At 35.9% G+C, this 72,089-nt stretch overlaps 2 non-coding genes across 2 annotated transcripts; one reads left to right on the forward strand and one right to left on the reverse strand.

The window, feature by feature from the left end:
- The first annotated feature begins 17,836 nt into the window (after positions 1-17,836).
- Positions 17,837-17,939, forward strand: LOC122099090. The gene has a single exon (XR_006145850.1). It is a non-coding gene; the product is annotated as a U6 spliceosomal RNA (small nuclear RNA).
- Positions 17,940-46,873: 28,934 nt separating this feature from the next.
- LOC122099089 lies at positions 46,874-46,980 on the reverse strand. Its single transcript, XR_006145849.1, has one exon. It is a non-coding gene; the product is annotated as a U6 spliceosomal RNA (small nuclear RNA).
- Between the last annotated feature and the right edge of the window lie 25,109 nt (positions 46,981-72,089).

The following is a 72,089-nucleotide window of genomic DNA, read 5'->3' on the forward strand; positions in this document are numbered from 1 at the left end:
AAATACCGTACAGAGGGGTTACAATTTTATGAGCAAGGTAATGAGTACATTTCATAGCAATCATTGTTGCCCCCCTCTTCCCCTTACCATCCCTGCCATCGATTCTCCCCCTCCCACCCCCGCCAAAGTTGTAAAGTTTGTTTTTCAACATAACCTTTTATACATCTCATTGTCGCAATTAGACTTGATTAAGATGGCATTACTTTTTCATTTCGTTACTATGTATTATAATTTAGGCCAGGTGGTAGAAAAAGAAGTGGAAAACAATACTAAGTCCAGTAAGGCTGACATTCCTATCACATCACTAAGTAAGTACAGTGTTAAGGCCAGCAGGACGCATAGGGCTGATGCATGTGACATTATTATGTAAAACACTATTGGTCATCATCTCCGACATCCATAACATTCTGCTTCCACTTTCAAGATAAAGAGGCAAATATCTAAGCCTTTTTAATTGATAGAGTGTGTTTCCTAGGAAAGAAGAAGGAAGATGTGGAAGGTGATGGTGGAAAAATATGTATATTGGCTCTCTGTCCACATTTTTTGCATTTTTAAAAAGTGCTATTGATGAACTCCCTCTTACATGTAATTGACTATACTGTCTGCACAAGATGCAGAGAAATGAAACATTTATTCTGGTGGATAGTAACATATATTAACAAAATCCATTTCTGGAAAAAAAGATACTACGTAAGAAAGTATAAAGTATTGTCTATGAAATGGTTTCTTTTCTTGGAGAATAAACGGTAGTATTGAAATGCTTACTCCAGCTTTCTTGGAAATTTTATGCTGTCTCAGTATCAAAATGTTCTCTAATTCCTGTAACATCCAAGCATAAAAGACATGATTTGAAGATCTCAGTAGTTTTAGAAATAAAGGTACATAATAGCTTCCTTCTTGTAGAGACTTGTGATAGCGAGTATGATTGATTGTATTATAGTTCTCTTTTTTTCCCCCTCTTTATCTCAAGTGTTGTATATATGGTCATATTACTCTATGTCCTGCATCAGCGTCCTGTTGGTGAGATTTACCTGTACTTTGCAATGTAAAGCTGGGTCATGTGACTTACATCAGCTTACAAAAATGAACCAGAAGTAGTGAAAGGCTATTTCTAGGGGAAGATTTCTGTCTCATTGTCTGTGTCTAATAGCTGAATTGTTTTCCCTTAGCTATAAAAATAGCATAGTTTCAAAATGAGTCTTCTTTCAACTTATATACTGGAAGAATATACCATGTGAAATTGAGGCAAAACTCAAATACAGCCTCACCATATAACAAAAGCAGAATTAAGCTAATGTTAGAATATGATATTAAGATGTTAGTTTCTTATATTTTATACCTTTATGATAGTTGACTATAGCATACTAGAATTTAATAAATACCAAACAAGAACTAAACAAATAGATAAGATTTCCTGTTGGGCATTATTACAATTTTTTTTATAAATAAACATTCTCCATGTGATCATTTATGGGGTTATCTATTTTCTATAGATGGGTTTAATCATTTTAGATCATTGTATCTAATATCCATAATCATTATCCAGACCTTGTGATTGAGGTGAGGAAGAACAAAATATCTAGATTTCTCCTTCTCTTTTCCTCTTCTCCTTTTTGTAGTGTGAATTCTAATCCTTTCTCCAAATTCTCCTATTAATAAAGGAAGAATGACACGTTGTGGATATCAAGCAAAAGGCTTCAAATCAAGAATATCATACTTTCCGGGAGGAGGATGGGAAGGGATGGGAAGGAGAAAAAAAGGAGGAGCTACAATGCTTGATAAGAAATGTACTCATTATCTTGCCCATGTAATTGTAATCCCTCTGTACAGTATTTTCACAATAAAAAAATAGATGAGAAGGGGTACCAAGATGGTGACAGGGCAGTACGGAAACGTCACAGCTCTCCCCAACCCAAAAGAGAGTTCAAGTTCCAATGCTTAATCTCCCCAAGAGACTGACAACAACAAAAAGATGAACACCCAGAGAAAACAGAAGGTGGAAAATAACAAAAAAGGAAGAGAGAAAAAGAAGAATTTCAGAACAGAGGAGCAGGAAGACTCCTCCCTCAACCTTTACTGGCCGCGCAGCAGCACACCAAGCCATGGCCAGACCACCCAGCAGGGGCTGTCCAAGTCCCAGAGATACAGGAGTTTGTCTGCCCATAACCTGCGCAGAAGCAGCCTGAGGTACTAGTGTCAGACCCACTGATTGTGATGAACGGAGAAACCTCCTAGCCGGGAGCTTGAACAAAGATCCCACCCCTCACTCTCCATCTGAGCAGAGAGGCTCCATCCCACCAAAGCCCCTCAACCCCATGGCAGGAACCCCAGAACTACATGGGACTCCCACCGAACACCAGAGCAGAAGACATGCAAGGAACTGGTGCTGATCCGGAGAGTGCAAATGCAGACAAACCCCAGTGCTCAGAACCTGCACGGAGGCCCCTCCCCCACCCCTCGGGCAGAGGTTAAAGGCCCATCTCATGGTGCAGACCCAAACAGCATCAAATTAGGCAGAGACAGAAGAGAATCACACAGAGCTACCACCGCCCAGCCCAGCCCACATACACCTCAACTGAACTCTGATTGGAAAGGCAACCAACGACCTACATCACACAGAAACAACTAGCTCCAGGGTGAGTACCCCGCAGGGGATTCTGTATCCCTCAAGAGAGACCAGGGCTGGTGGGAATCCCCAGACCATGAGCCAGATCTCCTAACCCAACACCTGTACCACAGGACCCACTAAAACTGGGAACTGTTCGAGAGCTCCACCAAACCGTGTAGCACACTCAGCTGACCAGGCTACAGCAAGAGCACCCCTGGAAGGAAGCTTAAACGCCCAAGCCAGGAACAGTGCCCCTGGGTCAAGATACCCAACAGTGGAAGAAATTTGAACTGTGTACCCCAGGCTGTGTAACCTAGGTGGAATACACAGCAGCACATCTCCAACCCGCGTTCCCCAGGCCTTGGGCCGGGACCAGGCCTGGGGATCCAGTGCCTGAGCAACACAACCAACCTTTCCCAACTGAAGTCAGAAGCTGAGCATAAGCCTCAGCAGAGGGGAGAAAACAAGGAACTGCACCCACTGGGAAGCACGCCTGTGAGAGCAAAAGACCAGGGGGGCTCAGGACAAGAGAAGCCCAAACCCCACCAGAACCCGACCCATATATTCTAGGTTATTAGACAACACAGGCCACCAGGACCTGATAATAGGCAGGAGCTCAGGCTGGTAAGGTGGCTCAGCAGTAGAGTGCTTGTGTTGGGTGCATGAAGTCTTGGATCTGATTCCTCAGCACCACATAAGCACAAAGGGTCAGAAGTGGTGCTGTGGTTCAAATGGTAGGATGCCATCCTTGAGCTTAAGATCTGAGGGACAGTGCCCAAGCCCAGATTTCAAGCCCAAAACCAGGCTTTCCTCTGCAAAAAAACCATCAGGAGCCCATAGCAGACTCCAGCGTCTGAGAGAGTTCATCCAGCACATCCAATCTTGCCAAGAGCACCCATAGGAGCAAACAGGAGCAGTCTAGGCCACTCAACCCTTCCAATGACGAGAGCTGCCAGTGATCTACAGCAAAGAGCTGAGAACCCTAAGTGGGTCAGACCAGCAGCTGGAGGTCGGCCCCCAACAGAACCGAAATCAGGTACAAACTCTCTCTACCAACACAGAAACAACAACCAAGCAAAATCAGACACATATTGACCAAAACAAAATTTCAGATTAGTCTCCAATAATCCTGGACCCACATGGGAAAATCACAGAGAAAAATTACAAGATTTATTAATAGCCAGGATAGCAAGGTATCCCCAATAGCCAGCAGCCACACAGGGGAGAGCCCCAGTGGGAGCAAAGCAGGAATGAAAGACAAAAGCTACATCCAAGGGATGCTGGAGACAATGACTCAAAAAATAAAGCGAGAAATTAAAGAACACGGGTACAAACTATCGAAAGAGATACAGGATCTCAAACATGAGGTACACACAAAAGTAGAGGAAGTACATACCTCACTCAGAAGTGAGAAAAATGCCAAAATAGAGGCAATACATACCTTACTAAGAGGTGAGATCAGTACTTTGAGAACCAACACCAAATCCATAAATGAGTCCATTTCATCCTTGCAAACCACAATGGAAGCCACAGTTAACAGAGTGAACGAAATGGAATGTAGAGTGTCAGATACAGAAGACAGAATACACCAACTGGACCAAACAATGACAGATATGGAAACATTACTTAAATTATGCCCACGGGAAATTCAAGAGCAAGCAGATAGTGCCAAGAAATTTAACCTTTGTATAATTGGAGTGGACGAAGGTGAGGAATATCAAAGCAAGGGAATGCAACACCTATTCAACAAGATAATCAGTGAAATTTTCCCCATCTCAAAAAAGAACATCTTACCTACATAACAGAAGCATATAGAACACCTAACAAGCAAGACACCAGGAGAAACACTTCTAGACACATTATAGTAAGAATGATAGACCTGAATAATAAGGAAACCATCTTGCATGCAGCAAAAATGAAGAAGGAGCTATAATAAACGGGAAAAAATTAGAATCACTGCAGATCTCTCTACACAAACACTGAATGCAAGAAAGGCCTGGGAAAGTACCATACGAGCCCTGAGAGCCAATAACTGTCAACCCAGACTGATATACTCGGAAAAGCTAGCATTCACATTCGATGGAGAGCTGAAAATTTTTAATAGCAAATAAAAATTTAATGAATACATAAACATTAAGCCAGCATTACAAAGAATTCTAAGAGTGGGAACACAACCTGAAGAAAGCAACCAGGAACAGGGACATGTACCCAGACAGTCATTAATAGAAATCTAACTGAGCAAGCACAGGAGGAAAGGAGAGAAGAAAAACTGAGGGAAATTGGGAATGACAGGGATCAAAATGCATCTCTCTATACTATCTCTTAATATTAACGGGCTTAATTTGCCAATCAAAAGAAAAAGAACTGCGGATTGGATTAGAAAACTTGACCCATCCATCTGTTGCCTTCAGGAGACACACCTCTCAGCCAAACATACAAACAAACTCAGAGTAAAGAGTTGGAAAAGGATCTACCAATCAAATGCCCCCAGTAAGAAAGCAAGTATAGCAAGCCTGATATCTCAGAAGATAAACTTTTCATTATAATCAATACAAAAAGACAAGGCTGGACACTACATATTAATACAGGGAACAACCCAAGAGGAGGACAGTTTCCTCTTATATTACCAACTTATATTCCCCAAACATTGGTGCACCCAGATATGTTAAGCAAATACTCTCAAACTTACAGAATAAAATAGATCCCAATATGATAATACTAGTAGACTTTAACACCCCACTCTCGCCAAAGGACAGGTCTACCAAACAGAAGATTGGAAAAGAAGCTACTGAATTAAGTGAGGCCATACTTCAACGGAATTAACTGACATCTACCGAGTATTTCACCCTAAAACAACAGAGTACACATTCTTCTTAGTAGCTCATGGAACTTTCTCCAAAATAGACCATATCATAGTTCATGCAAGGAACTTAAGCAAATACAAGGAGATCGACTTAATCCCCTCTATCCGATCTGACCACAGTGGAATCAAGCTAGTTCTCAATAACAAAGCATACAGCAGAAATTATTCTAATACATGGAAATTGAACAGCACACTTCTAAGCAGTGGCTAGGTAACATTAGAGATCAAAGAAGAAATAATTTCCTACAACTTAATTAAAATGAAAACACCGCACAAAGAAACTTGTAGGACACATCAAAAGCAGTCCTGAGGGGAAAATTTATTGCCCTCAGTGCCCACTTCAAGAAAATAGAGACAGACCAAGTAAATTATCTCATGTTGCAATTAAAATAGCTAGAAAAACATGAAAAAAAAATGCAACCTAAATTTACTAGAAGGAGCCAGATAACCAAACTAAGAGTGGAGATTAATGAATTAGAAAATTGTAGAACCATAGCCAGAATTACCCAAAGAAAAAACTGGTTCTTTGAAAAAATAAATAAAATTGATGGACCGTTGGCAAGATTAATTAAAAAGAAGAGAGGAAACCCATATTAACAGGATTAGGGATGCCATAGGAAAATTCACAATACATACACAAAATATCTAAAACAATCTTAACGGACTACTTTCAAAAGTTATACTCTCTAAAGTAAGAAAACCTGGCAGAAATGGATGCATTTTTAGAGAAATACAAGTTGCCCAACTGAGCAAAGAAGAAGTAAATCATTAAATAAGCCAATATCCTACAACAAGATACAGAAACAATCAGAAGTCTTCCAACAAAGAAAGCATAAGACCAGATGGATTCACAGCAGAATTCTATAAGACCTTTAAAGAAGAACTAATGGCCATAATCCTCAAGCTCTTCAGAGAAACAGAGAAGGAGGGAGCTATCTCAAACTCATTCTACGAAGCCAATATCACACTCATCCTCAAACCAGGCAAAGACCCAACCAAAAAAGAGAATTACAGGACAATTTCCTTGATGAACACAGATGCAAAGATCCTTAACAGGATTCTAGCTAACAGAATCCAGAAACATAAAAAAAAAATCATACACTATGATCAGATAGGTTTCATCTCAGAGATGCAGGGATGGTTTAACATACATAAGTCAATAAATGTAATCCTACACATCAACAGAGCCAAGGTCAAGAACCACATGATTATCTCCACAGATACAGAAAAGGCCTTTGATAAAATTCAACATTCATTCATGGTAAAAGCTCTGGAGAAAATAAGAATAGAAGGAACATTTCTTAAAACAATAAAAGCCATTTATGACAGACCAATAGCCAATATTATACTTAATGGGGAAATGCTAAAACCAATTCTCTTAAAGTCAGGAACAAGGCAAGGATGCCCACTGTCTCCACTCCTCTTCAAAATAGTCCTGGAACCCTTACCCAGGTAAATAAGGTAAGAAAAAGACATTAAAGGGATCCGCATAGGAAAAGAAGAAGTTAAACTATCCCTTTTTACAGATGACAAAATACTATACCTTCACGATCACAAAAACTCCTTTCCCAAACTCTTAGAAATCATAAATCACTTCAGCAAAGTAGCAGGATACAAAATCAACCCATAAAATCAGTTGCCTTCCTGTACACTGACAATGTACAAGCAGAAAGGGAGCAACCCCATTCACAATAACCTCCCCCAAAATAAAATATTTAAGAATTAACCTAACCAAAGATGTAAAAGAACTATTTAATGAAAACTATAAAAATTTGGTATATATACACAATGGAATTCTGTGCCTCCATCAGAAAGAATGACATTGCCCCATTTGTTAGGAAATGGAAAGACTTGGAAAAATTATATTAAGTGAAGTAACCCAGGCCCAAAGAAACTTAGGTCCCATGATTTCCCTTATTTGCTAAAACTAGTATATTCTGAGTCAAGCAGAAAGGTCAGATAAGTTGATGTTAGAGAAATGAACCCTAAGATAACCATTCAAATGTCTTTTTTCTTTCAGGTGATTGTTTCTAACACATTTATAAGATTAGTTCTTTGTAGCTTTGTATGTTCCTGCCCCATGGTGTAACCCCTGCTTTCACTGTATTTGATGTTGATATAATTTGTGGAGGGGAAGGGAAAAAAACAAATTATTTAAATAGGGATACAGGTGGATCTATTGTAACAATGAGATATACAAGTCATTATGTCGAATACGAACTTTACAACTTTGTTGTGGGGAAGGAGGATTGGGTTGGGGGGCGGGAGGAGCATGGGAAGAGATGGGAAGGGGAAACAAAGGAGGAGTCTACAATGATTGATAAGAAATGTACTCATTATGTTGCCCATGTAATTATAAACCCTCTTTACAGTATTTTCACAATAAAATAAATAAATAAAACCATAAAAAGTTAAAGAAAGAAATTACACAAGATACTAGGAAATGGAAAGACCTCCCCTGCTCTTGGATAGGCAGACTTAATATAGTGAAAATGGCAATACTGCTTTCAAGTATTTTCATTGGCTATTTTCATTATTGCCTTTGTTCTGGTTTTCTTATCAGGAACACAGGGTTACACAAAAAGATCTTCCTAAGATATAGGATCTTAGGCAGAAAAAAATAAATGTATAATTAAAGATTTTCATCTCTTAAGAGAATAAAAAGGTCAGAAGACATTTGTTATTACTTGCATGGTTCAGATGACTTGAATGTTTTGGTTGTTAAACTAAGTGGAATACATGTAAAATGTTACAGTTGTTCCAAACGATGATACTTTTCTGCTCCAATAAGATGAAACCTCTGACAAAGTTAGAGGGCATATCGATTTTGGGGGAGAAGTCTTAATTTTAGAATGCCAAGGTAGATACCTAAAACAGCACTGCCTATCACATATCTGCTAATTTTATACTTATGGCCTATAAGTTTATAAAACTACACATATGAATTGAATGAGAAATTTTTGATTTACACAATTGACTCAAAAACAACTAAAACCAGAAAAAACTTCTATATATTTATATAAACTAATATATCCAGTGAGGATTTAAAAATTTTTAGAATATATATTTAACATTTATGTCAAAATATTGTTTATTTGTAAATGTTTATTTTTAATTGTTGTCAGTCGTGGGACTTGAAATCTGGACGTGGACACTGCCCCTCAGCACTTCAGCTCAAGATTAGTGCTCTACCACTTGAGCAACTAACAGTTTTCTTTTGTCTCATTTGAGGTAAGAGTCTCATGGACTTTCCTGCCTAGGCTAGTTTTGAACCATGATTCTCAGCTCTCAGCCACTTTAGTAGCTAGAGTTACAATCATGAGCCACTGGCGCCTAGCTACAATACAGTAGATGGAAAGAAATCATTAAAATTACACCAGAATTAAACGAATTAGAATCCAAAAATAAAAATTGTAAGAACCAAAAACCAAAGAGTTGATACTTTGAAAAATTAAAAAAATTGACAGATCCTTAGCAAATCTTATGAGAAAAAGAAGAGAACACACTCAAATAAATAAACTCAGGTATGAGAATGGAAACATCACCACAGTAACAACCAAGATTCAGAACATTATAAGAGAATACTTCTCAAAATACTATGCTAATAAGTTAGAGCACCTGGCAGAAATAGACGTTTTCCAAGCCAATATCGAAATGCTGAAACAAAACAAGGTGAGTTAAACCATCTTAACTGGCTCATATCAAACACTGAAATAGAAACAGTAATAAGAGACCTCCCATCTCAGAAAAGCAGCTTTACAGCTGAATTCTATAAGGCCTTCATGGCAGAGCTCACACCAATACTTTTCCAACTCTTCAATGGAATTGAAATAGAAAGTTCACTACTGAACTCATTCTATGAAGCCATCATAACCCTCATCCCAATACCAGGCAGGGACTCATCAAAGAAAGAGAACTATAGACCCATTTCTTTGATGAACATTAATGCAAAACTTCTCAACAAAATTCTGGCCAATCAATTTCAACAATTCATCCAAAAACTCATACACCACCATCAAACAAGATTCATTTCAGGGCTGCAAAACTGGTTCAATATACACAAATCAATTAAGATAATTCATCACATCAACAGGAGAAAGGATAAGAACCACATGATTATCTCAATAGATGCAGAAAAAAGCATTTGACAAGATCCAACACTCCTTTGTGATGAGGGTTCTGGAAAAATTAGGAATCCAGGGAACATTCCTCAATACAATAAAGGCTGTATATGACAAACAGCCAGAATTTTACTTAATGGTGAAAAACTAAAGCCATTTCATCTTAACTCAGGAACAAGACAAGGATGTCCACTCTCTCCACTTCAATTTAGTAATAGAATGACTAGCTACAGCAATAAGAAAAGAGGCAATAAAGGGATCCAAACAGGGAAAGATTAAATAAAACTCTCCCTCTTTACAGATGACATTAGCTTGTGTTTAATGAATCCCACGGACTCCACACCCAAATGACTCAAGCTGATTCTAAATTTTGGCAAAGTAATGGGGTATAAAATTAACCCTCAAAAATCAATGGCTTTTCTGTATGGCAGCAATGAGAAAAGTGTGTCTGAAATCAGGAAAGCAACTCCATTTGTAATAGTCCCACAATCAATAATACCTAGGAATTAACTTAACCAAAGAAGAGAAGGACCTCTATAATGAAAAATTTTAAAAACTTGGAAAAAAGAAAAATTTAAAAACGTGAAAAAGGAAATCAAACAGAAATTAGAAAGTGGAAAACCTCTCATGTTCCTGGATTGGAAGGATTTACATCTTGATAATGGCAATAATCCCCAAGGCTATCTACTAATTCAATGTGATGCCTTTCAATATTCCCACGGCATTCTTCAAGGAAAAAGAAGAGGCAATCCAAAAATTTACATGGAACTATTAGAGGCCCCAAATAGCAAAAACAATCCTTAACAGAAAGAACAGTGCTGGAGGAATATCAATACCAAATTTCAAACTCTACTATAAATCCATAGTAATCAAAACAGCTTGGTACGTGCACAAGAACAGACCTCAGCACCAATGGAATAGAGCTGAAAACCCAGAAAGGAACCTACAGACATATAAGCCATCTAATCTTTGATAAGGGAGTTAAAAAATTAGAATAGAGGAAAGACAGCCTCTTCAGTAAATGGTGCTGGCAAATCTGGTTAACTACTTGTAGAAAACTAAAGCTCGATCCTTATATAACACCCTGTACCAGAATCAACTCCAAATGGATCAAAGACCTCAGAACTCATTCTATGAAAAAAAGCAGACATCTTGAAAAAATTACAGGATGGAATAGGAGAAATCATAGGTCTCCTTGGTACAGGCCTAAAATTTCTTAATAGAAACCTAGAAACACAACAAATCAAAGAGAGGTTGGACAAATGGGATTGCATGAAATTGCTGAGCTTCTTCATGGCAAAGGGTATAGCTAACAAGATCAACAGAAAGACCACGCATTGGGAGATCTTCACTAGCCATACAATGGACAAGGGTCTCATATCTAAAATATACCTAGAATAGAATTGAAAACCCAGAAATGAACCCACAGACCTATAGCAATGTAATCTTCAATAAGGGAGCTAAAAACTATAATGGAAGAAAGACACCCTCTTCAGTAAATAGTGCTGGAAAAATTGGTTAATCATTTGTAGAAAACTAAAGATGGATCTTTATATATCACCCTGCACCAGAATCATCTCCAAATTGATCAGATACCTCGGAGTCAAAGCAGATACTCTGAAATCTTTAAAGGATGGAAATAGAGAAACCCTAGGTCTCCTTTTCACAGGTCAATATTTTCTTAATAGAGACCTGGAAACACAACAAATCAAATAAAGGTTGGAAAAATGGGATTGCATGGAATTGCAGAACTTCTGCATGGCTAACACATAGCTAGCAAGATCAAGGGTCTCATATCTAAAATATACCTGGAACTCAAAAAATTAAATTCCCCAACAACAAATTTTCAATGAAACAACTGGGCAATAAATAAGTGGGCTAAAGGCCCACTGAAGAGGAAAGAAGGAAGGGCAATAGATACATGAGGAAATGCTCAACCTCCCTAGCCATAAGAGAAATACAAATTAAAACAACATTGTGATATCACCTCACCCCAGTTTCAATGGCTAAATCAAGAAATATAATTGCAAAAGATGCTGGAGGGGATGTGGACAGAAGGGAACCTTACTGCATTGTTGGTAGGAGTGTAAACTTGTTCAACCACTTTCGAAATTAGTATGGATGTTCCTCAAAGACGCCACATAGAGCTGTCCAATGACCCAGCAATCCCACTTTTGGGCTTTTACCCAAATGATCACAAATAAGACCTTACTAAAGCTACCAGTACAACCATGTTTATTGCAGCATTATTTACCATGGCTAAGATATGGAACCAACACAGATGCCCCTCAGTAGATGAATGGATCAAGAAAATGTGGTATATATACACAATGGAATTCTATGCCTCCATCAGAAAGAATGACATTGCTCTATTTGTTAGGAAATGGGAAGAATTGGAAAAAATATATTAAGTAAAGCAAGACAGACCCAAAGAAACATAGTTCTCATGGTTTCCCTTACTTGCAATCCCTAGTATATGTCTGAGACAGCAGAAACTTTCAGATAAGTAGATGTTTGATGAAATGAACCCTAAGGTAAGGATACAAATGGTTTTTTTTTCTTATTATTGTTTCTAACATATTTATAAGATGATTTGTTTCTTGCATTTTATGTCCCTTCCCCAAGGTATAACCCCTGCTTTCACTGTAATTTATGTTAATATAATTTGTGGAGGCGAAAGGGAATAACAAATTGTTTATATATGGATACAGGTGGACGTGTTGCAACAATGAGATGTACAAGACTTTATATGGAAAAACGAACTTTACAACTTTGGCTGGGGGGGGGGGGGGATTAAAGAGGAGAGGGACCGGGGTGGTGAGAAGGGAAGGGATGGGAAGGGGAAACAAAGGAGGTGGCAAAAATGCTTGGTAAGAAATATACTCATTTCCTTGCCCATGTAATTGTATCCTCTGTTTACAGTATTTTCACACTAAAAAATTATCTGAAAAAATTTGCATCAGTTGATAGTGCATATGATTTTATTTTTATTACAAATATAGAATGTAGTAAAAATTTTCATTGCAATTACACTGCACTAGGATGTGGGCAGATTCTAATGTAAATAATAGACTGTGTTTGGAGGCTGAGATCTGAGGATCGCGGTTCAAAGCCAGCCCGGGCAGGAGAGACCGTGAGACTCCTATCTCCAATAAACCACCAGAAAACCGGAAGTGGCGCTGTAGCTCAAGTGGTAGAGCGCTCGCCTTGAGCTGAAGAGCTGAGGGACAGCGCCCAGGCCCAGAGTTCAAGCCCCACGGCCGACAAAAAAAAAAAAAATAATAATAATAGACTGTGCTTATGTAGAGAATTTGAGCATCCAGAATTTTAATATGCCTATGATCATAAAACTGATACCTTACTGATATTGAGTGACAAATACAACTTCCGATAAGTACAGAAGTTTTCCTTGTATGTTTTTAATACATATTTTTATTGTAAATGTCCTGTGCAGAGTGTTTACAGTTACATATGTAAGGTAATGAGTACATTTCTTATTGAGCATTTTTACCCCCTCCTTGGTTTTTCCCCTACCATCCCTTCCCTTCACGCCTCCCAACTCTTCCCTCCAACCCCCTCCCCCGATAGAGTGTCTTGTACATCTCATTGTTGCAATGGGTCAACCTGTATCTTTTCCTTGTATCTTAAATGAAGAAATGCTGATTGATTTGTGCTGATTCTACTTGTGTAGACACACCTAAGATCACTCGCCAAGTCCAAGAGCACGTAATTCACATGCACATCATTTTTTGTCATTTTGGTATAATTTTGTTCTACACATTTATTGACAGGTTACAAATTATTCTCAAATTTTAATACATTAAAATACTTTTCTTTTTGTCTTATTTTCTTGACCATGAAATCAGCAAGACCTCAGTCAGCATTTCTCACATAGGACTTTTCACATGAATTTGTTAAATGTTGACCTGAGCTCCAATCTTCTGAGGACTCACTCATCTGCTTAAGAATTGATGCTGGCTGTTGGAAAAGAACTCAAGGAAGAATGCCATTTAAAGCCTTATAACTTTATTCTGTACCAGGGTATTTTCCAGCTACTTTGGTTTTTGAGAGTGTCTACAAGAACTAGCATTCCCTGGGGAGCAAGGAGACGCCATATGACGTCTACTTACTGAGATTTCCGATTGACTTGCTATCACTTGTACTGCATTTTGAAAGTCGAATGTGTCAAAACCTACCCATTTGAAGAGATAAGAGGAGATGCTGGGAAGATGGCTCAGTGGTAGAGTTCTTGCTTTGCATGCATGAGGCCTGGCTTCAATTCTTCAGCACCACATAAACAGAAAAAGCTGGAAGTGGTGCTGTGGCTCCAGTGGTAGAGCACTAGCCTCCATGTGTGCATGTGTACATGTGTGTATGTATGTATCTTTGTGTATAGTAACATGCATGTATACATATATAAGGGCATATAACACATATATGCATTTAAAAATAAATATACATATATAAATATATGTGTATATATTTATATCAGTTGTTCAATGATTTAATCTATAGTTCCCAGCACATTGTCATTCTCACAAAGTGTACATGATAAACTGCTCTGAGGTTCCATGCTCTATGATGGGCATCCTTTGTAATCACTTCCCCCATTACCTTGTTTTTCATCCCTGAATATATTCGGTCTACTTTCCACAGGAAAGCATTGTTTTCATTACATGTATTTACTTATAATAAAAGAAAAAGGTCGTTTGTAAAAGAAAAAAAGAATACGAACTTTTAGGTCAGAGGTTAAAAGTATCCTATCCGTTTCAATGATTCCTATGAGATAAAATTTATAACAGTAGTAAAAGTGAAAAGGAATTCCTAGATCTGTTGTTTTGCCATTTAGAATAGAAATGAATAACATCACGTCACTGTTATAACTCTTAAAGAATGCAAGGGTAACTGATGGTCGCTATCATGTTCCCACAAAACCAGTGGATTCTGAAGGATAATAGTAGACCAGCAGAAATTCTTTTTTTTTTTATTGTGAAAATACTGTACAGAGGGTTTATAATTACATGGGCAAGACGGTGAGTACATTTCTTATCAAGCATTGTAGCCTCCTCCTTTGTTTACCCTTCCTATCCCTTCCCATCTTTCCTCCCACCCCTCCCCCCCCCCAAGTTGTAAAGTTGATTTTGACATCACAACTTGTACTTCTCATTGTTGCAACAGGTCCACCTGTATCCTTATTTAAACGACTTGTTTTTCCACTTCCCCTCCACAAATTATACCGACATCAAATATAGTGAAAGCAGGGGTTATACTGTAGGGGAGGGACATACTAGGGTGAGGTGATATCACAATGTTGTTTTGATTTGCATTTTTTTTATGGTTAGGGAGGTTGAGCATTTTTTCATGTGTCTATTGGCCATCCTTCTTTCTTCTTCAGAGAAGCTTCTCTTTAGGTCTTTCGCCCACTTACTTATTGGGCAGTTGTTTCTTTGAGAATTTATTGTTGGGGGATTTAATTTTTTGAGTTCCAAGTATATTTTAGATATGAGACCCTTGTCCGTTGTATGGCTAGTGAAGATCTTCTCCCAATCCGTGGGCTTTCTATTGATCTTGCTAGCTATGTCCTTTGCCATGAAGAAGCTCTGCAACTTCATGCAATCCCATTTGTCCAACCTTTCATTGATTTGTTGTGTTTCCGGGTCTCTATTCAGAAAATTTCGGCCTGAGCCAAGGAGACCTAGGGTTTCTCCTATTCCATCCTGTAATGTTTTCAGAGTGTCTGCTTTGACTCCGAGGTCTTGGATCCATTTGGAGTTGATTCTGGTGCAGGGTGATATATAAGGATCTAGCTCTAGTTTTCTACAAGTAGTTAAGCAATTTTGCCAGCACCATTTACTGAAGAGGCTGTCTTTCTTCCCTTCTATTTTTTTAGCTCCCTTATCAAAGATTAGATGACTATAGGTCTTTAGTTTCATTTCTGGGTTTTCAATTCTATGCCATTGGTCCTGAAGTCTGTTCTTGTGCCAGTACCAAGCTATTTTGATTACTATGGCTTTATAGTAGAGGTTGAAATTTGGTATTGATATTCCTCCAGCAGTGTTCTTTCCATTGAGGAGCGTTTTTGTTATTCGGGGTCTTTTATTGTTCCATATGAATTTTTGGATTGCCTCTTCTATTTCCTTGAAGAATGAGGTTGGAATTTTGATAGGTATCGCATTAAATTTGTAGATAGCCTTGGGAAATATTGCCATTTTCAAGATGTTAATCTTTCCAATCCAGGAGCATGGGAGTTTTTCCCATTTTCTAAGTTCTGTTTTGATTTCCTTTTTCAAGTTTTTAAAGTTTTCACCATAGAAGAGCAGCAGACATGGAGCATGAAAGAGAAAGAGAGGAAATGGGAGAGTGAAAGGGAAAGAGAAATATCACAATACTGAAAGTGCATAACAGATAAACAAGAGCAGTATGAGAATATTCATACTGCTGTCTTTAGACTCTACATATACATTTGAAGGTATTTGATGTATGATAACCCATCAAAATGAAATATAAAGTTATTTTGTTAAAAATAAAAATGTCTCAGGAGAAATTTTAAATGCAAAAACAATCTTCATGGAAGCAAACTCTGAGCTATTTCATGACTTTGAAAAGGATAAAGTGGTTGAAGTTATTATAAATTCAGAAGTATGACAATTCACAATGATATAAAAAGGTATTCATATATTTAATAACATAACCCAAAGCAGAAAGCAAATGTTGGATAATTGATTTTTTAAAAAACATTCTGTCAGGTGCTTGGAAGGTGGCTCAGTGTTAGAGTGCTTGCCTTGCATGCATGAGGCCCTAGATTTGATTTCTCAGCACCACATAAGCAGAAAAAGATGGAAGTGGTGTTGTGGCTCAAGTGGTAGCACTAGCTTTGAGCTGAGGGACAGCACCTAGGAAACAGAGTTCAAGTCCCATTACCAGCAAAATCAAAATATGAAACAAAACTAAACACAGTCTCTGACTTTTGTGGCCTCAATTCTTTAAAATCACTCCTTCAGGCTCTGGGTAAGATTTTAGGTGTGGACATTTATCAACATTCCTGATTCAGACTCTACTTGATAACTTTTTAAATAAATATTTTGTTCTTAATTTTCCTCTTCGTAAATTCACATGCACCTATAAAAAATGGTTTGGCCATCCCAGTAACCTACTCCAAGTACTTCATAATGATGACTTACAAAAAGTTGTATTATATTACAACAAGGAAAACAATGCTACAAATAAGAAAAACCAATAATTAAATATTAATGATTAATAAAATGAAAAACAAAACAATTACCAGTGTTTTCAGTATTTGAAGGGTACTATGTATTAGATTTTACTATTTTCTCATATTTCTGTACATTTAAAACTGCCTAAGATTATGATGTTCAACAAGAGTTTTATAGGCTATGAGCAGTCTTTAAAGTTACCCATTAAGATTACTATTTATGGCTCATCTCATCATTTGTATATGGCTTATATCATCATTTGTTCCTCACTAACATATAAAATAAGGAAGCCCTATATTTTTAATAGAAACTATGTAGTTAAAAGTCTTAACTCTTTATTCTGCTCCTTTACACAAAGACTTTGCAACTTCTCATTAGTAAAATTTCTATAAACTCTGAAATGTACATACTTAGTAGCATATGTCTGCTACCATAAATCTTAAATACTTTATCAAAAAGTTTTATGACCTGGGGCTGGGTAGGTGGCTCAGTGGTAGAGTGCTTGCCTTGCATGCATGAAGCCCTGGGTTCGATTCCTCAGCACCACATAAGCAAAAAGAAAAAAGTTGGAACTGGCACGTTGGTTCAAGTGGTAGACCAGTAGCTTTGAGCTGAAGAGCTGAGGGACAGCGCCCAGTCCCATAGTTCAGGCCCCACTCCCAGACTCCCCCCCCCAAAAAAAAATTATGTCCTGCCAAACAGTCCTAGTTTTGGCATATATAAGCAAATTCCCAAAATTAAATATGTTTAAAACATTAAAACTTTAAAAAAACCTTAACACTTGCTTCAGTGTTCATTATGACAGGTGCCTTGTATAAAATAATTGAATTCCTCCTCTTACACATCTCTTGAAAAACAAATATCTGGAATTATTTTGTTTTTGATATGTCAGTCTTTATTCTTAAATGTGTGCTTATGTAAGAAGTACATGGTTCTAAAATTTCATGGCAATTCTTTTGAGCTTACTTTTTGTTGAATTGTCTAGTTTAAGAAAATCAATTACACTTTATATATAAAAAATGTTCTATGCTCAATTCAGCATCAAGTACTCTAACATTGGAACAATACAGAGAAGATTAGAATGGCCCCTGAGAAAGGATGACAGGCAAATTCATGAACCATTCCATACTTTTACAACAACAGATGCTGGAGGGGATGTAGCCACAAGAGAACTGTACTGCATTCTTGGTGGGAGTGTAAACTTATTCAACCCTTTGGAAAGTACTATGGAGGTTCCTCAAAAGATTCCACATAGAGCTCCCCTATGACCCAGGAATCCCACTTTTGTGCATTTACCCAGATGATCACAAACAAGACCACACTAAAGCTATTAGCACAACTATGTTTACTGCAGCATTATTTACCATCACTAAGATCTGAAACCAACCCAGATGCCCCTCAGTAGATGAATGGATCAAGAAAATGTGGTATTTATACCAATGGAATTCTATGCCTCCATCAGAAAGAATGGCATCGCCCAATTTGTTAGAAAATGGAAAGACTTGGAAAAAAATATTAAGTGAAGTAAGCCAGATCCAAAGAAACATAGGCCCTATGTTTTCCTTAATTTTTAATAACTATTTTATGTCTGAGATAAGCAGAAAAGGTTAAAAGCTTTGCACATATGACCAGATTAGGCAAATGAAACCCAAGATAGGAACACACGTGTGTTTTTCTCTTGCTTGTCATTGATTCTAACGTACTTATAACAAGTGATGTGTTTTTTTTGTTTCTTTATATGTTCCTACCCCATGCTATAACCCGTTTACACTGTATTTGAAGTTGGTGCACCCACATCTTGTATATACGTTCATCTAATTTGGGGAGGAAAAGGAAAAAAACAAGATGCTTAAATAGGGATACAGGTAGACCCATTATAACAATGAGATGCACAAGACACTATGGTGAAAAATGAACTTTACAATTTAGGCAGGGGAAGTGTACTTAGGGAGGGGAGTGTGCTTGTAGAGGTGGGAGGGAAGGGATGGTAGGGGAGCATAAAGGAGGAGGTAACAATGCATGTTAAGAAATGTACTCATTACCTTGCTCATGTAAATGTGACCCCTGTGTACAGAATTTTACAATAGAAAACATATAACATGTTCTGAGATGGAAGAGTTTATTTCCTTTATTTTACTCATATAATATTGTTAACAAAGAAATTAATGCAAAACACTAATATGAAGGTAATTTGAATGTGTGTGTGTGTGTGCAAGAGCGTGTGTTCTCATCCAATTGCATGTATGTTGGTGTGCTCAGAGTTTGAAATCAGGGCTTCAAAGTCTTGCTAGGCCTTTCCTCTCTAGATTGGTGAGCTACTATATGAGCTACATCTCCATTCCTGGCCCGTTGCTAATTCATTGAAATTTTTGAAAAATAATCCTATGAATTTATTTTTCCCTCATTGGTTTCCAACTGTTATCCACAGATCTCTAGCTTCAGTGTTGATATGGCGAATAGTTAGGATTACAGATGTGACCAACCAACGCAAGTCTTTTAGAATAATTTTAAAAGTAGAAGAAAGTTTACTTCACGGGGGACTGTTTTATCATTTATTTTTAAAGCATTTTGGAGTGATTATAAGCAAATTTTTTTCGTTTTTTTGGATTCTTAACATAGTAAGTGAAAATATTTAAAAGTTTTAGTACTTTTTAAAAAGGAAACAGGAACTATGGGACTGAAGAAATTTTTCTCTTATAATCTCAGCTCTGTGCGTGATAACCCAATGTCACCAACACAATCTGTGTTGAAGACCAAATGTAACAGAAAACTATCACCATGGGCAATAATTGCTATGCTATTATTTCTTGGAAATATGAATATTGAATTGAGAGTGTAAGAGAATGGAGAGATTTTACCTACCTTTTGTGTATTGCTGAAAGACTTTTGGAAACTTTGACTCATTTCTTTGCTCAAAATGTGTGTTTGAGCCATGCACTTACTGCCTTTAATTACAATTTTTCCAAACACTAAAATGGTAATAACATTAGCTTTATAGAAAATGTTATCTTAAGAATTAAGGGAAATAAAACTTGTGAAATACTTAACACAAACGTCTATGAATGAGTTTGAGTTTAGCCAGAAGTTTTTAAAATACTAAAAAGAATGCGATAAGTATTACAGAAACCATTACATGTAGTGAGCAATCAGAAGTAATGTTAGCTATTGACCATGCTCTGCTTCCAAGGAAGCCAGGAGGATAACTTCTCATGCTGTAAATCAAACTGGTTATCTTATGTCTTGTGTGTTTAAAAATATCAGGGACAGGATGATGAAGGAATGTTGTAGACTGAGGTGAAGTCCATATGAAAATGTGCAAAACTGATAAAACATAAAAGTATCTTAGTAGTAAATTGTGTTTTACATTATTTAAATTACATCACAAAGGTAAGAAAGACCTAGAAAAATGAGTTCTCTTTTTGATGTCCTATCATAGGTCCTTGGATCAACTCTTTCTTCATTCTTGTAGAGGTATCATCAGATGAGATGAACTATATTATTTTTTTGTTTGCTTCCTTCCATTTATTCTTCATTTGACACCTGAACTAATTGAGACTGAAAGAAACCAAGGGAAATTAGACACACAAGCTTTGGAAAGAACAATCAATGTAAAATAAATAAAACACATACAGCCTTGTAAAAAGCCTGACTAAATTGAGTTATATAGTCTCAAGCGTCAACAGAAAATGATTAAGAAATATCATGCTATTGATAATTGAAAATGATAGGAGTTGCTTAATATTTTTCCTTTCTACTACTTTGAATTAATTATTGATTTTGTTTAGAGAAATTAAAGATGAGATTAACAAGAAACTAGATTAAAAATGGACAAAAGTTCTGAATAGACATATTCTTCTTAAAGCCCTGAAAAATCGCCAGTAAGTTTACAAAGTTGTTTAATACAACTCCTATGCTGGCTTAATGTTTTGTGAGCAGAAGTCATTAGAGAAATGTAATTCAAAATTACTATGATACTACTTCATAACTACTATAACTTTTATCAAAAAGATCAAAGGAATCAGGTGTGGTGGCAAAAGATTTTAATTCCAAGCATTTAGGAGGTTGGATAAGTCTAAGGCCAGTCTGGGGTACTGCACATAGCAAAAACCGGCACTTTATTACCTTTTAACAAAGGTAATAATGTTGGTGAAAGTGTGGAGAAAAGGAAATTTTCTACACTCTTCTTCAAAATACAGATTAGTGTTCTCCTTGCAGAAAGTAATATGCAGTTTTCTATAGAACTCCAAAGTTAAAATATCATCTGCCCCACCAATCATGTGATTATTTCTCTCTGGGTAACTCAAATATATCTGTAGTTCATTGTTATTCACATCATTCACAACAACAGCCAATATATAAATCGAAGATCAGTGTTCAACTACAGACTATTAAAGCAACCGTGATACATGCACAAATATCTTTCTCTGTTTCATTCTTAAAATAGCAAGATACTTATGCCATTAGCCACAACTTACAATGACCTGAAAGATGTATTCTAAATGAAGAAAAATAATGTACTCTGATCTTTGTAAACACACACACACACACACACTCACACACAAACCAACCTCAAACATTAAGAGAGAATTTTTTTAAAAAGTAAAATAACGTGGAATTACTGTGGCATTTAGGTCACAATGTAGAAGATAGTAGATATACAGGTTGAACCGGTATAGAGTTGTAATGTACAACATGAGGATACAGGGGACAACACCGGCCTTACATAGGAATGAAGCTAAATTAGTACGAGTTGTTTTTCCGAGTAGGGGTTGCTCTTTTATTTGTTCTTCCTTCAGTAATGGATAAGATGAACGTAATTCTTTAAATATTCCTGCTTATTTGTACAAATAATAACAAACAATATAGCAATAATGTTGCATGCTCAACATAGAACAAAATGTCAAATTAAACTACATGAGATTATCCTTGATGTAAACTAATTATTACAAATAAAAGAAACCATGGGATCTATGTTTCTTTAAGTCTGGCTTACTTCACTTAATACGATTTATTTCCAAGATCTTCCATTTCCTCAAAAATGAGATGGTACCTTTCTTTCTGATGGAAACATAGTATTTTGTGTGTGTGTGTGTGTGTGTGTGTGTGTGTGTGTGTGTGTGTGTGTGTGTGTGTGTCCAGTCGTGGGGCATGAACTCTGGGCCTGGGCACTTTCCCTCAGCTCTTCAGCTCAAGGTTAGCACTCTACCACTTGAGCCACAGCGCCATTTCCGGCTTTTTTTCTTTTTGCTTATGTGGTGCAGAGGAATTGAATCCAGGGACACAGGAATTCAAGGCAAGTGCTCTACCACTGAGCCACTTCCCCAGCCCTGGAAACATAGTATTGCATGTATGTATATCTCTCTGTTGTGTGTGTGTGTGTGTGTGTGTCATTTTCTTGATCCATTCAGCTACTGAGGGGCATCTGAGTTGACTCCATATCTTAGCTAGGGTAAATACTACTGTGATAAACATAATTGTGCTGGTAGCTTTAGTGTAGCCTTGTTTGTGGTCACGTTGTTAAATGCCCAGAAGTGAGATTACTAGGTAATAGGGGAGCATTATTGTGTACATCAAGGATAACCATAGTAGATTAGCAGATTAGCTCAAAGCTATGTACATATGACACTATAACGTGATTCCTAGTGAAATAAACTCCAAGACATGTTCTTTGTTGCTGTTCTTAATGTACTATGGGATTTGTTTTTATTTTTGTTTTATTTGTTTTTTCCCCACCTATGGTTTATCGCCTGAAGTCACTGTATTGGATTTTGATGCCCTGGGTATTGTAATTATGTTGATCTGAACTTGGGAAAGGAAATAGAAAAAACAAAATGGTGAGACAAAGGACAAATGGGTAACCTAAACAACTGTGATACTCATAAAACAAAATGTTGGAAATAATCTTGGGGGGAGGGCACTGGGATGGAGGGAGAAAAATTGGAGAAGGGGTAACAAGTTATAAAAGAAATGAATTCATTACCTTACTTATGTAACTAACCCCCCTGTACTTTATCTTGACAATAGAATTTAAGTAAAAAATAAAATAAAATATATGTGAGCAGCAATACAGGAGATATGAGTGGGGGCAACAGCTGTGGAGATCAGTAATTTTACTTTTACATAAGAAGTAATAACCTAGCATACAGATTTTCAGCCTCATGTCAGCCATTAAAAAGGGAAAACAAAATGCACAATCAGCAAACCGATAGAGATGAAATAGAAAACTAACCGAGGTGAAGAGATGACTTGGGACAGTAATAACAAATGACACAATTAGGAAACAAATAACAAGCAGCTGAGTTTAAAAAATATTACCCATAATTCTATTAAATGTTGTTTTCAACACAATTTGTTAGCACTATAATTTAAATCACAATTTAATAATATATCATTTTAATAATAAGTTACTGATTTTTTATTTCTTAATATTGAATGTTTAATATGTAATATGTAATGTTTAAATAGCCAGCTATAGAAAAGAAGAAAGTGAAACTAATTTTAATAATATATTTCATGAATTGTAAAATTGAATAGCATTAGAATCTAAACAAATAACATATCATTATTGTTTCATTTCTGTGAATTAATGTAATAATTCAAATTGTATTCTACACTTAGCACTCATCTTAACATGAAATAAATTATTGCACATGACTCTTGGTATTAGGTGGAAGGGTTCAGCACTGTGGTAAAATTCACACCACACAATACACGAGGATATTACTCCTCTCATCTAGCTTAAATTGTGGAAAATTGATTTCTAAATGCATGTTAAATTCCTGTCTAGGTGACATCTATACAATTATACACAATTATTGTCACGAGGAGTATTTCAGATGACAAAAGTCATATTCATTAATTAAATATTTATTATTTTGTACCAAATAAATATTTATAGAGTGACTGAATTTCTGAGTAGATGCTGGTTTATATGTGCCAGATTATATGTATTGAGGCTTATTTTATATTCCTGACATTGTTTCTACAGTTGGAGTTAATTTTCCATAAGGGGTTAATTGTATTATATTGGATATATGAAAGTAAACTGAATGTTTATTCCATTAATACTTGGACACTTGTCTAATCCCAATATAAATAATCCATGTGTTTGAAGTAATGAAAATAACAAAAAATATAAGCCAGATAAGTCATTCTGTAGTAGAAAAGAATTTTCACCTTTGTTTTGATAGTTGGTTCTCTTTACACTACAGAATATTCTTGGGAAAATGTGTTCCAGGCTGGTCACAACTGTAGAAATATTATGGTTTGATTTATCAAAAGAGAAGGAAGGAAGGGGAACCTTCCTTCCAAAAGTTTGCCCCCAGGGATATGATCTGCTTTATGGTGGTGACTTGGAACAGTTATTCTGATATTATGAAATACATTGTACTTCTATTATCCCAGCTTTTCCTGTTTTCCTAGAACCTGAAATAAGTTCATCTTTAGTTAACATTTAATACATTTCTTTTTTTTACTGACAGCAAATCTGTGTGTAATTTTGATTTTTTATCTTTCCAATATAATATAAATTATGTTTTGACAAGTCACTTTCGAAAAATGAGTGATGTTCATGCACACTATTTTGGTGGCTTTAAGTGAATTGAGAGTTAATGTGGTACGGTAGTTCTTTTGCCTAATTGACTGAAGCATTAGATTATTCATGTATAAACCTGAGCATTGAACTTTTAAAATTTTATATATAAAAGAGTCCCCAAAGATTTACTTTAAACTGATAATGGAGGGGGGGTTGTCTTCATGTCTAAACTCTATATTTATTTTTATAAAAGTAATGATGTTCACTGGAGAAATATAAAAGATGCGAACATATTCCAAAAGAGAAAAGATTTATTTATTAAAAAATAGAAAAGAGTAAAATAGTCACATTTCTTGCTTGAGACTGCATAAATTTCATATTGATATAGCTCAAGATGAGACTCAGAGATAAATTCATATTTATATTACTGAGAGTTAAATCACAATATAAGCTACATAGGTATTTTAAGAAATTGGTGATTCAAAGCCCTACATACCTAATGGATGAAGAATAGAATTGAAAATAGCAGAGGAAAACAAATCAACATGCAGGTATTATGATATTATAATAAAGAAATGAAAGAAATGAAGCTTTTGCCGGCTGAAGGAGAAAGTTTAGCCTGTAATTTCAATGTAAGGCATCAGTTGTAATGAGTTTAAAGTCTTTTCCTACAAGATATCCAAGAGTACTATATTCATCCTCTGAAGAGTAAAGAAGTAATTATTTTCATTAGCTTTGCTTAATATTAATTTAATTGTAGCAAATAGGTTAAAATGTCTGCTCCGTTTCATTCGATGTAATAACATACATTTCATATTATTACTGTCTCTTCATACAAGCCTGAAATCACTATTTTATAGTAACACAAGCAGAAAAAAGAAAATAACCTGGTACAACCATCACATACCCTAAATTAGGTGAAAAACTCCACAATAAAAAATGAACCTGAGGAAGTGGAAAAACAATGGCAGAATAACAACAGAAAATTACCCTAGCTCTATCTAATGAAACAGAGATTTAGAGTCCTATACAAAGTCTTCTTCTAGTGGATCAAACCAAGCCAGTTATAATTATATATAGATATACAATTCAAAAGAAGTTTTTTATACTGTCTTCACAAGAAAACAGCTATTTATGAACATTACCCAGCCATTCATGTGACTGCTGTGACTGTGTTAGGCAACATGTTCAAAAGCAGAGATGCAGTGTGGAAATAAAAGGGCCACATGGGAAAAAAGCAGGAACAGTGACAGCCACATCCAAACACAGACATAATTCACCTTACCACTGGACAGTTCAAACTGTCATTGGAACCACAAGTATTTTTTTTTGGGTCTGGTCGAGGGGCATGAAATCTGGGCCTGGGTGCTGCCCCTCAGCTCTTCAGCTCAAGGCTAGCGCTCTACCACTTCCAGCTTTTTTCTTTTTGTTTATGTGGTGCTGAGGAATCAAACCCAGGGCCTCAGGCATGCAAGGCAAGCGCTCTACCACTGAACCACCTTCCCAGCAAGAACCACAAGTATTTATTAACATGACAACATCTCACCACAACTGCTGTCTACAAAAACCTAATTCCAGAAAAACAAAGGAAAATAGAAGACCAAACCAAAACCTGGCAAATCAACAAGAACATAGATAGTCACCTTTTAAGATCATAGATCTCCCAAATGAAAGCCAAGACATCCTTCAAGTGGACAGAACCAATCAGAAATTTAAAAAATGGATGTCAATATAATATAATTCACACACTAAATAAGCAGGCCTTACAACAGGCAATCAAGGACCTAGAAGATAGTTTCCAAATTATATTTCAAATACTGCTAAAAAATGTGATTAACGAAAAGATACAAAACATCTACAAGGAAATTTGTGAACAAGATGAGATCAACCAAAGATTAGCAAAATAATTCATGGAGTCTACAAACAGAAAGATAAAAATTTCTGAGAAGTCAAAGGAGTATAAGGGAAAAAACGATGCCTATTTAAAAGATATGAAAGAAGACACAGCTAAAATAAATCCCCTAACACTCTTACCCAAAGAAAAGATGTAAAGAAAGTCCATACAAAACATAAAACAAAGTTTTAATAAAGAGAGAAGCCCTAAAATATGAGCAATGAGAAAACAGGGAAATCAAAAAGAAAGTAGAAAGTCTCCACAGCGAATAGATGACATAGAAGATAATCTCAGGTCTCAAAGACAGAATAGGTCTAATAGGAAAGAGGAGATAATCATTTAGAACCAAACCAAGAAATAAGAAACTATCTTGCTGGAAGTTCAAGACAGTTAGAAGATCAAACTTGGGGAAACAGGTATCAAGAAGGAGAAGAGCAGGAAACAAAGTGGATGGAAAACATATTACAGAATTCTAGCAGAGAAAATGTCAAACATCCAAAGAGATAAGGTCATTCAGAGAAGAGAAGCCTTTAGAACACCAAACGGAGAATACCAGAACAGAACAACTCACCACCACATTATAATCCATTAGAGGATCATTAGAGATCAAGGAAAGGATGCTTAAAGCTCTCATCAGAAAAGACTGATTATATAAAAAAGATACATAGTCAGAATAATTACAGATTTCTTAGCTGATATGGTCAAAAGGAGAGCCTGGGATGATAAATGGCAAACATTAAAGGTAAACAAATACCGAGAGTAAATAGGGTCCCAAGCCAAACACTCCTTTACATTTAAAGGATATATAAAAATATTTTTGACAAAGAGAACTTGGAACAATGAATCTCCAACATGAAAGTAGAAGAATATTGAACAGGAACTGAGGGAAGAGAATGAGAATATGTCTACAGTGTAGAATACTGGATGTGTGTTGCAGATACAAAATCATCTTCTATAGGTTCATTTAGTGAAACTTGTCATCCTCTATTGAAAGCAAAATTTCCATATACAGATTTCCAATTACTTTGCTTACCTATCACTTCTGATCACAAATCCTCTTATGAAATTTTATAGTATCTTTGAAAAAAATAAAATGATTTGCATATACTTATCATCTTAAGCAAATACAGTCTGTTTTTACATCTTTCATTCTGTGACAAACCCTTATTTTTTTGTTTCCCGGATTGCTGAAAAATGTATTCTTGGAAATAGGATATTGACAGTAAATCTGAGTGTAATTTTCATTTTTTAGCTTTCAAATATAATATAAACTTTGTTTTGACTAGTCATTTTCTAATTCATGAACACTAATATTTTGGTGCCTTTAAGACTTATTGTGGTATTGTAGTTGTTGTGTCTAATTGACTGAACCATTAGAGTATTCATGTATAAACCTGAGCATTGAACTTTTTAATTTTTATATCTAAAAGAGTCTCAAAGGGTTTAGTTTAAAGAAATAATGGAGGGGGCTTGTCTCCATGTTCAAAACTTTAAATGTATTTCTATAAAAGTACTGGAAATACATCATGTTCACTGGAGCAATATAAAAAGTGAGAACAAGGATAAACAAAGGAGGAGGCTGCAATGCTTGGTAAGAAATGTACGCATTATCCTGCCCATGTAACTGTAACTCCTCTGTACAGTATGTTCACAAATAAAATTACATTAAATTTAAAAAAAAAAAAGGTGAGAACAAACAGAAAAAAAAGAAAAAAGAAAAAAGAAAAAATCAACACTAAAAGGTGAGAACATATTGCTGAAGAGAAAAGATTTATTGATTAGATTAAATAACAGAAAAGAGTAAAATAGTCAGTTTCCTTGCTTGAGACTGCATACATTTCACATGAATGTAGGTAAAGATGAGACTCAGACATAAACTCATATTTATTTTACTGAGATTCAAAAAATAATATAAGCAATATAGGTATTTTAAAGAACTGGTCATTCAAAGACCTGGATTCCTAATGGATGAAGAATGGAATTGAAAATAGCAGACGAAAACAAATCAACATTCAGGTATTATGATATTATAATACTATTATGAAAGAAATGAAAATTTGCCTGCTGAAGGAGAAAGTTTAGCCTGTAATTTCAATGTAAGGCATCAGTTGTAATGAGTCTAATTTCTTTTCCTACAAGATATCCAAGAGTACTATACTCATCCTCTGAAAAGTAAAGAAGTAATCATTTTTATTAGCTTTGCTTAATATTAATGCATTTATAGCAAATAGGTTAAAATGTCTGCTCCCTTTCATTCGATGTAATAACTTACAATTCATATTATTACTGTTTCTTCATACAAGGCTGAAATCACTATTTCAAAGTAACACAAACAGAAGAAAAGAAAATAACCTGGTACAACCATCGCATACCCAAAATTAGGTGAAAAACTCCACAATAAAAAATGAACCTGAGGAAGTGGAAAAATAATGGCAGAGAAACAACAGAAAATTACCCTAGCTCTATCTAATGAAACAGAGATTTAGAGTCCTAGTAGGTACTCCACTTCTAAAAGGTCAAAGCAAGTCAGCTATAATTATATATAGATCCACAATACATAAAAAGATTTTATATTATCATCACAAAAAAACACAAATCTATGAAAAGTTACCCAGCTAGTCAGGTGACTGCTGTGACTGTGGTGGGGGAACATGTTCAAAAGCAGAGCTGCAGGGGGAAATAAAAGGGCCACATGAGAAAAAAATCAGGGACAGATACAGCCACATCCAAACACAGACACACTTCACCTTACCACTGGACAGCTCAAACTGTCATTGGAACCACAAGTATTAACATGACAGCATCTCACCACAACTGATCTCTCCTCCTACACTTAATGGGCTAGACAAAAACCTAATTCCAGAAAATCATAAGAGAAGTCTATACCAACACCTGGCAAATCAACCAAGAACATAGAGAGTCAAATATTAAGATCATAGATGCTCTAAATGAAAGCCAAGACATCCTTCAAATCAGAAAAATACAAAAAAAAAGTGATATCAAGGTAGTGTAATTCACACAGTAAATAAACAGGCATTACAACAGGCAATCAAGGACATAGAAAGTAGTTCTCAAAATACATTACAAATAGTGCTGAAAAATGTGATTACCAAAAAGATACAAAACCTCTACAAGGAAATTTGTGAACAAGATGAGACCAACCAAATATTAGCAAAATAATTCAGGGAGACTACAAAGAGAAAGATAAGTAAATTCTGAGAAGGCAAGGGAGTCCTAGGAAAAAATAGATGTCTAGTTAAAACTTATGAGAGAAGACACAGTTAAAAGACCAACTCCCAACCCCCCTATTCAAAGAAAAGATGTAAAGAAAGTCCACACAAGCCCAAAAACAAAACCTTAATAAAGATAAAAGCCTTATAAAGTGACCGTTTTGAAGACAGATAAATAAAAAACTATGAAGAATCTCTCCACAGAGAATAGATTACATAGAAGATAATCTCAAGCATCAAAGACTGAATAGGTCTAATAGGAAAGAAGAGATAATCATTTAGAACCAATCAAAGAAATAAGAAACGATCTTGCAGGAACTTCAAGATTCAGTTAGAAGATAAAACATGGGGAAGATAGGTATCAAGGAGAAGAGCAGGAAACAAAATGGATAGGAAACTTATTACAGAATTCTAGCAGAGGATACCCTAAACAGGCTGAAGTAGAATTACTAACATAAGATAAAATAGAATTCAAATTAAAATTAGTTAGAAGAGACATTACATACTGATAATGGCAGCTCTACATTAGTAGGATATGTAGAGTCTAAATATCAAAACCCTGAATCCTGGAGCATACCACTTCATCAACCAAATACTACTTAACCTAAAAACACATCTCAACAAATCATTGTCATCCAAGGAAAAACTCAACCAAGAAACTGCAGACCTAAATAACTACATTGACCACCTAGTCCTAACAGACATGTATAGAATATACATTCAGCAACAGAATATACATTCTTCACAGCAGCTCATGGAAAATTTTCCAAAATAGAACATATCCTATGTCACACAGATATTCTGTCCAAAGAAAAATTAATTGAATTCCCATATCTTGTCAGATCATAAGAGAACAAACTTAGAATTAAATGGCTAAAGCAAATAAAAAATTGTCAAACCCATGAAGACTGAACAACATGTTGCTGAATGAACAATGGGACACTGAAGGTATTAGAAAAGAAATCTGAGGGGCTGAGAAGGTGGCTTAGTGGTAGAGTGCTTGCCTTGCATGCATGAGGCCCTGAGTTCGATTCCTCAGCACCACATAAGCACAAAGAAAAAAAGCCGGGAGTGGCACTGTGGCTCAAGTGGTAGAGTGCTAGCCTTGAGCTGAAGAGCTGAGGGACAGCACCCAGGCTCAGAGTTCAGGCCCCACAACCGCCCCCCCCCCCCAAAAAAAAAGAAATCTGAAAGTTTCTGGAATTTAACAAAAATGAACACACAAATTACCAGCTCCTCTGGTATTTGCAGTATTTCAAGGAAAATATATAGCTCTGAGGATGTCCATCAAGCAACTGGGGAAATCTCAATTGAATATTTTAATTATGCACCTCAAGGTCCTTGAAAACAGGAACAGACTCAGACACAAAGCAGTACACAGAAACAAATAAAAAAATCAGAAATAACTAAATAAAGACAAAATAAAACATGGAAAGAATCAAAAAATCAGGGTTGGTTTTTTAAATAAATTAACAGACTTGAGAGACCCTTTCCAAATCTGACTAAGAAGAGAACTTATATAGGTATATAGATAAAAAGCCAGCAGATTGTGAGATCTTTACTTTCTCTACAACACACAATGGCCTCATATCTCAAATATATTTAGAGCCCCAAAAGTTAACCCCCCCAAAAAAACAAATTCTCAAAGAACCAACATCCCTCTTAATAAGTGGGCTAAAGATTTAAAGAGAGACTTCTCTGAAGAAGAAATATGCATGGCCAGTAGACACATGAAGAAATATGCAACATCTAGCCATAAAAGAAATGCAAATCAAAGCAACATTGAGAATTCACTTCACCCCAGTTAGAATGACCATTATGAAGAAAACTAATAATAACATACTGGGCTTGTGGGGATGTGGCCAAAAAGGAACATTATTACACTACTGGTGGAAATGTAAAATTGTTCAAATATTCTGTAAAGAAATATAGAGGTTCCTCAATAGAGCTCCCCATGAACCAGCAATGATGGATCAAGAAAATGTCGTATATATTCACAACAAAACACTATTCATCAGAATGAATGACATTGCCCCATTTGTAAGGAAATGGAACTACATGGAAAACATAATAAGTCAAACAAGCCAGACCCAAAGAATCATAGGCTACAGGTTTTCACTCATTTGGAAAAACTAGAATATGTCTAGGCTATTTACAATAGCTCAATAGCAATATGAATATCACCATATAAAAATGATGCTTATCGAAAGGAGCTCCAAAAAATGGATAAAAGATGATTGTATAGTGAACTCTTTTTACTTATTTCTATTTAGTTTTCACCCTTTGGTTTATTCTCTGTAGTAACTGTTTTTGTTTTCTCAACCCTTTGTCTTATACATGTTAATCTGATTTGGGGAAGGGAAGGGAAATCACAGAAATGGTGGGACAAAGATCAACCAAAGCACCAGTGATATACAGTAGACACTATGTTAGAAATGAACTTCACTACTTTGGGGGAGGGGAATGGCAGGGTTGGGGGAAGCAGGAAAAACTGAGGGAGGGATAGCACTGTTAAAAATATACTCATTACTTATGTAAATGTAACCCATCTCTCTATATATCACCTTCATAATATAAAATCCCACCAAAAACAATAAGAGAACTCACCCAAAGAGAGAAAATTAGAGGTAAAAATAAGACAACACAACAGATATAAGCAAAATTGAGAATGTTATAAGAGAGTACTTTGAAAACCTTATGCCAATCGCCTGGAGAATCCTGGAGAAATTGATGCTTTCCTATAAACCACTATCCATTCCAGAAAAATCTAGGACTGAATTAATTTACCATGAAATTAAGGCCTGAAAAGAACTTACAATACTCAGACCTATCTCTTCAATGGAATAGAATGGAAAATGGAATTATCAAACACATTCTTTGAAGCTAGAATTAGACTCTTTCCCAAATCACATAGGGAATCACCAAAGAAAGAGAACTATTAACCCAACTCTTTGGTAAGCATTGATGCTTTTTAATAAAATTCTCACCAAACAATTTCAGCAATTAACAAAAAAAAATCATATGATACGATCAAATAGGATTCATCCTAGGATAAAATTGGATTCAATATTCTTGTCAATAAACATAATACAAACCATCAGCAGAAGCAAGGACAAGAAATACATAATCGTCTACATGGATGTAGAAATAGCTTTTAAGAACCTCCAATAGCCCTTTATGATTAAAAGGTCTGAGAAACTAGGAATACATGGAACATTCCTCAGTATGTATGTGACAGAGATAATTAGCATTTACCAAATGGTGGAAGCATGAAGACATTAAAATCAGGAATGAGACAAGGATGTCCACTCTCTCTACTACTCTTTAAAATGGTTGTGGACTTTCTAGCAAGAACAATAGGCAAGAGAAAAACATAAAGGAGATCCAAATAGGGGAAGTAAAACTATCCCTTTTCTCATATGTAATGATCCTGTATTTAAAGGATCCTATAGCTTCCTCCCTCAAGTTAGTAAAGGTGATGCTAACTTTCAGTAATGTAGCAGGGTATCAAAACCACAAGAATCAGTATTATTTCTGTGTTACCAACAATGGGAAGATCCATGCTGAAATCCAAAAAACAACCTCATATGTATTAGTCTCAAAATAAAATAAAATCTAAACAAAACAACAACAATAACAACAAAACAAGGAATTAATTAATTTACCTAAAAATGTGAAGGGCCTCTACTGTGAAAACTTTAAAAATATAAAAAGGGAAATTGAAGGAGATTCAAGGAAATGGAAAGTCTTTCAATGCTCCAGGTTGGAAGAGTTAACATGGAGAAAAATGCAATATTGTCCCCAAATAATTGCCAATGCAATACACATGAAAATCCCAAAAATATACTTCAATGCAGTAGAGAAAGTAACCAAAATTTAATATGGAATTACAAAATTACACATAAAACAGAAGGCTTACAAATAAACTCATGGGCCTATAGTCATCATACACACACACATACACACACACACACACACACACACACACACACACACACACACACACTGGAATTCCATTCCCCGTGAGAAAGGATGACTTTTCACCAGTATTAAGGAAACTGAAAGGCTTGAAAAAATTATACTAAAAGAAAAGAGAAAGGAATGCAGGCTCAGAACAATATAGGTTTCATGGATTCATTCATTTATGATAGCTAGAAGGTGCCCACAATTCTACAAGTAAACAAGACAGATTCTACCTCATCCCAGTTAGAATGGCCATTATCAAGAAAACTAACAATAGCAAATGCTGGCATGGATGTAGCCAATTGGGAACTCTATTACACTGTTGGTGGAAATTAAACTTGTTCAACCACTCTGGAATGCAGTACGGAATTTCCCGAAAAGACTAAATGTAGATCTCCCTTAAGATCCAGTAATTCCCTCAACGGCATTAATCCAAAAAATAACAACAAGCTCGCATGAAAGCTACCAGCATACCCATGTTCAGGGCCCAGGCCCAGAGTTCAAGGACTGGAAAAAAAGTTACTACTAATGGTATTTGTTTCCTCAAATATGAATCTTTTGACAAAAGATACCAAATCATTTTATTTTCAGTATCTAGGTTAGGACTTAAAGGTAGTGGGTGATAAAATGGCTTATTTGTTGAATGTTAGGATAAAATGTAGGCAGTCCAAGAAAGGGGGGATTTTTGTAGTTGTGGTCGAGTGGCTTGAAACCTGGGCTTGGGCACTGTCCCTCAGCTATTCAACTCAAGTTGAGTGCTCTACCTCTCGAGCAACAGTGCCACTTCTGGTTTTCTGGTGGTTAAATGAGATAAGAGTCTCAGGGATGTTCCTGCCCAGGCTGGATTTGAACCACCATCCTCAGATCTCAGCTTCCTCAGCAGCTAGGATTACAGCTGTGAGCCACTGGCACCAGACTAAAAATGGGAGATTTTTAGAAAAGAAAATCCACCTCTTCATCTGTGTCTAAATCTCAGATATCCCTATTACAACACTTTCAACTCAATTCATCAGACTTTTGTAAATTTCTTCTTTTCCTTCATGTGGGAATACTGCAGTCAATATCAACTCAGCTGTGGGACTGGATCAATTGAATGGTAATTGCTAGCACCTAAATCAAGAACTGTTACAGCAAAACAAACGAATCCCTCAGTTGGAATAATTGTTTTCCCTTTTTCTTACAAATTTGTGTTTGATTAATAAATATTGTGATATTGGAACTCCTAACAGAGTGGTGACATTTTCTTTTTCTTCAACCATCTCCCACATGTGGTCAAATATTTAAGAATTCAAAGATTTCCATTGATAATTGATTAAGATGACCTCTAAGAAAATACGCATTTCTGGAATTTGGTCTTCTGTCTTGTTTTTGTTTTTTAAATTTTTATTTTTTATTGTGAAAATACTGTACAGAGGAGTTACAATTACATGGGAAAGATAATGAGTATATTTCTTATCAAGCATTGTAGCCTCCTCCTTTGTTTCCCCTTCCAATCCCTTCCCAGCCTCACCCCACCCCCCAATACCCCCCGCCCAAAGTTGTAAAGTTCGTTTTTGACATGACAATTTGTACATCTCATTGTTGCAACGGATCCACCTGTATCCTTATTGAAACGACTTGTTTTTCCCCTTCCCCTCCACAAATTATACCGACATCCAATACAGTGAAAGCAGGGTTTATATTGTTGGGGAGAGACATACAAAGCAACAAAGAAATAATCTTATAAATGTGTTAGAACCAAATGCATGACAGAAAAAAACACATTTGAATACATATCTTAGGGTTCATTTTCCTAACATAACCTTATCTGACCTTTTCTGCTTGACTCAGACATATACTAGATATTGCAAATAAGGGAAACCATGGGACCTGTGTTTCTTTGGGCTTGGCTTAATTACCTTAATATAATTTTTCCAAGCCTTTCCATTTCCTAACAAATGGGGCAATGTCATTCTTTCTCATGGAGGCATAGAATTCCATTGTGTATATATATCACATTATCTTGATCCATTCATCTACTGAAGGGCATCTGGGTTGGTTCCACATCTTAGCTAGGGTAAATAATGCTGCAATAAACATAGTTGTGCTGGTAGCTTTAGTGTGGTCTTGTTTGTAAACATTTGAGTAAATGCCCCAAAGTGGGATTAATGGGCCATAGGGGAGCTCTATGTGGAGTCTTTTGAGGAACCTCCATACTACTTTCCAAAGTGGTTGAACAAGTTTACATTCCCACCAACAATGAAGTAAGGTTCCCTTCTGTCCACATCCCCTCCAGCATCTGTTGTTGTTAGAGTTCTTGATTTTTGCCATTCTAACTGGAGTGAGGTGGTATCTCAAAGTTGCTTTGATTTGCATTTCTTTTATGGCTAGGGATGTTGAGCATTTCTTCGTGTGTCTATTGGCCATCCTTCTTTCTTCTTCAGAGAAGGTTCTCTTTAAGTCTTTAGCCCACTTATTTATTGGGCAGTTGTTTCTTTGAGGATTTGTTGTTGGGGGATTTAATTTTCTGAGTTCCTAGTATATTTTAGATATGAGACCCTTGTCCGTTGTATGGCTAGTAAAGATCTTCTCCCAATCCGTGGGCTTTCTATTGATCTTGCTAGCTATGTCCTCTGCCATGAAGAAGCTCTGCAACTTTATGCAATCCCATTTGTCCAATCTTTCTTTGATTTGTTGTGTTTCCGGGTCTCTATTCAGAAAATTTCGGCCTGAGCCAAAGAGACCTAGGGTTTCTCCTATTCCATCCTGTAATGTTTTCAGAGTGTCTGCTTTGACTTCGAGGTCTTTGATCAATTTGGAGTTGATTCTTGTGCAGTTTGATATATAAGGATCTAGCTTTAGTTTTGTACATCTAGTTAACCAATTTTGCCAACACCATTTACTGAAGAGGCTGTCTTTCTTCCATTCTATTGTTTTAGCTCCCTTATCAAAAATTAGATGGCTATAGATCTGTGGGTTCATTTCTGGGTTTTCAATTCTATTCCATTGGTAATGAGGTCTGTTGTTATGCCAATACCAGGCTGTTTTGATTACTATGGCTTTATAGTAGAGTTTGAAATTTGGTATTGATATTCCTCCAGCAGTGTTCTTTCCGTTGAGGAGCGTTTTTGTTATTCAGGGTCTTTTGTTGTTCCATATGAATTTTTGGATTGCCTCTTCTATTTCCTTGAAGAATGAGGTTAGAATTTTGATAGGTATTGCGTTGAATTTGTAGATAGCCTTGGGAAGTATTGCCATTTTCACGATGTTAATCTTTCCAATCCAGGAGCATGGGAGGTTTTGCCATTTTTTAAGTTCTGTGTTGATTTCCTTTTTCAAGATTTTAAAGTTTTCATCATAGAGGTCCTTCACTTCTTTGGTTAAGTTAATTCCTAGGTATTTTATTTTTTGTGGGGTTATTACAAATCGAGTTGCTTTCCTAATTTCAGCCACACTTTTCTCATTGTTGGCATACAGAAAAGCCATTGATTTTTGGGGGTTAATTTTGTAACCTGCTATTTTGCCAAAGTTTTGAATCAGGTTGAGTAATTTGGGAGTGGAGTCTATGGGATTCTTTAAATACAAGATCATGTCATCTGCAAAGAGGGAGAGTTTTATTTCTTCTTTCCCTATTTGGATCCCCTTTATGTCTGCATCTTGTCTTATTGCTGTAGCTAGGCATTCTAATACTAGATTGAGGAGAAGTGGAGAGAATGGACATCCATGTCTTGTTCCTGAGTTAAGAGGAAATGGTTTTATTTTTTCACCATTAAGTATAATGCTGGCTGTAGGTTTGTCATATATAGCCTCTATTGTATTGAGGAATGATCCATGGATGCCTAATTTTTCCAAAACTTTCATCATGAAGGGGTGTTGGATCTTGTCGAATGCTTTTTCTGCATCTATTGAGATAACCATGTGCATCAATGATCATCAAAGAAATGGGTCTATAGTTCTCTTTCTTTGATGAGACCCTGCCTGGTTTTGGGATGAGGGTTATGATGGATTCATAGAATGTGTTCGGTAGTGAGCTTTCTCTTTCAATTTCATTGACGAGTTGGAGGAGTATTGGTGTGAGCTCTGCTTTGAAGGCCTTGTAAAATTCCGCTGTAAAAGCATCTGGTCCTGGACTTTTCTTAGCTGGGAGGTCTCTTATTGCTGTTTCTATTTCAATGCTTGATATGGGCCTGTTAAGATGGTTTAACTCGTCTTGGTTTAGTTTTGGCATGTCAATATTTGCTAGGAAAAGGTCCATTTCTGTCAAGTTCTCAAACTTATTAGCATAAAGTTTTGAGAAGTATTCCCTTATAATGTTCTGAATCTTGGTTGTTTCTGTGGTGATGTTTCCATTCTCATCTCTGAGTTTATTAATTTGGGTGTGTTCTCTTCTTATTCTGATAAGATTTGCTAAGGGTCGGTCAATTTTGTTAAGTTTTTCGAAGAACCAACTCTTTGTTTTGTTGATTCTTTCTATAGTTTTTTTGGATTCTAATTCATTTAATTCTGATTTAATTTTAATTATTTCTTTCTGCCTACTGGATTGGGGTTTATCTTGCTGCTCTTTTTCAAGGAGGTTTAGATGTGTCATTAAATTGTTTGTTTCAGATCTCTCCAATTTGTTGATGTAGGAGCTCAGAGCTATAAACTTGCCTCTGAGTACTGCCTTTGCTGTGTCCCAGAGGAGCTGGTAGTTTGTGTGTTCATTTTTGTTGAATAGCATGAATTTCCTTTCTAATCTCTTCCATGACCCACTCATGATTCAGCAGTGTGTTGTTCAGCCTCCATGTGATACCGGAATTTCTTTGGTGGCTTTTGGCGTTGAGTTCTAATTTTATTCCCTTGTGGTGAGAGAGAATGCAAGGTATAACTTCAATGTTTCTGAATTTAGACAAGTTTGCTTTGTGGCCTAAAATGTGGTCTATTTTAGAATACGTTCCATGTGCTGCTGAGAAAAACATGTATTCTGATGCTGCTGTGTGAAATGTTCGGTAGATGTCTGTTAAGTGTAGTTGATCTATGCAGCTGCTTAGATCTGCTGTCTCTCTCTTGAGTTTTTGCTGAGTTGATCTATCTAGTGGGGTGAGTGGTGTGTTAAAATACTCAAAAATTAATGTCTTTGGATCTATATGGGATTTGAGGGAAAGTAGTGTTTCTTTGATAAACTTGGGTGCTCAATTGTTTGTCGAGCAGATATTCAGAATTGTAATATCCTCCTGAAAGTGAGATCCCTTAATTAGTATGTAGCGACCTTCTTTATCTCTTCTTACGAATTTTAATTTAAAGTCTATTTAATCTGATATTAGGATTCCAACTCCCGCCTGTTTATGGGGGCCTTTTGCTTGGTAGATTTTGTTCCAACCTTTAACATTGTTTTTACGGGCAAGATGTGACTCCTGAAGGCAGCAGATAGAAGAGTCTTGTTTTTTTTATCCAACTAGACAGTCTATGTCGCTTAATTGGAGAGTTCAGTCCTTTAAAGTTAAGAGAAAGGACTGAGAGGTATTTGGGAGTTCCTGCCATGTTATCCACCTTCTTGGGGGCAGCTAAAACTGGGTTCTTCCTATCCTTCTTTGTTTCTCATTTTGGGTGCAGTTTCTTGGCCTTTATTTTGGTCTTGTTGGTTTTCTATGTGTAGGACATCTTTAAGAATCTTTTGTAGGGCTGGTTTGGTGGAGATGTATTGTTTCAATTTTTCTTTTCTATGGAAGGTTTTTATTTGGCCTTCAGTTATGAAGGAGAGTTCAGCTGGGTACAGTATTCTTGGTTGATAGTTGTTTGTTTTTAGGGCATGGCATACATCATTCCAGGCTCTTTTTGCTTTGATTGTCTCTGCTGAGAAATCTGAGGTGATTCTAATTGGTTTCCCTTTATAGGTGATTAACCTTTTCTCCCTGACAGCTTTAAGGATCTTTTCCTTGGTCTGAGTTGATCCTATGTGGATTATAATGTGATGGTGGGATGTCAGATTCTGGTCCGGTCTATTTGGGGATCTAAAAGCTTCTTGTATCTGAATAGGCATATCTTTTTGTATGTTTGGGATGTTCTCTGCTAGGATCCTGTTAAACAAATTTCCTAGACCATTAACTTCTGTTTCTAGGTGCTCCTCTACACCCATTATCCTTAGATTAGGCCTTCTGATGGTGTCTTCCAAGTGTTGGATAGATCTATCATATTTCTTGGCCTTGTCTTGGATGGTTGTATGTTCTTTCTCTATAATATCTAGGCTGTCTTCATTCCCTGAGATTCGATCTTCTGCCTGGTCTAACCTGCTCTCAAGGCTTTCTACTTGGTTTTTCATTTCTTTTCCTTCTAATTGGTCAGCTTTGATGGCTTCAAATTCTTCGTTGAAGCTTTTTTTTAGATCTTGTATGGACTTCTTTACTTCCTTAATTTGGTGTTCAGTGTTTATTCTCAAATCACTTTGGTGATTGTTTATGGTTTCCTTGGTCTCCCTGAAATCCTTCAGCTCTTCCTTAATGGATTCCATGAATGCCTTTAGTGATCTTTGTGTATTCTCATCCTGCTCTCTCAATTCCTTTATTACTCTTTGCTTAGCTTCCTCACTTTCATGCCATTCGTGAAGTTCTCTTTGTGTGTTCTCAGCCTGCTCACGCTATTTCTGTCTTTCTCTTTGAGTGTCCTCATGCTGCTCATGCAATTCCTGTATCAGTTTTAGAGTAGCTTCCTCACGCTCATGATATTCCGGTATTAACCTTTGGTTTTCCTCCTCCCTCTCCTTATCTTGCTCATATAGATTCCTTTGTATGTTTTCAATCTTTTCCAGTATTGACCTTTCGTTTGCCTCCTCTCTCTCTCTATCACTCTCATACAGAGTCCTTTTGTATGTTTTCCATCTTTTCATTTACCATGTTTGCCAGTAGTGTTTGTAGAGCTATTTGTGAACTCTTCTCTGGATTATTCATTATCTGTCCTGTCTCATGATTGTCATGAGTGGGATTTGAGCTACCCGGACTTGCCATTTTTCTTGTGTTTTTTCGGCTTACTCTGCCCATTTGGGATGAAAGTAACACCAGTTTTGTGCTAGAACACTATCTTAAGGCAAGCATCAACCAAAGTCTGTAGATCCACAATCAAAAGTCTGCAGATACAGTCTAGTTCAACAGATATACCTATTCAACATCAAACAACTATATAATAATGGGCTACAAACCGCAAAGTAGAATTTGGAAAACCAGAAATTATTAGTTTTAGGGAGACATGTGGGTAAAAATAGGAAAAGAGAAATATGGGAAGGACCAGGGAGAGTTTACTTAACTAAGTCCTAATCGCAAAGTGGGAAAGAGGTAGGATAGGATAAAAGTAGAGAGAGAAAAAAAGAAGAAAGAGAAAGAGAAAAAAGAGACAAGAAAAAATAGAAAAGCAAAAATTAAAAAAATAAAAAGTGTAATGATTAAAAATATGTAGATTGAAAATGAAATATTCAGAGAAGAATGTGGGTATAATGAGAGAACGGGAGGGATATAAAGGAGACATGAAAACCTTAAAAATAAAAATACTTAAAATATTATATAGGTATAAAGAGGTAATACTGCTAGGAATTTAAGTCTAAGAGGCTTTGAATTGAGTAATAAATTTGTGGATTAAATGTGTACACAATGGGGGATAAAGTCTAATAATCGACTATGGGTATATCTGAGGATGTGCAGAACAACAATTAAGTCACACAAAGAAGAGCAAAAGAGCAGAAAAGGTGAAAAAAATGAGCAAAAAAGAAAAAAAATCAGACATTCAGTAGAGCTAAACAAAAAACAAAAATATTTTTTGAAAAGAAAGAACAAAAAAGAAAGAAAAATGCACACACACATATACTCCTAAAATAAAAATTATAAGAGGAAGAGAAAAAAGTTACTAGTATAGAATTTTTTTTCAAAATGGTAAAAATTAAAAATTAAAAAAAAAGTTTTAGAAGAAAAATATTTTTATGAAAGGTACCAAAAAAAAAAAAAAGAAGAAGAAGAAGAAGAAACAGAGAAAAAAACAAGTTCTTTGATTTTTTTTGGGAGTGGTGGGAAGATCTTTTATATCCCTTGTGTCCATAACCAGCCTCTTGTTGGAGTCTCTGGTCTGCTTGTGGTATTTGATTTTCCTGTGGCTTAGTTGGTTTCTTAAGCAGTTTGTTTGAACAGGCAGAAAAATGCTATGCTGTACAAAGGATTTTGTGATCCTCTCCCCTGGCTAGTTCAATGGGAGGGAGATCTGCTTTGAGTATCACAAAAGAGGGAGATGGCTTTTTCCTCATGTTTGTAGATGCTCTGATGAGGCTAGGTTCTGGGTAGAGTTGAGGCATTTTAGCAAACAGTAGCTTTTCCCTGAGGAGACTTTGTGAGAGACTCACAGAGCCCAGCCTGGAGCCACTCTCAGGGTTTATGTTTACTGAATTTCAATGGATTGTCCATGCTGCTAAAGAGAGGGGCAGCCTCTGGCTCTGATTACCCAGTGAAGAAACCCACTCCTGGGGCTGGCGGCCCGAGCTGGGTGACTTTTCCCTGGATGGAGCTGAGTTTGGCATGTCACTTTAGGATCTTGTGACCTGCTATATGACTCTAGTTTTCTTCCAAGGCCTGTGTTTGAGCTAGCAGGTCAGCCAAGCTTTGTCAGTATCAAACATGGAGATCTCCTGTAATGGCGGGGAGGGGTGGACTTCCCTCCTCTGCTCCCTGAGAAGGAGTGAGGAAGTTAGGCTTCTACTCACACTGCATTTTTGTTCCTAGATCATCTCTGGGGGAGTGAGGAAGTTAGGCTTCTACTCACACTGCATTTTTGTTCCTAGATCATCTCTGGTCTGTGAACTGCAGGATGAAGATGTCTGCTCCTTGTCGGTTCTTGTTGGTGTTCAGTAGAATACACTCGCGTGCCATGTCTGGCTCCTTTGTCCTGGACTCTCTGTGTTGCAGGTATGGCGGCTATTGCCACCTCCACCACCACTGTAGCCCGCAGTGGCGGCTGCTAGCAAGTGCTCAGATCTGTCTCCTTGCCTGGATTTTCCCTCTCTGGCCTAACTCTCTGCACTATGATGGTACACTTGGTGTGATTCTCTGGCTTAAGTCTGTTCGCTGGAGCTCTAAAACTCCTTTCTCTCTCTGGCCTGACTCTCTGTCCTGTGATGGCACACTTGGTGTGATTCTCTGGCTTAGGACTGTTCACTGGAACTCTAAAACTGCTTTCTATGCGAGAGCTTGTTTAGATTCCAGCTTCTCCTGCGCCATCTTCCCAGAAATAAAGGTTGGACAAATGGGATTGCATGAAGTTGCAGAACTTCTGCATGGCAAAGGACATAGCTAGCAAGATGAACAGAAAGCGTACGGATTGGGAGAAGATCTTCACTAGCCATACAACAGACAATGGTCTCATATCTAAAATATACTTGGAACTCAAAAAATTAAATCCCCCAACAACAAATCCTCAAAGAAACAACTGCCCAATAAATAAGTGGGCTAAAGACTTGAAGAAAAACTTCTCTGAAGAAGAAAGAAGGATGGCCAATTGACACAGGAAGAAAAATGCTCAATCTCCCTAGACATAAAAGAAATGCAAATCAAAACAACATTGAGATACCACCTCATCCCAGTTAGAATGGCTATAATCAAGAACTCTAACAACAACAGATGCAAGAGGGGATGTGGACAGAAGGGAACCTTAATGCATTGTTGGTGGGAGTGTAAACTTGTTCAACTACTTTGGAAATCAGTATGGAGGTTCGTGAAAAGACTTCACATAGACCTCCCCTATGACCCAGCAATTCCACTTTTGGGCATTTACCCAAATGTTTACAAACAAGACCACACTAAAGCTAATAGCACAACTATGTTTATTCCAGCATTATTTACCATAGCTAAGATATGGAACCAACCCAGATGCTCCTCAGTAGATGAATGGATCAAGAAAATGTGGTATATACACAATGGAATTCTAGGCCTCCATCAGATAGAATGACATTGCCCCATTTGTTAGGAAATGGAAAAACTTGGAAAAAATTATATTAAGTGAAGTAAGCCAGGCCCAATGAAACATAGGTCCCATGGTTTCCCTTATTTGCAATATGTAGTATATGTATGAGTCAAGCGGAAAAGGTCAGATAATGTGACGTTAGGAAAATGACCCCTTAGATATGTATTTTAATGCTTTTTTATTTCATGCATTTGTTTCTAATGCATTTATAAGATTATCTCTTTGTTGCTTTGTATGTCCCTCCCCCGCAGTATAACCCCTGCTTTCACTATATTTTATGTCAGTATAACTTGTGGAGGAGATGGGGAAAAACAAGTCGTTTAAGGATACAGGTGGACCTCTTGCAACAATGAGAAGTACAAGTTGTCATGTAGAAAATGAGCTTTACAACGTTGGTGTGGGGGGGAGGGGGGAGGAATGGGTGGGGGGGTAGGGGGGAGATTGGGAAGGGATGTGAAGGGTAAACAAAGGAGGAGGCTGCAATGCTTGATAAGAAATGTACGCATTATCCTGCCCATGTAATTGTAACACCTCTGTACAGTATGTTCACAAAAAAAAATTAAATTTAAAAAAAATAAAATAAAACTCTTTTCTCTGCGAGAGCTTGTTTAGCCTCCAGCTTCTCCTCCGCCATCTTCCCGGAACTCCTTATCATAGTAATTTTGAATTACATTTCTCTAATGATTTCAGTTCACAAACCATTAAGCCAGCATAGAAGTTGTATTAAACACAACTTTGTTAGCCCACTGGCGATTTTCAGGGCTTTATGGAAAAGATGTCTATTCAGAACTTTTGTCCAATTTTAATCAAGTTTCTTGTTAATCTCATCTTTAATCTCTCTATACAAAATCAATAATTAATTCAAGGTAGTAGATAGAAAAATATTAAGCCACTCCTAACATTTTTCAATTTTCAATAAAATGATATTGCTTAAATCATTTTCTGTTAATGCTTGAGACCATATAATTCAATTTATTTAGTCCTTTAACAAGGCTATATGCATTTTATTTATTTTATGTTAATTGGTCTTTCCAAAGTCTATGTGTCTAATTTCCCTTGCTCTCTTTCAGTCTCAAGTAGTTCAGATTTCAAACTGAAGAATAAATGGAAGGAAGCAAACAAAAAAAATACAGTTCCTCTCATCTGATGATGCCTCTACAAGAAGGAAGAAAGAGTTCCTACTTCTAAGGAACTATGCTAGGATATCAAAAAGAGAATTCATTCTTCTAGGTCTTCCTTAAAATGTAAACCACAACATATCGCGAAGGTAGTTTTATGTTTTATCAGTTTTTCACATTTTCATATGGACTTCACCTCAGTCTACAACATTCATTCATTATTCTTTCCCTGATACTTTTACACTACCAAGACGTAAGATATAAGATAACCAGTTTGATTTACAGAATAAGAAGTTATCACCCTGGTTTCCTTGGAAGCAGAACATGGTCAATAGATAACATTACTTCTGGTTTCTCACTACATGTAATGGTTTTTGTAATGCTTATTGCATTCTATTTAGTATTTTAAAAAAATGCTGGCTAAACTCAAAGCTCCTTCACAGAAGTTTAGGTTAAGTACTTCACAAGTTTTATTTCCCTTAATTCTTAAGATAATATTTGTTATAATGCTAATGTTATTACCATTTTAGTGTTGGGAAAAATTGTAATTAAATGCCTTAAGTAGATGACCCAAAGACATACAGTGAGAAAGGAAATGAGGCAAAGTTTCCAAAAGCCTTTTAGCAGTACACAAAAGGTAGGTAAAATCTCTCCATTCTCTTACACTCTCAATTCAATATTCATATTGTCCAAGAAATAATAGCATAGCAATTAATGTCCATGGTGATTGTTTTCTGTTACATTTTGTCTTCAACACAGACTGTGTTGGTGAGATTGGGTTATCATTAGAGTTGAGCTTATAAATTGAGGAAACTTCCAGTTTCCTTTTTAAAAAGTACTAAAACTTTTAAATATTATCATTAACTGACTTTTAAGAATCAAAAACCTAAAAAATTCATATACAATCACCCAAAATGCTTTCAAAGTAGGAGATGATAAAACAGGACCCTGTGAAGTAAATTTTCTTCTACTTTTGAAATTATTCTGAAAACCTTGTGCTGGATGGTCGCACCTGTAATCCTAACTCCTTCAGACATCTACTCAGGAGCCCGAGATCTGTGGATAACAGTTGGAACCCAATCAAGGCAAAATAAATTCATGAGATAATTTTTCAAAAATTTATTGAACTAGCATAGGGCCAAGAATGAAGATGTAGCTTATATAGTAGCTCACCAATCTAGAGAGGAAAGGCCTAGCAAGACCTTGAAGCTGCGATTTCAAATTCTGAGCATGCCAACAGAAATGCAATTTCCTGTACACGCATGCTACTTGCGCGCGCATGCACACACACACATACACACATACATCCATTCTAAATATCTTCATATCAGTGTTTTGCATTAATTTCTTTGTTAACAATATTATATAAGCAAAAGAAAGGAAATAAACTCCTCCCTCTTAGAAAAGTTTTATACTTTTTATTGTAAAAATACTGTACACAGGGGTCATATTTACATGAGCTAGGTAATGAGAACAATTCCTAACAAGCATTGTTACCTCCTCCTTTATTTTTCCCCTACCATTCCTTCCTTCGCACCTCCAAAAGTACACTGCCCTCCCCCCTTCCCCTGCCTAAATTGTAACATTCATTTTTCAGCATAGTGTCTTGTGCATCTCATTGTTACAATGGGTCAACCTGTATCCCTATTTAGGCATTTTGATTTTTTCCTTCCTCTCCCCAAATTAGAAGAGCATATATACAAGATATAGGCGCACCAACTTCAAATACAGTGAAAACATTTGTTATAGCATGGGGAGGAACCTATAAAAAGACACAAAAAATCACATTGCACATTATAAGTACATTAGAAACAATAGCAAAAAGGAGAAAAATTCTTGTATCCCTATCTTGGGTTTCATTTCCCGGAACATTATGTTATCTGGTCATATGGACATACCTTTTGACCTTTTCTGCTTGTACTATACATATATTAGTTATTGAAAATTAAGAAAACCATGGGACCTGTGTTCTTTTGGATTTGGCTTACTTCACTTAATATTTTTTCCATATCTTTCCAATTTCTAACAAATTGGGTGATGCCATTCTTTCTGATGGAGGCATAGAATTCCATTGTTTATATAAACCACATCCTCTTGATCCATTCTTCTGCTGAGGAGCATCGGGGTTGGTTCCATATCTTAGTTATCTTAAATAATGCTGCAATAATTGTAGTAGTTGTGCTGATAGTTTTAGTATGGTCTTGTTTGTGATCATTTGGGTAAATGCCCCAAAGTGGGATTTGTGGATCATAGGGGAGATCTATGTGGAGTCATTTGAGGAACCTCCATACTAATTTCCAAAATGGTTGAAAAAGTTTACACTCCCACCAAGAATGCAGTAAGGTTCGCTTCTGTCCACATCCCCTCCAGCATCTATTGTAAAACTATGGAATGCTTCAGGAATTTGCCTGTCATCCTTGCACAGGGGCCATGCTAATCTTCTCAGTATCATTACAATGTTAGTTTATGTGATGCTGAATTGAGCACAGAATATTTTTTATATATAAAGTGTAATTGATTTTCTTAAACTAGGCAATTCAACAAAAAGTAAGTTTAGAAGAATTTTGAAATTTTAGAACCATGTACTTCTTACATAAGCACACATTTAAGAATAATGTCAAGATGGACATGTCAAAAACAAAATAATTCCAGATATTTGTGGTTCAAGAGATGTGTAGGGGAAATAATTCAATTGTTCTATACAAGGCACATGTCATAATGAACACAACAGCAAGTGTTAAGGGTTGTTAAAAATTTTAGTGTTTTATATCTATTTAATTTTAGGAATTTGCTTAAATATGCCAAAATTAGGACTGTTTGGCAGGTATCAAATTTTCTATAATGTATTTAAGATTTATGTTAGCAGACATATAGTGCTAAGTATGTACATTTCAGAATTTATAGAAATTTTGTTAATGAGAAGTTGCAAAGTCTTTGTGTAAAGAAGCAGAATGAAGGGTTAAGACTTGCTAACTACACAGTTCTTGTTAAAATTTAGGGATTCCTTACTTTATATTTTAGCGAGGAACAAGAGATGATATAAGCCATAAACAAATATTGAGGTGAGCCATAAATAATAACCTTAGTGTGTAACTTTGAAGACTATTCATAGCCTATAAAAATCTTGTTGAACATCATAATCTTAGGCGGTTTAAAATGTACAGGAATATGAGAAAATAGTAAAATCTAATATGTAGTGCACTTCAAATACTAAAAACACTGGTAATTGTTTTGTTTTTTATTTTATTAATCATTATTTAATTATTGGTTTTCTTTGTAGCATTGTTTTACTTGTTGTTATATAATACAACTTTTTGTTAGTCATCATTAGGAGGTACTTTGAGAAGGTTACTGGGGTGGTCAAAACATTTTTTAATAGGTGCATGTGAATTTACAACTAGGAAAATTAAGAACAAAATATTTATTAAAAAATGATCAAGTAGAGTCTGAATCAGGAGAGTTGATACATGTCCACAACTAAAATCTTAGCCCTAGGTTGAAGCAACAGTATTACAGAGTTGAGGCCACAAATGTGAGAGACTGTGTTTTGTTTTGTTTTGTTTTATTTTGACTTTGTTGGTCATGGGGCTTGAACTCTGGGGCCTGAGTGCTGTTCCTCAGGCAAGGCTAGCGCTAACACTTGAGGCACAGCACCATTTCCATCATTTTCTACTTATGTGGTGCTGAGGCATCAAACCCAGGGCCTCATGCATGAAAGGCAAGCACTCTACCACTGAGCCAACTTCTTAGCACTTGAGAGACTGTGTTTTTAAAAAAATCATCTAAACAACATTTTCCTTTTGCTTTGGGTTATATAAGGAAATATATAAATATCTTTTTCTATTTTTGTGAATTGTTGTACTTCTAAATTTATAGTAACTTCAGCCACTTTATCCTTTTCAAAGTCATGAAATATCTCTGAGAGTTTGCTGCTGTGAAGATCGTTTTTGCATTTATAATTTCTTCTGAGTCACTTTTATTTTTATCAACATAACTTTATATTTCATGTTGATGGATTACAAATATCAAATACCTGCAAATGTACACATTAGAGTCTAAAGATAGTAGTATGAATATTCTCATGCAGCTCCTGTTTATCTATTATTCACTTTCAATATTATGATATTTCTCTCTCTCTTTCACTCTGTCTCATTTCCTCTCTTTCTCTTCCATGCCCCATGTCTGCTACTTAGAATTTCTGCTGGGCTACTATTATGCTTCAGGATCTACTGGTTTTGTGGGAACATGAAAGCAACTATCGGTTAACCTTGCATTCTTTAAGAGTTATGACAGTGACATGATATTATTCTTTGCCATTCTAAATGGTAAAATAACATATCTAGGAGTTCCTTTTCACTTTTACTTCTACTATAAATTTTATCTCATAGGAATCATTGGAATGGGATAAGATACTTTAACCTGTGACCTAAAATTATTTTTCTTTTATTTTTTTAATCTTCTACAAGATTATTTTATATATTTTTAAAAATTTTGTTCTTTTTATTATTTTTTCTTTTTTATTGTGAAAATACTGTACAGAGGGGTTGTAATTACATGGACAAGATAATGAGTACATTTCTTATCAAGCATTGTAGCGTCCTCCTTTGTTTCTCCTTCCCAGAACTTCCAATCCTCCTTGTCCCCCATATCAAATACTCCCGCCAACCAAAGTAGTAAAGTTCGTTTTTCGATATAAGTACTTGTACATATTAGTGTTGCAATGGGTCCACCCGTATCCTTATTTAAACGAATTGTTATTTCCCACCCCCCCCTACAAATTATACCAACATCAAATACAGTGAAAGCAGGGGTTATACCGTGGGGGAGGGACATACAAAGCAACAAAGAAATAATCTTTAAATATGTTAGAAAAAATCGCATTAAAAACATTTGAATACATATCTTAGGGTTCATGTCCCTAACATCAACCTATCTGACCTTTTCTGCTTGACTCAGACATATACTAGTTGTTGCAAATAAGGTTAACCATGAAACCTATGTTTCTTTGGGCTTGGCTTACTTCACTTAATAGAATTTTTTCCTAGCCTTTCCATTTCCTAACAAATGGGGCAATGTCATTTTTTTCTGATGGAGGCATAGAATTCCATTGTGTGTATATACCACATTCTCTTGATCTATTTATCTACTGAGGAGCATCTGGGTTGGTTTCATGTCTTAGCTATGGTAAATAATGCTGCAATAAATATAGTTGAGCTGGTAGCTTTAGTGTGGTCTTATTTGTGATCATTTGGTGAAACGCCCAAAAGTGGGATTGCTGGGTCATAGGGGAGATCTATGTAGAGTCTTTTGAGGAACCTCCATACTGCTTTTCAACATGGTTGAACAAGGTTACTCTCCCACCAACAATGCAGTAAGGTTCCCTTCTGTCCACATCTCCTCCAACATCTAACAGCCTCTTCAGTAGATGGTGCTGGAAAAATTGGTTAATTACTTGCAGAAAAATAGTTAGATCCTTATATATCACTCTGCACCAGAATCAACTCCAAATTGATCAAATACCTTGGAGTCAAATCAGACACTCTGAAAACATTACAGGATGGAAAAGGAGAAACCCTAGGTCTCCTTGGCACAAGCCAAAATTTCCTTAATAGAGTCCCAGAAACACAACAAATCAAAGAAAATGGGCAAATGGGATTGCATGAAATTGCAGAGCTTCTGCATGGCAAAGGACATAGCTAGCAAGATCAATAGAATGTCCTCGGATTGGAAGAAAATCTTCACTAACCATACAACAGACAAGGGTCTCATATCTAAAGTCTACCTGGATATCAACAAATTAAATCCCCCAACAACAAATCTTCAAAGAAACAACTACCCAATAAATAAGTGGGCTAAAAACTTACAGAGAAACTTCTCTGAAGATGAAAGAAGGATGGCCAATAGTCACATGAATAAATGCTCAACCTCTCTAGCCATAAAAGTAATGCAAATCAAAGCAACATTGAGATATCACCTCACCCCAGGTAGAATGGCTATAATCAAGAATTTTTTTTCTTTTACAAGCAACCTTTTTTCTTTTATTATCAGTTAGTAACTACCTGTAATGAAAAAAAAGCTGTCCTATGGAAAGTAGACCGAAGTTGTTCACAGGGATGGTCAAAAACTAATGGGGGAAGTGAGTACAAAGGATATCCATAATAGATCACAGATCTGCAGAGCAATTTATCATGTACATTTTGTGAGAATGACTATGTGCTAGGAACTATAGATTAAATCACTGAACATCTGATATACATATATATGCACATATATTTGTATTTGTATATTCATTTATATATGCATATATGTGTGTATATGCCTTTATGTAGGTTCACTTGCACGTTAGCATACACACAAATACACACATACATATACAGATGTAAACGTGCACACATAGAGAAAGATACATAATTATAGCCAACACAAGTTTCACTAGTTGTTGAATATGCCTTAGACGGAATGCTTGGAACCGTTTCAAATTTGATAATTGCAATTCGAAGCTATTGCAAGTAGATAAACCTAGGAGATTCTTTTCTCCACTCTTTTTTTTTTTTTTTTTTTTTTTTTTTTTTTTTTTAATTTAATTTTATTTTATTTGAGAACATACTGTACAGAGGGGTTACAATTACATGGGCAGGATAATGCATACATTTCTTACCAAGCATTGCATCCTCCTCCTTTGTTTACCCTTCACCTCCCTTCCCAGCCTCCCCCCTCCCTCCCATCCAATCATACCCCCCCTCCCCCCACCCCACCGACATTGTAAAGCTGGTTTTGACATGACATTTTGTACTTCTCATTGTTGCAACAGGTCCACCTGAATCCTTAAACGACTTGTTTGTCCCCGTCTCCTCCACATGTTATACTGACATCAAATATAGTGAAAGCAGGGGTTACACTGTGGGGGAGGGACATACAAAGCAACAAAGAAATAATCTTATAAATGCATTAGAAACACATGCATGAAAGAAACAAAAACATTAAAATACATATTTGAGGTTTTGTTTTCCTAACATCACATTATCTGACTTTTTCTGCTTGACTCATACCTATACTAGATATTGCAAATAAGGGAAACCATGGGACCTATGTTTCTTTGGGCCTGGCTTACTTCACTTAATATAATTTTTTCCAAGCCTTTCCATTTCCTAACAAATGGGGAAATGTCATTCTTTCTGATGGAGGCATAGAATTCCATTGTGTATATATACCACATCTTCTTGATCCATTCATCTACTGAGGGGCATCTGGGTTGGTTCCATGTCTTAGCTATGGTAAATAATGCTGCAATAAACATAGTTGTGCTGGTAGCTTTAGTGTGGCCTTGTTTGTGATCATTTGGGTAAATGCCCAAAAGTGGGATTGCTGGGTCGTTGGGGAGCTCTATGTGGAGTCTTTTGAGGAACCTCCATACTGCTTTCCAAAGTGGTTGAACAAGTTTACATTCCCACCAACAATGAAGTAAGGTTCCTTTCTGTCCACATCCCCTCCAGCATCTGTTGTTGTTAGAGTTCTTGATTTTTGCTGCTCTAACTGGAGTGAGGTGATATCTCAATGTTGTTTTGATTTGCATTTCTTTTATGGCTAGGGATGTTGAACATTTCTTCATGTGTCTATTGGCCATCCTTCTTTCTTCTTCAGAGAAGCTTCTCTTTAAGTCCTTCGCCCACTTACTTATTGGGCAGTTGTTTCTTTGAGGATTTGTTGTTGGGTGGTTTAATTTTTTGAGTTCCAAGTATATTTTAGATATGAGACCCTTGTCCGTTGTATGGCTAGTAAAGATCTTCTCCCAGTCCGTGGGCTTTCTATTGATCTTGCTAGCTATGTCATTTGCCCTGCAGAAGCTCTGCAACCTTATACAATCCCATTTGTCCAGCCTTTCTTTGATTTGTTGTGTTTCCGGGTCTCTATTCAGAAAATTTCGGCCTGAGCCAAGGAGACCCAGGGTTTCTCCTATTCCATCCTGTAATGTTTTCAGAGTGTCTGCTTTGAGTTCAAGGTCTTTGATCCATTTGGAGTTGATTCTGGTGCAGGGTGATATATAAGGATCTAGCTTTAGTTTTCTACATGTAGTTAACCAGTTTTGCCAGCACCATTTACTGAAGAGGCTGTCTGTCTTCCATTCTATTGTTTTAGCTCCCTTATCGAAGATTAGATGGCTATAGGTCTGTAGGTTCATTTCTGGGTTTTCAATTCTATTCCATTGGTCCTGAGGTCTGTTCTTATGCCAATACCAAGCTGTTTTGATTACTATGGCTTTATAGTAGAGTTTGAAATTTGGTATTGATATTCCTCCAGCAGTATTCTTTCCGTTGAGGAGCGTTTTTGCTATTCGGGGTCTTTTATTGTTCCATATGAATTTTTGGATTGCCTCTTCTATTTCCTTGAAGAATGAGGGTGGAATTTTGATAGGTATTGCGTTGAATTTGTAGATAGCCTTGGGCAGTATTGCCATTTTCACGATGTTAATCTTTCCAATCCAGGAGCATGGGAGGTTTTGCCATTTTTTAAGTTCTGTGTTGATTTCCTTTTTCAAGATTTTAAAGTTTTCATCATAGAGGTCCTTCACTTCTTTAGTTAAGTTAATTCCTAGGTATTTTATTTTTTGTGAGGCTATTACAAATGGAGTTGCTTTCCTAATTTCAGCCACACTTTTCTCATTGTTGGCATACAGAAAAGCCATTGATTTTTGGGGGTTAATTTTATAACCTGCTACTTTGCCAAAGTTTTGAATCAGCTTGAGTAATTTGGGAGTGGAGTCTATGGGATTCTTTAAATACAAGATCATGTCATCTGCAAAGAGGGAGAGTTTTATTTCTTCTTTCCCTATTTGGATCCCCTTTATGTCTGCATCTTGTCTTATTGCTGTAGCTAGGCATTCTAATACTAGATTGAAGAGAAGTGGAGAGATTGGGCATCCTTGTCTTGTTCCTGAGTTAAGAGGAAATGGCTTTAGTTTTTCGCCATTGAGTATAATGCTGGCTGTAGGTTTGTCATATACAGCCTTTATTGTATTGAGGAATGTTCCATGGATTCCTAATTTTTCCAAAACCTTCATCATAAAGGGGTGTTGGATCTTGTCAAATGCTTTTTCTGCGTCTATTGAGATAACCATGTGGTTCTTATTCTTGCTCCTGTTGATGTGATGAATAATATTAATTGATTTGCGTATATTGAACCAGCTTTGCATCCCTGAAATGAATCCTGTTTGATCGTGGTGTATGATTTTTTGGATGAATTGTTGAAGTCGATTGGCCAAAATTTTGTTGAGAAGTTTCGCATCAATGTTCATCAAAGAAATGGGTCTATAGTTCTCTTTCTTTGATGAGTCCCTACCTGGTTTTGGGATGAGGGTTATGATGGCTTCATAGAATGTGTTCGGTAGTGAGCTTTCTCTTTCAATTTCATTGAAGAGTTGGAGGAGAATTGGTGTGAGCTCTGCTTTGAAGGCCTTGTAAAATTCCGCTGTAAAACCATCTGGTCCTGGACTTTTCTTAGCTGGGAGGTCTCTTATTGCTGTTTCTATTTCAATGCTTGATATGGGCCTGTTAAGATAGTTTACCTCATCTTGGTTTAGTTTTGGCATGTCAATATTTGCTAGGAAGAGGTCCATTTCTGTCAAGTTCTCAAACTTATTAGCATAAAGTTTTGAGAAGTATTCCCTTATAATGTTCTGAATCTTGCTTGTTTCCGTGGTGATGTTTCCATTCTCATCTCTGAGTTTATTAATTTGGGTGTGTTCTCTTCTTTTTCTGATAAGATTTGCTAAGGGTCTGTCAATTTTGTTAAGTTTTTCGAAGAACCAACTCTTTGTTTTGTTGATTCTTTCTATAGTTTTTTTGGATTCTAATTCATTTAATTCTGATTTAATTTTGATTATTTCTTTCCGTCTACTGGATTGGGGTTTATCTTGCTGCTCTTTTTCAAGGAGGTTTAGATGTGTCATTAAATTGTTAGTTTCAGATCTCTCCAATTTGTTGATGTAGGAGCTCAGAGCTATAAACTTGCCTCTGAGTACTGCCTTTGCTGTGTCCCAGAGGAGCTGGTATTTTGTGTGTTCATTTTTGTTGAATAGCATGAACATTTGAATTTCCTTTCTAATCTCTTCCATGACCCACTCATGATTCAGCAGTGTGTTGTTCAGCCTCCATGTGATACCGGACTTTCTTTGGTGGCTTTTGGTGTTGAGTTCTAACTTTATTCCCTTGTGGTCAGAGAGAATGCAAGGTATAACTTCAATGTTTCTGAATTTAGACAAGTTTGCTTTGTGGCCTAAAATGTGGTCTATTTTAGAAAACGTTCCATGTGCTGCTGAGAAATACGTGTATTCTGATGCTGCTGGGTGAAATGTTCGGTAAATGTCTGTTAAGTCTAGTTGATCTATGCAGCTGTTTAGATCTGCGGTTTCTCTGTTGAGTTTTTGCCGAGTTGATCTATCTAGTGGGGAGAGTGGTGTGTTAAAATCCCCAACGATTAATGTCTTTGGATCTATATGGGATTTGAGGGAAAGTAGTGTTTCTTTGATAAATTTGGGTGCTCCATTGTTTGGCGAATAGATATTTAGAATTGTAATATCCTCCTGAAGGAGAGATCCTTTAATTAGTATGTAGCGACCTTCTTTATCTCTTTTCATGAATTTTAATTTGAAGTCTATTTTATCTGATATTAGGATTGCAACTCCCGCCTGTTTATGCGGTCCGTTTGCTTGGTAGATTTTGTTCCAGCCTTTAACATTGAAAATGTGTTTGTTTTTATGGGCAAGATGTGACTCCTGCAGGCAGCAGATAGAAGGGTCTTGTTTTTTAATCCAACTAGACAGTCTATGTCGCTTAATTGGAGAGTTCAGTCCGTTAGCATTAAGAGATAGGACTGAGAGGTATTTGGGAGTTCCTGCCATGTTATCTACCTTCTTGGGGGCTGCGAAAACTGGGTTCTTCCTATGGTTCTTGGATTCTCAGTTTGGGTGCATTTTCTTGGCCTTTATTGCGGTCTTGTTGGTTTTCTATGTGTAGGACATCTTTAAGAATCTTTTGTAGGGCTGGTTTGGTGGAGATGTATTGTTTCAATTTTTCTTTTCTATGGAAGGTTTTTATTTGGCCTTCAGTTATGAAGGAGAGTTTAGCTGGGTACAGTATTCTTGGTTGATAGTTGTTTGTTTTTAGGGCATGGCATACATCATTCCAGGCTCTTCTTGCTTTGATTGTCTCTGCTGAGAAATCTGAGGTGATTCTAATTGGTTTCCCTTTATAAGTGATTACCCTTTTCTCCCTGACAGCTTTAAGGATCTTTTCCTTGTTCTGAGTTGATCCTGTGTGGATTATAATGTGACGGTGGGATGTCCTATTCTGGTCTGGTCTATTTGGGGTTCTAAAGGCTTCTTGTATCTGGACAGGCCTATCTTTTTGCATGTTTGGGAAGTTCTCTGCTAGGATCCTGTTAAACAGATTTCCTAGACCATTAACTTCTGTTTCTAGGTGTTCCTCTACACCCATTATCCTTAGATTAGGCCTTCTGATGGTGTCTTCCAGGTGTTGGATAGATCTATCATATTTCTTGGACTTGTCTTGGATGGTTGTATGTTCTTTCTCTATAATATCTAGGCTGTCTTCAATCCCTGAGATTCGATCTTCTGCATGGTCTAACCTGCTGTCAAGACTCTCTACTTTGTTTTTTATCTCTTTTCCTTCTAGTTGGTCAGCTTTGATGGCTTCAAGTTCTTTGTTGAAGCTCTGTTTTAGGTCTTCTATGAATTTCTTTACTTCCTTAATTTGGTGTTCAGTGTTTGTCCTCAAATCACTTAGTTGATTGGTTATGGTTTCTTTGGGCTCCCATTCCTTCTGTTGGGTTCCATTCAGCATTCCCTTTGTGGTCTCCCTGACTTCCTTCAGCTCTTTGTTAATGGATTCCATGAATGCCTTTAGTGATCTTTGTGTGTTCTCTACCTGGTCTCTCAATTCCTGTATTACTCTTTGATTAGCTTCCTCCCGTTCGTGGGATTCCTGCAGATCTCTTTGAGTGTTCTCAGCCTGCTCACGCCATTCCTCCCTTTCTCTTTGAGTATTTTCAAGTTGTTCACGCAAATCCTGTATCAGTTTTTGAGTAGCTTCCTCACGCTTATGATATTCCTGTATAAACTTCTGGGATGCCTCCTCTCTCTCCCTATCACGCTCATACAGAGTCCTTTGTACGTTGTCAAACTTTTCATTTATCATGTTTGCCACCAGTGTTTGTAGAGCTGTTTGGGAACTCTCCTCTGGATTATTCATTATCTGTTCTAACCCCTGATTATCAGGATTGGGAATTGAGATACCCGAATTTGCCATTTTTCTTGTGTTTTTCCGGCTTACTCTGCCCATTTGAGATGAAGATAGCACCAGTTTTGTGCTAGAACACTATCTTAAGGCAACCATCAACCAAAGTTTGCATTTGTACAGTCAATAGTCTACAGATACTATCTAGTTCAACAGATACATCTATTCCACATCAAACAACTATATGTTAAAGAACTTCGAACCGCAGAGAAGAATTTGGAAAGCCAGAAATTATTAGGGTTAGGAAGAGATGTGGGTAAAAAATAGGAATAGATTGGTGTGGGGAGGCACAGGGAGAGTTAACTATGTCCTAATCACAATGCAGGAAATAGGTTGGGTAGGATGTAAGTAGAGAGAGAGAGAAAAAGAAGAAAGGGGAAGGGGAATGAAAAGAGACCAGAAAAAAAATAGAAACGTGAAAATTAATGTTATTTTAGAGATTAAAAGACCATCTATTTATAGAGGAATATGAATATGTTGAGAGAAAGGGAGGGACATAGAGGAGATGAGAAAAACTTTAAAAAAATGCTTAAAATATTGTATAGGTATAAAGTACTGCTATTAGTGAATTTAAGTCTCAGAGGTTTTGAATTGAGTAATAAGTTTGTGGATTAAGTGTGTACACAATGGGGGATAGGGTCTACTGGTTAACTACGGGTTTATCTGAGGATGTGCAGGACAAGAGTTAAGTCACATAAAGATGAACAAAGAGGAAAAGATGGAAAGGATAGGAAAGTGAGAAGAAAAGATCAGAAGTTCAGTAGAGCTAGAAAAAAAAACAAAAAGATAATTAAGAATGAAAGAAAAAGAGAAAGAAGACAAGAAAAGAAAAGAAAACACACATTCACGTATTCCTAAAATAAAAATTATAAGAGGAGAAAAAAAAAAAGTTAATGGAAAACAATTATTTTTTCAGAAGAGGCAAAAATTAAAGATTAATAAAAGTTTTAGAAAAGCAAAAAAAATTTTTTATATATATATAAGGTAACAAAAAACGAAAAAAAACAAAACAAGAAAAAGAAAAAAAGAAAAGAAGAAGAAGAAAAAAAAAGTTCTTTGATTTTTTTTTTTTTTTTTTTTTTTTGGGAGGGGTGGGAAGAGTCCTGTATCTCCCTTTTGTCTGTAACCAGAGTCTGGTTGGAGTCTCTGGTCAGCTTGAGGTCCTGTGGCTTGATTGGTTTCTTAAGTCAGTTTGTTGGAACAGGCAGGAAAATGCTCTGCTTTACCCAAGATTTTGAGATCCCCCTCCCAGGTTAGTTTACTGGGAGGGTGATCTGCTTTGAGAATCACAAAAGAGGGGGATGCAGTGATGAGGCTAGGTTCTGGGTAGAGTTGAGGCCTTTCAACGAACAGTAGCTTTTCCCTGGGGCTATTTTGTGAAAAAAAAACTCACAGCACCCGGCCTGGAGCCATTCTCAGGGTTTCTGTTTTTCAATTGATTGTGGTGGCTGCTAGAGGGAGGGGCAGCCTCTGGCTCTGGCCACCCAGCGAGGAGAGCCACTCCAGTGGCTGGTGCCTGAGCTGGGCGACCCCTCCCTGGATGGAACTGAGTCTGTGAGGTCACCTCGCCGCCAAGTTCCTGTGACCTGCCAAATGACTAGCTCTATTCCAAGGCCTGAGCTGGAGCTAGCCGCTCCTCCAAGCTTTGTCGGTATCCAAGATGGAGATCACCGGTGCTGGGGGGGGAGGGGTGGCCTTCCCTCCTCTGCTCCCAGAGGAGTGAGGAAGTGGGGCTTCTACTCACGCGGAGTCTTGGATCTCGGGTCGTCTCTGGTCTGCAAAGTGCAGGATGAAGTTGTCCGCTCCTTGTCGGTTCTTGCTGGTGTTGAGTAGAATCCGCTCGTCCGCTGCGTCTGGCTCCTTCGTCCCGGACTGCGTCTCAGGTATGCCTCCGCGGCGGTGGTCGCCGCTGCGACCCTGCCGCCGCAGCAGCAGCTGCTCAGATGTGTCTGCTTGGCTTCCCCTCTCTTGACTAACTCTCTGTCCTGTGATGGCACACTTGGTGTGATTCTCTGGCTTGGGACTGTTCACTGGAACTCTGAAACTGTTTTCTATGCAAGAGCTTGTTCAGATTCCAGCTTCTCCTCCGCCATCTTCCCGGAACTCCCCTCTTTTCTCCACTCTTGGTAAAAGGAAGAAGTGAAAGTGTGGCTCAGGTCTATAGATTAAACATAGAGAATTAAAGCCCAGGTAGAGCTCAAGGCCAGGAGTTCAAATCCCAGTACCTGCACAATATAAAAAAAAGGAGTCCTTTGTCTTTGAAAAGGAATATTTTTCCAAAAATGAATACCCAGGACAATTTTCAAGGTCCAAAATTCTTAGAAAGGCTCTTTCACATCTTAAACTGATTCCTCTCCTTGATTCACATTATGGAAAATAGGAGTCACACTTCACATTAAAAAGTATATGCATTGTTGAACAGTTCTTACCATTTTTAATGTAAAAGAAGCATGAGAGAGGAATTCACCTCACTTGGGTGAGTTAGGTTTGACTCACTGACAGACTTTTGTAAGTAAATGAGGGTCTGTTTACATGTAAAAAGTCTATACAGATGGTTTCCTAGGAGAGAGAACAAGCTAGCTGTTGTCCAAGTTTGAATCAGAGTAATTTATTCCTATGATATGGAATATCATAGGAAGCTCATCTCATAGAACACTATACAGACAGTAATTTCAAAAGGATGAAAAACCCATTTCTATATTGTAAACAGCCAGGTTTTCACAAGCAAAAAACAGTTTCCTGAGCCAAGAAAATATAAGTTAGAGAAAAAGGGACTGTGTTAAATAAAGGTAATGGCTTAGTGACAGGTGTAAAACTGTTCTGTAATCACAACTAAACTATAAATTTTTTATCATGTCCCTAACAAGAATCTCCAATTAGGCCTTGTTAAATCTGTCATAGAGGACTGGGTTTATGCAATTGTCAGTTTTGTTAGGGTCCAATATCTTCTACATTCACTTGGGTTGCAATCTGCTCAAACCACATGCAGTGAATGGAAAAACATGCTGTCTTGCAAGGCATCTAAGGGATTTTTGTGCCACTGTGAATATTTATCGTATTTCTTCTTGTAATGATACCTGTCAGTGTGAAGTCCTTTCCTGATAAGAATAATAGTTTCTGTACCCTTTGTTCCACTAACAAATCTCAGATATATAAATTTAACCGTGCGCCCATGGCTCATGCCTATAACCTTAGCTATTCAGGAGGCTGAGATCTGAGGATCATAGTTTAATGCCTGCCCAGACAGGAAATTCCATGAAATATTTCTCTCCAGTAAACCACCAGAAAACTGGAAGTGGCGCTATGTCTCCAGCAGTAGAGTTCTTACATTGAGCTGAAGAGTACAGGGACAGCACCCAAGCCCAGATTTCAAGCCCCAGGACTGACCAAAAAAAGGAAAAATGTATATATGTAGATATGTATATATGTTGAGATAAATTACGTTTATATATAAATCAATATTTATGATGCACATGTAAAATATAACTAAATAATTGACATATTTATAATATATATATATATTTACATATATAAGCTCATATTATATCTGTATGTTGATAAATATATTTGTAATTAATATCAAAAGAGTACATCTGAAGTTTTTGGGGAAAATGTAGTGACTAAAGGCTAACTACTGACCCATCATACTTTCAATTATTTTTTTCCAATTAATACAATGTCTGAAGTACTAAGACTGAATGATTATGAAACAGAGTTGTTGTTTTATTCCTTATGATTTTTGATTAGAAACATCTACTTACTTGGTATGAAACCTACCAAAATGTGATCTTGAAATCACACTCCACAAACTGGACAGATATATCAATTTAGCAACTTACAGGTCTCAAATTTTTATTTGAATCCTGTATCTCACAAAAATTCAGCTTCTTTCGAGTCAACTACATATACAAACATGCCTGGATTTTCATGCTCACATACATCCCCATACTCACATGACATACTAAATGTAACACTGTAGTAAAAAATAATATAGATACTGAAAAAGAACACCTTTGCCAATGTAATTAAATTTTATTTTTTTAATTCAATGCATTATATAATACTGATGAAAGAGCAGCTAAGAAGATGTTTTAAATACAAGAGTGTCTGCTTAAAGAGCATGTTTCTCATTCCAAACATCATTATTTCCACCTTTCCTTCTCCCACATAAAAAATATGAGTAACTACAGAATTAACCTACATGTTTCTTAATCACTCATTGAAGAAAGAAAGTGTAATATATATACATATATACACAATAATATACTATTTAGCCACAAAGAATAGTGAAATCATATCATCTTCAAGAAAATAGATAGAACTGGAAACCTTCATATTAAAGCAATAAGTCTTATTGTGAAAAACAAATACTAGATTTTTCATATGCAGACTCTAGTCCAAGAAAGAAAAATGAATGACCCAGGTGTAAAAGATGGAAACTGATTAAATTTGGAAAAAAATGTAAGAGAGGAAATGAAGAGAAACATTGTGGAGTAAATATGTTCAAATATTTCCTAGGTTAGTATAATGACATAATAAAACATAAGTATAAAAATAGGATAATGAAATTTATAAAAGGAAAAAATTTAGCAAGCTACATTATATGGATGTATGTGTATAACACAATAAAATACTTTGTGAAATTAACATTTGCTAATAAAAAGTAAAAAATGCATTGGAGTTGTACAGTTATATGTTATTTTCCATTTTTTGTTCACATATTTCCCTGATAAAGTAAAAGGAGAAATAGGTTTTGCTCATTTAGAAAGACAATCTTGTCCAATTAGCATAAAGATACTCTAGTTAATTAATGTCAATATGAAATTTTTAAATTAATTATTGTATTAGAATAATTCCAATGCACTGTTCAAATATTACCCTGTAGGTATATACTTTTTGCTATTTATTGAATAAGTTGTCTTTACTTAATTACTATATGCCATTTTCTGAATGTAGTTTGGTATATGCAACTAGGATATATTATACCTGAACAGGAAATCAATTATTCAAACAGTTTTATCAAAAATGCCTCTAACGAAAAAAAGAGGTAAACCCAAATTATGTATATTTGAAAACAATACTTGCTTAGTCCTCTTCTCACATTCCCGATTCCCTTCTTGAGAATGCTACACATTGTAGGGAATTTGTTAACATGTTTTAGAGACATAGGTTGACTTTAAAACAATGAGTTAGTTTATGCTGCATTTTTGTTTACTTTATATCCAGAAAAGCTAAATTCTTACCTTATCATTTTCCTTAGACTTTATACTCAGGTTTCATCTCTGATGGGTGAAAGATAGAGATATAAACATTTTTTAACAGTGGCTAAATTTAGGCTGAGGAATCTATGTACAACTATACTCAAACAGATAGACCTCATCAGTCACGTGACCACAATATCAAAATGTTAACCTATGCTTCCTGAAATCATGCTTGTGAGATCTTGTGTATTATAAACAGTGGTTATTAGCATTTGTTTTCAAACAACCTCATTTCATGGGTTAGGAACTAAAGTGAGATATTTTACTCAAAATTTAAGGAGGCATCCAAATTTAGTTACCAAGATATACAGCATTTAACACAATGTTTGAAAAATGCAAGATAAAGGAAATAATTTATAAAAAAAACAACGTTTAAAATAAATAGAGTATCAGTATGACTGATTTTTCTTTTACCCCAGCTGCAATATGGCTTGCATGATGACTTTTCTGGTTGTATGTTTAGTTAGGTCTGATATTTAGTTGGAGAAGTTATGTTCTTTGATATATTAATTTGTCAGATTAAAGAGGAAATTAATTCCATGCCAGAGTCAACATCCATAATAATGTTACAGTTGTATTCTACTATTTTGCCAAAGTTTTAAATCAGCTTGAGTAACTTGGGTCTTTTTTGAATCTAACTAAATAGGTATGCAATTTTGTCAGTACTAGATTTTGACCACCATTTATTAAAATATTATTTTCAATTCTCTCTTTTCATGAGATTTTTAATTTCATTTATATAATGTGCTGATTTTTCCTTTAGATAACACATATTCAGTCTTCTAAAAGCACTGTAATTTGGAGTAGTTTTAAATTATGTACTTCATGTACACTGCTCTAATTGCATTTCTGAAATTTTTAAGTATGTCATGATTTTTGTGATTTGATACTGTAGCAATTATTCTTTTAAATATGTACAGATCTTGCTTCACATACAGTTACATTTGTTTTAAACAATTTGATTCATTCAAGGGACTTGCTATATTAGGTTCATCCAGATGAATTTAATTACAAATTAGCACAACCTTATTTCTGAGAGACAGTTATCTTTATAGTTCTACTCAAATTAACATGTATTTGAAGGTTTTGTACTTAAAAAAATAAAGTGGGCACAATGTCTTTTTGTTCCTGGTGAAGTTCCAATTTGTTGGTTGTTTTCCAGCTGTGATGACTTCAACATATATGTGTATTTTATTTCAATTGTTTTGTGTCTATATTTTGTTTCATATAATAGAAAATACAAAAAGAATCAATGATATAGAAGTTTTCCAAATAGAATTCTAAGAGATACTTCAATTTTTGTGACAACTGGGAATAGGGAGATCTTCTTAGTGGAGGGATTAGCAAAATAACAGACGTTGTTTGACGTGATTTGAATTTTGCCTCCTCTTGCCTAACTATTTTCAATGGTAATACTTCAAATTGTTTAGTGGAAAGAAAATAATTTCATGTGGATGAACTCAGAATTTTTGGTTTAATTGGGACACACTAAACATTCATATTTGTTTTTTTTGCATTTCTTTTTTTTATTGTGAAAATACTCTACAGAGAGGTTGCAATTACATGGGCAAGATTATGAGTACATTTCTTATCAAGCATTGTAGCCTCCTCCTTTGTTTCCCCTTCCCATCCCTTCCCATTCATATTTTATTTTTAACTCTAAATTTTTTCCTTAGTTAAAACCACAGATGTGAATTTGTAATGTTAAAATAGCACCTAAAATTTATATGAAATTGTCGAAATTATTTTCACTTCACACTATATGCAATACAGAATGTAATAACAGTAGTGTGTGAGATAGTATGTAATAATTGACTTTGGTGAAAATCCATTACAGTGGATTTTTGTGAAATACAGAGTAATGGTAAGAATTATATTTGATTCTATTAAAAAAATTCACAGTTACATCTAAAAGTAACTCATAGTTATAAACTAATACTGAAAAAATAAGATTGTTTATTGGAAAAAGCCAGAAGTTTCAATAAGCTTGCTTTTTAAAAAAATTGACTTGGATTTGAGCTTTGGTGACTGTAATCCTAGCTACTCAGGATTCTGAGATCTGAGGATCGTGGTTCAAAGCCAGCCTGAGCAGAAAAGTCTGTGAGATTCTTATCTCAAATAAACCACCTAAAAACAAGAAATGGCACTGTGGCCCAAGTGGTACAGTGGTAGCATTGAGCTGAAGAACTGATGGACAATTCCCAGGCCCAGAATTTAAGCCCCATGACCGACAAAAATATTGACATGGATTTTCACTTTATTATTTTATGATTTTTTTATGAGTGGTTGTTCAGTGAAAAATGTCATTGGTGTTTATATATTGTGTTGGCATAAAATGAGCCTGCTATTATCTTAATTTAGCCAAAAAAAACCTCTGATCCTATGACAGCATAAATTTTATGGGAAATGGTTAAGACAAGGATGCCTTTCTGAAAAAAATATATATACCCCCCCAAAAAAACAAGAACAAAAGAAAACATGTTCCAGGACTAATAGTCTCTCAGTTTGTTTTAACTTTTAATCAAAAATTAAACTAATACTTGATAATATTTTATTAACGCATTTAAATTTTCTTCATCTTTCTCATTTAAGATTCACTTTAAAAAGAAATTCAAAATGTGACAGTGTTTTTTCCTTACTTTTCCACAGACATGATTATTTCATCATTATACTGTATAGCCCAATATACCCAGAAAGTATTTGTTAAGGAAAAAAATAATTCCAATTCTTTGGTTTGCTTCAGTCTGTATTTAAAGCTGCATACCACATCTTATCCACCATATTGTCAGTCTTCTCATTTGATACATTTCAATAAGTTTCTATCAGCCAGCAAAGTTTTACAAACAACGTGCTTTCATTCATTGTGCTTTCCAAAATATATCTCATAAATGTGAACAACGAAGCAAAACCTGAAATATCTGTGGATTTTTCTACTTAGGGTGTAATCACATTCCACTATTTAGAACCTGCTGTTCACAGGCATTAATTGCTCTGTCACTTCCATGCTTTAGAACAGCAGCATTTGTTAGTGGCATACATTTTTATTTGTTTACCACATCTCGTTTATTTTCAGCAAGAACTGTCTTCATGGAAGTTGGTAATAGATGAGGTTTTCAATCATGTGGTTTAATAGGCCTCTGTGGATATAGAATACCCATTTACGTGACTAAATATTTAAATTAATACCATAATTATTTCCTTTAATTTTCTGGATAAGTGTTCTAAAATCTAGGTATTTTTAAAAGAAATATTGTACATTGTTTCCTTGATGACAATATAATTATAAGACTTTAAATGCTCATATACCATGGCCATCTTAAATGAGGTGGATGTACTAGGGTTTGCATGAAAAACTTTTGGGACAGCATTGATGTTTTAATCTTGGATGGGATTTGATTGGGATTGTGGCAGGCTTTCATGGTTTGAGAAGAAAAACAAAAGGCCATACTAATACTTTTATCCTCTACATTGTTGTATTCGTTTATTCATACACACATACAAACACACAGATAAACACATATGTTGTATGAAGACTGCAAGAAAATATTTTAATAGGAATTCCATAAAATATTTAGTCTACTGAGATCTGATTAGAATTTATAGAAATATCTAGTTGCTTCAACCCCTGGACAAGTCATTATCAATGGTGAAGTTATGGCCATTTGCTTTTAGAATGCCCCAGAAAGACCTACGTGTTAAAGAAAAATGACTTTCTATTTCCTCCCAGACTGTGGAGAATACCTGAATAGTTCTTCTGGAGATTAAATTTTTTAGAGTGAAACACATGAGAACTAGATTCTCATCTACTTTCTTCTTTTATCTTCTAATCATTCTAGGTCGAAACATTTCTCTCTGACATACTCCCCACCTTGACATTGTCTTGTCACAGGCCCCAAAATCAATAAAACCAACTGAACATACACTGATACCTTCAAAGTTCTAAATCTGAGTAAGCCTTCCTGCTTAATAAATGAACAATAACACTTATTGTGGTAGGTTATAAAGCTAACACAGAAGTTTAGTCTTTCTAACACTGAAGAGTACATTAGAGTATGCTTCATTATAAAATATCTAACTCTATGTTGTATTTTGTGTTTTTGTTTCTGTTGATCCCAGGGCTTAAACTCAGGGCCTGGATGGTGCTTTTATGTTGAAGGCCAGTGCTCTACATACCATTTGACCTAGAAATCCATTTCCCTTGGTGGCTAATTGGAATTAAGTATCGAATGATCGTTCCTACTCCAGGCTGTCTTCACACTGTAATCTTCAGATCTCAATCTCTTACCTAGCTAAGATTACATCCTTGAACAACCCTTACCTAACAATGTTTCATATTTTGTAGAATTCCAATTCTCATTGTATATTGTGTAGAATTCTAATTCTCAGCATTGTATAGATGCTCCTACTACAACATAAAAATTAAGACTTACTAAAGATATTTGCAAATTATATAATGGAGGTCTGCTCATTTTGTGACAATATCTGTGCTCATTCTCATCATTCCTTTATTTACTACACCATCAGCCTTCTAAAATCAGCTTCATTTCCTGGAGAAGATTACCAATCAGTTCAGCCAATATCCACCCAGAGGGTTTTAAAGCAAGCTTTAAGGAAGGAAGATAACATGAAGTGGCAACTACAGAATTTCTATGGAGAACTAGAAGGTTATCAAATTATATCTAACATCTTTCACATTTCTACCTTCCTTCTCATAATTAGGAAAGCATTGACTAACACTATAAATGTATTGCATTTAGAACTTAAGGATCAATTTTTTTCCAACCTGAAGCCTTCTTTTCCATGATTTTTGAAATAAACTTTTGGGAGATTTTTTTATTGTGATGTGATTCCATCCAAAACAAAGCCATGTATATCAAGAAAGCCAATGTTTTCAGCTCAAGAGTACTAAACTTAAGAGGGAGAAAATTAAGGCTAACTATATATGTTAAGCACAAATATAGGCAATATCAAGACATTTTGAAATTGTATAGCTTAGTGAATAAAGTGGCTCAAACCTGTAATGTTATCTACTTGGGCATCAACAATTAGAGAATTCCAGTTCCAGGGAAGCCTAGACAAAAAAAGAAGTGTCAGAAACTAACCATTTGCTGGGTGCAGTGTTTTATGCTTGTTTTAGTAGGACTGCAGTCCAATCAGGCCCAGGCATAGTGATACTACCTCAAAATAAGCAATCCATCTACAATCTGCAGGTATGGCAGTAATGGAGATGCTATTTCACAAGTATAGTGTTTTGGGTTCAATACTCCAATACCACTAGGAATTTAAGTGTGTGCCACCAGACAGGGGAATAGAATTTCAACATGTGTATCTGGAAGGAGTTACATCATCCAATACACTTTGAAACTTTTTCTTTAACTCAGTGTGATATATCATTTGGATATTATTTCATAGAAGATAATAACTTAAGGACAAGCTTATAACACGTGAATTATGTGAATGAATAATTATACTGATGGCAAAGTGAAGTAAGATTTTTTAGTGGCTCTTGAATCACATCACAGGTAACCATGTAAACATTGTACAGCCTTTCGAAGGCCCTTATGAAGTATTTGAACAATCTCTGATGAGTTAATTGCTTTCAGAAATATTCGTTTGAGCCAACAAATACAGATCTCCTTTGATTTTAATTACGGTCTGCTAGTAGACTCTCACAGACGAAAAAATCAGAGGATGCTAATTTCTCTGATAAAATACAAAATAAAAATTTTATAATTAATATAACATGAAGACTGTAATATTAAATGAATATCAATAATAATAAATTTATAAATATTAATAGCACTCTTATTAATAGTACTCATATTCTATAATATATTGACATCCTTTGGTTACCTCAAATTTTTGAATATTTATAACTAAATGTAAATTGTTTGCAAATAGTTATTTGATGATGTTAAAAATGAGAAAAAGATTTGTATACATATTTACTATAGATGCAAACAGATTCACCTGGTTATTTCTGATCCTTCTTTTGTTTGTTTCATTCATGCATGTGGAACAGGCAGAGAAAGGAAAATTGCAAACTTGCATTTACTAGGGTTAATTACATGAAGTTTATTTTGGGCTAAATAGCAGATTTTATAGATTAAATTGTTTTTGTCCCTTCCTTCCTCCCTTCCTTCCTTTGTTCCTTCATTCCTTCCTTTTTTCCTTCCTTCCTTCTTTCTTCTTTCCTTCCTCATTCCCTCCATCCATACCTATCTCTCTTTCTCTCTTTTCTTTCTTTCTCTTGTTTCTTTCTCTTTTTCTTTCTTTCATTTTCTTCTATTCTTCCTTTCTTTTTTTACTCAGAATATTTCTTTTTTTGGGGGGGAGGTCCGGTCGTGGGGCCTGAACCCTGGGCCTGGGCGCTGTCCCTCAGCAATTCAGCTCAAGGCTAGCGCTCTACCACTTGAGCCACAGCGCCACTTCCGGCTTGTTTTTTTTCTTATGTGGTGCTGAGGAATTGAACCCAGGGCCTCAGGCATGCAAGGCAAGCACTCTACCACTGAGCCACCTTCCCAGCTGCCCCTCAGAATATTTCTTATGGCTACAGAAAAAATACCAACTCTTGTACAACAAGATGTTATGAGTAATTATAAATATACTTGATCAATTTTAATTTTAATAACCTATGTTTAATCTAAGAAAAATTTTACTAAAAGCAACTCACCAAAGTTGCAGGATATGTAAAAAATATTACTGTTCATGATATTGTTTATTTCTTGAAACTAAAATAAGAATTTAGACATAATATTGTGTGTGTGAGTGTGTGTGTGTTGTTCTTGTGATTTGAACTCAAGACCTATCCCTGGGCTGGGAAGGTGGCTCAGTGCTAGAATGCATGCCTTCCACACATGAGGGCCTGGGTACGATTCCTCAGCACCACATAAGCAGAAAAATTCGGAAGTGGCTCACATGGTAGTGCTAGCCTTGAGATGAAAAGCTGGCGGACAGCACCCAGGACCAGATTTTAGGCCCCACAACCGACAAAAAAAACCAAGACCTATCCCTTAGTTGTTTTTTTCCCCCCTCAAGGATATTGCTCTAATATTTGTGTCACAACTCCACTTCTGGCTTTGTGTGTGTGTTGTGATGAGTGTTTATGATTAATTGAGATGCGTCTCCCAAACTTTCTTCCCAAGGCTGGCTTTTAAAAAATTATTTTTAATTAAATAATTATTTTTATTGTGAAAATACTGTACACAGGGGTTACAATTACATGGGCAAGGTAATGAGTACGTTTCTTATCAAGCATTGTTGCCTTCTCCTTTGTTTCCTCTTCCAACCCATCCCGTTTCACACCGCCCCCCATCCCCCAGGGGCTAAAGTTTGTAAAGTTTGTTTTTTGACATAACGACTTTTACATGTCATTGTTGCAATGGGTCGACCTGTATCCCTATTTAAACGGTTTATTTTTGATCTTCCCCTCCACAAATTATACCATCATCAAATACAGTGAAAGCAGGGGATATACCGTGGGGGTGGGACATGTCTGAAACAAGCAGAAAAGGTCAGATATGTTGATGTTAGGTGAAATGAACCTCAAGATAAGTATTCAAATGTTTTTTTTTCTTTCTTGTGATTGTTTCTAACATATTTATAAGATATTTTCTTTGTTGCCAAGTCTGACTTTGAACCCCAGCTTCCTGAGTAGTGAGGATTACAAGCTTGAGATATTCATATTCAGCACACATATAATACATTTAACAATAAAATAAATTTCTTATTCTTTGAATTCTAGAGGCTCAATTTAAGAAATTAACATTTAGATATTTATTTAGTTATTAAACCTGAACCTGCAGTGTGAAAAAAAGTTTTCATTTTTATGAAAAAATATATACTCGAAGATTTAAATGACAGAATCTTTGCCCAAATTGAAGTACTATAAATTCAAAAGCAACAAAGGGATCATTAAACAAATTTCTCATGTAAACTAAAAGCAATAGGCTCTGTCAGGGTGAATTAAGCAATTTTTCATTAAGGATTATCAACTGTGGTCACATGATTTTCTCTTCTTTTAAACTTAATCTTTTTGAAATAAAATATAGATCCATACTTTTTTGAATATATAAAAATCTTAGTTACTGCTCATATGTTTCTGAGGTTTGATTACCAAGACATTTCAGCGAAACACTGAATTTCGTGTATTTTATGTTAACAGTGATTTTTAGATATTGAATCAATCTCAATATGAGATAAAGCAAGATATTCCATGACTTATCCGTTTATCCTATAGACTTGAATATAAATTATTTTTGAATGTTGGGAAATTCATATTATACCTACTCTATAAAATAATTAAGAAATTAATGATTGTAATAGTATTTATTTTTCCTTCAACTAGAAAGAACTTCATTAGATGACAAAATCTTGAATGAAAATGTCATAAAATTATGAAAAATTCAAGTCATTATGAGTTAGATGATGTAGTCACTTTTGTAGGTCATAAAATGAAATATCTTGAAGCTTCCTTATCTGTTAAACGTATTTGCACTCAAAATATCGCTCCAGCAATTTTATAACCAAAACACCTCCATGCCAAATAGCTTCTCTGATTAATTCAAGTAAATATTTAGGAACAGAAGTTATCACAATGTATAGGAATATCTACCCACCACTCTAGAAATTAAATCTGAAATCTTAAAGGATTGAGATTAATAATTAGCTTTCACTATGTTGCCATAAAGAGGTGAACCCTTTCAAGTCAGCATAGTTGTAGAGATTTGGTCACCGAGAACTTGTAGTCAAAATGTATGTTAAGGTCAAGTCCTTTCCTCCTCTTCCTTCTTTTTCTTCTCTGTCTCCTTTTCCTTCTCCCTCTCCCTCTTTCCATACATTAGTTTCTCCCTCTCCCACTTCTATGTCACTTCTTCTTTAATTCCTGGATTCCATGAATACTCATACTCCATCACGTGTTCCTGACATGGGGTACTGTGCCACCACCAACCCAAAAAAATTAAGAAACATAAACTGAAATGTATAAAATCAGAAGCCAAGATTAATCTTTCCCCCTTTTAAGTGAATTTTATAAAGTATTTTGTCATGTTAATAGGAGACTATCACAGCATGCTCTCATTTATTATAAGTGATAAGATTTACTAGAAAAAAAATTTGACCAACATCTCCCTAATGAAATGATTGATTAAATTAATATTATATTAGGAAAAATCTACTTTAAAATATCAGATATACTTCAATAAGTGGCAAAAAAATCACATCTACAGTTTGCTATGAAAAAACAGCAGAATTCAATCTGTTCCTCAAGGAAATTGACCTATAATTGGCAGTATTGTCAATTTTATAAATGATGTTAGAAGACTATAGAAAAAATTTCAACTCAAACTGCATGATGTAAAATTTACTTTGTCCCCTGTATACTATTTCTAGTTCCCAAAATGACTTGTATTTTATCACATTTTTAATTAACTTTAAGTAGTCTTATGGGAGTTATTGCTGTTTAACAAAGCAGTTTATGAATAGTGTTTAGTGAGGTGTTATTTTGTTTGTTTGTTTACTTTTTTGTCTTCGGAGGTTTGAACGCTGGGCTGGGAGCTGTCCCTGAACTCCTTTGGATGAATGCTAAAAATCTATCACTTGAGACACAGCAGCACTTTCAGATGTTTCTGAGATTTAATTGGTGATAATAATCTCACAGTCTTTCCTGCCTGGGCCGTAATCAAACCTCAATCCTCAGCCTCCTGATTACCTAGAATTACAGGCGTGAGACACTAGTGCCCGGCTTAATACAAAGGAACTTTTTTTTGGCTAGTCCTGGGGCTTGAACTCAGGGCCTTGTCAATGTTCTTAAGCTTCTTTTCCTCACGCTAGTACTCTGATTTGTGTCATAGTGCCAATTCCAGTTTTTTTTTGTTTATGTAGAACTGAGGAATCAAACACTGGGCTTCACACATTCAAGGCAAGCAGTTTATCATTAAGACAAATTCCATGGTCAATACAATTCATATTGATCATCATTATCACTCATCCTTCTCAATCCTATCTCATCCCTCAATTTACATAA

Source organism: Dipodomys spectabilis, unplaced genomic scaffold (genome assembly GCF_019054845.1).
Source record: "Dipodomys spectabilis isolate Male_0828 unplaced genomic scaffold, ASM1905484v1 ptg000502l, whole genome shotgun sequence".
Classification (NCBI taxonomy): domain Eukaryota; kingdom Metazoa; phylum Chordata; class Mammalia; order Rodentia; family Heteromyidae; genus Dipodomys; species Dipodomys spectabilis.